Source organism: Magnolia sinica, chromosome 18, assembly GCF_029962835.1.
Source record: "Magnolia sinica isolate HGM2019 chromosome 18, MsV1, whole genome shotgun sequence".
Lineage (NCBI taxonomy): Eukaryota > Viridiplantae > Streptophyta > Magnoliopsida > Magnoliales > Magnoliaceae > Magnolia > Magnolia sinica.
The window spans coordinates 1,817,638-1,882,505 of record NC_080590.1 but is presented as its reverse complement, the minus strand read 5'-3'; the positions used below and the strand labels follow the sequence as shown (position 1 = coordinate 1,882,505).

At 42.0% G+C, this 64,868-nt stretch overlaps 3 protein-coding genes across 4 annotated transcripts; 2 read left to right on the top strand and 1 right to left on the bottom strand.

The window, feature by feature from the left end:
• Nucleotides 1-4,204: 4,204 nt before the first annotated feature.
• On the top strand, nt 4,205-12,484 carry LOC131233589 (mechanosensitive ion channel protein 10-like). Its single transcript, XM_058230363.1, has 5 exons — nt 4,205-5,453; nt 9,035-9,158; nt 10,002-10,295; nt 11,077-11,279; nt 12,132-12,484. Exons 1-5 carry the CDS (start codon nt 4,246-4,248, stop codon nt 12,397-12,399), a joined length of 2,097 nt encoding a protein of 698 aa, XP_058086346.1. The 5' UTR covers nt 4,205-4,245; the 3' UTR covers nt 12,400-12,484.
• Nucleotides 12,485-27,219: 14,735 nt separating this feature from the next.
• LOC131233012 (cyclin-dependent kinase F-4) lies at nt 27,220-37,244 on the top strand. 2 transcript variants are annotated; one of them, XM_058229567.1, is made up of 19 exons: nt 27,220-27,379; nt 29,098-29,355; nt 29,436-29,507; nt 29,618-30,242; nt 30,328-30,406; nt 30,507-30,575; nt 30,663-30,752; nt 30,842-30,980; nt 32,385-32,487; nt 32,578-32,630; nt 32,726-32,792; nt 34,176-34,284; nt 34,915-34,980; nt 35,431-35,499; nt 35,626-35,689; nt 35,804-35,920; nt 36,170-36,201; nt 36,314-36,395; nt 36,786-37,244. In XM_058229567.1, exons 4-19 carry the CDS (start codon nt 30,235-30,237, stop codon nt 37,001-37,003), a joined length of 1,365 nt encoding a protein of 454 aa, XP_058085550.1. In that variant the 5' UTR covers nt 27,220-27,379; nt 29,098-29,355; nt 29,436-29,507; nt 29,618-30,234; the 3' UTR covers nt 37,004-37,244. The 2 variants fall into 2 exon arrangements, with proteins under 2 accessions (XP_058085550.1, XP_058085551.1); XM_058229568.1 differs by lacking the exon at nt 34,915-34,980.
• Nucleotides 37,245-39,872: 2,628 nt separating this feature from the next.
• On the bottom strand, nt 39,873-54,184 carry LOC131233013 (protein Brevis radix-like 1). The gene is made up of 5 exons (XM_058229569.1): nt 53,966-54,184; nt 45,375-45,766; nt 44,809-44,938; nt 43,166-43,530; nt 39,873-40,455 (listed from the first exon to the last, which is right to left on the bottom strand). The coding sequence occupies exons 1-5, from the start codon at nt 54,071-54,073 to the stop codon at nt 40,377-40,379; spliced, it is 1,074 nt and encodes a 357-aa protein (XP_058085552.1). The 5' UTR covers nt 54,074-54,184; the 3' UTR covers nt 39,873-40,376.
• Nucleotides 54,185-64,868: the final 10,684 nt, after the last annotated feature.

Sequence of the window (64,868 nt, the reverse complement as noted above, 5' to 3'; positions counted from 1 at the left end):
AATGAAAAATATCTAGTGGCTCTGGTTCCTGTAACTAGAGTCCACAAATCAGAAGCTTGGATTGTTCGACCGACTCGAAGGGAAGCGGATTGTGTCCTGCCGGTGCCTGGATGGAAATCGGTCCAGGCAGGGATCTGTGAGACCCACCTTGACCGTATGGATTTTATTCATGCCGTTCATCATTTAGGATTTATAAAAATGAGGCGGATGGAAGGCTCAGGTGGACCACACCAAAGTAAGTAGCATGGATATGCTGAAACCTTCCTGGGGCCCATGGTGATGTTTATTTGCCATTAAACCTGTTCATAAAGTCACACTAACATGGATGAAGTGAAAACACAAATTTCAACTTGTTCCAAAACTTCTACAACACTTGATAAGATTTCATGACAGTAAGCATTTTCGTTTGAACCTTATATATGTCTAATTTTCGGTTGGTTTAGTTTGAATTAATGCATGACGTGTTCATAACTTCCAACTCCCAACTATGATATTTGTGGGCCATCACGAATTGAGTGCAGCCTGTAAATGATATTGATCGGGATTTTGGATTCCTGACTATCTCCACTCTAACCGTCCATATGATACCCACCAAACGTATGGTTAGTGTTGATGCAGTTTCTAGCTCACCCCTCTAGCTACTCGAAGCCCCTGCATAGGAAGAGGACAAAGGAGACCTTGACTAATGTGGGGGACCCTCCGATGCTAAAGTCAGGCCTGAAATCTGGATCTAATAGTTTCATGGAGGTTTAAGATGAGGATATGAATCTGTGTACCTTTCACCATTAGGCGTCTCCTATTTATAGAGGAGATGTGATCCCACGGTTGCAGGATCCTTCCCGGGAGGGGGATTGATCGTTTTCCAAGATGATCCTAAGATCTTTGATCTCATAGAATTCCGAGATTAGAGATTATCCTCCGAGGATCATGGAGGATGGATCTTCAATATCGGGCCAAGTCCTTGGCTCGGCTACGGGTTGAACGTGACGACAAGTATCCAGATGAAAACAGTCGTTGGGGCTCGGTTTGTTGTACCAGGATTCACTTCCTACTTGTCGACTAACCTTGTAGAGTTGGTATATCCAAGTGGCTCATGCTGGCCAATTCGCGCGCTGACCATGTTATGATTGACTGAGGATGACCGACCCTTAATCGGCTATTAGGTAGGGCATGGTTAGGGCTGTACACGAACCGGGCTAGCCCTGTTAACTCGCTCGACTTTGCCCGACTCGTAACTGAGTTTAGGTCGGGACAGACCATTTTCTTCAGCTTGAAACTGAGTTCGGGCCGAGTTCGAATAGGTCCCAGTCCAAAACCCGACTCGACCGGGTCGGGTTGTGTTTGAGTGATGTATATATATATATATTCAAAACCCTACCCATCCCTTTCCTCTTTACCCTTTTGGGATAGTTCACTGCTCATCTTTGAAGTGACAGTGACTCATCCACCTCATAGACGTATAACTTGAATGACCTAAATTCATTCAAATAGAAAAAGGAATTACAATGTCCCAACTAGTTAGATTTTTTGTGGAGTTTATAGTTCAACTATCTAAACCGTTGATCGAGGGCCTTGTAATGGGACGCGGATTACCTGCCAAAGCCCTTCCCATGAACTTGCTGTAAGATCTGAAACTAGCTCGAACTCACTCGATTGTTGATCGGGCCGAGTTCGAGCTAAACAAGTTGGCCCGGTGACCGGGCTGAGCCGAGTTCGAGCTGGGTTTGGCTGGTGACCGGGCCGAGTTGAGCCCAGTTCGACTCATATCGACTCGTGTACACCCCTCGGCACGGTCAATCCGTGATCGACCTATTGTTGACCGAGGCCGACCTGTGGCCGACCAAGAGGGTAGGTCGGACTTGAGTCGGACCAAGGCCTAGTTGGCCCATACCTGATCAGTAGCCGACCTAGAGATTGGGACGATATTAAATGACCTCTGAAAGGCCCTTTGATTGTCCTTAAAGGTGCATCGGCCTCCTTGGTGGTCTCACCTTTTGGCTCGGGACATCTAAACCTGATTAGTAGCCAACCTAGAGAGTCCAGGCCATGACAGTAGAGTTGGTCTATTCCATAAGCTGACTTATTAACTTGTCAGATTTTCCCCCCAATAGTTAGGATAATCCCATTGATGGTGTTACCTGACCGCTTGATATTTGTTTGTGCTATATCCATGGCTGAGCGAACGGATGAGCATACAAGATTTTGTGCCCTGCTTGCTTCATTTCCTCCCAAGAAGCATTCAATCGTCTGAAACATCCCACGGGCAACTAGGATTCCTCCATTTGTACGTCATGCACCATCCTTCCTCAGATCGGGCCCTTAGACACATTGCAATAGATACGTGGGACTTCAGCTGTTGGATTTGATTTTTTTATTTTTTTTTCACAAATGATCCAAGGTATTTGTTTGATTGGGATCATTTTATATGGGGTACCCAAAAAATCACTTGGATTTATATGTTTTAACACTTTGATTATGAAAAGTTTACGTTGAATGTTGAGAGAAATTAGCAAAATTATCACTGGGTTGAAATTATCCAACTAATAGATTTTATTTGTATGTGTTATCTTTCCATGAAACAAAGGAGGACTCTTAGTAAGAAAAGTTTTGGTGACTGAAATATAACATAGATACAATGGCTAAAGTCCCATATGCAACGTACTGCAATATGTCCGGGCATAGCGAAGCCCAAGTTAAAAAAATCAGTTTCTAATTTGTTTGTATCAAAAGGTCAAATGCTGCCTTGAGGTATGCTTGCGCAGCTCTGTCATGGGTTTATTACATATTATATTTCAAAGGAATTGCATTATTCGAGAAAAAGTGGGGATCAATTTGTAGGGGAATCCAGCATCACTAAGCTATTGCAGCCCATTTTAATGTATGTGTTATATTGATGCCAGCTCATTTTAGGGTATGAGCCCAAACAGAGTACCCACAACTAAAAAGCATATGGATTGATTGCCCACCATTAATGTCTTGTGAGCTACAAAGGTTTTAGATTAAGTTAAAATTTATATACGTTTTCCTTTTATTCAAGTTGGATGGGAAATAAACATCACACTGGTGTGTGGTCCGCACTGCCAATTCTCATAGACCTAAAGACGGTGCCTCTGCTTCCTGTAGAATTTTCACTTGAGCAAAGGACGACTTAACCTGTAGTTTTGAGTAATTCATAAGGTAGAGCTTGCTTGCTAATGATGTGGCACGCATACATGATGGCCTCGATTCCTCACAAGAAGATTATATTGGTGCGTGTACTACGATTTACCTTTTCAGTATCTCTTCGGACGGCAAAGGCTCTGTGGAACCCTGATGCACGTGTTTTAACCACGCCGTCTATCCATTATTCCGGATCATTTCAGTCGATCAGGTTCACCGCACCAAAGGAAGCAGCGGTATTAATGAAACTCGGTAAAAACCTTACTAGGGACCACCGTCGTGTTTATTTGACATCCAAACTGTTAATAAGGTCACATAGAGACATATATGGATGGACTTGTGGTTCTCAAGAAGTTTTTAATGGTAGGCGTTCAATACCCCACTGTGTGATCCACTTGAATATTGGATTTTCCTTAATTTTGTCTTTATTACCTAAAGTGATCTGAAAAAAATATATGGACGGCTTGGATGAAACCCATACATTATCGTGCCCCCCCTGGAGTCCTGCATGCACGGATTATTGTCCAGCGGGGTAGGACGCAATCGCTTCCCTTTTATTGACAGTTGTAAGCAATTCTCCCGCAGCCCCACCACCAACGCCGGTATTATGGGGAGTTATTCGATACTCTGACTGTCTATGGCACTTTATACTCAGTCACTTAGAAATGGTAAATTCGGATTATGTTAATCCAAATTAAACCGTCTAAGTTACAGAAACCAATCTATTTAAGTTCCATGATAAAATTCACGTTTATTGAACAATCCTAACCTCCGATTCTTGGACGGTTGTTTTTTTGAGATAAGACCATTGAATATTTTCATTTCTAACTGTTCAGCATATGTCTAGAAATCTAATATTAAGAGAAATGTTTTACTTAGTAGATATAAAATTATTTTTATAATTTGGACGGTTTATTTTGAATTATTTATATTCTAAGTAAGTAATTTCTCAGTGACTGCGTATCATCCTTCATACTGTGCAAGAGTATAAATTTATTTCTCTGCTTTTATAAGCGGCTTCGCTTCGCAACGGTCCTCCCTCGTTACTCATTCCCCTCTCTCTCTTTCCCTCCCTTTCTCATCGAAATGCAAAACGCAGAGAAAGAAAAACCTGTTCCAGACCAGGTCATTCTCGTCATGGACCAGACAACCCCCAAACCCAAACAATCTACCGAATATACCCTTGACCCCATCGATCCAACCACCACAACGACTTGCACCCTCCGACGCCTCAACTTCTCCAAGCCCAAAGCCCGCTTCGTGGAGCTAAACCACCCGAACCCCTTGAAATCTACCATACCCGTATCCGAAGAACTCGAGCCCAACAAGCCCTTCAATTCCTCCGACTCCGAGTCGGAGGGAGAAGAAGATATCTCGAAAGAAGACTACGAGAAGCTCAACGACAGGTACGACAAGAAGAAGCGTAAGATCGGACGGCGGGCCATCTTCGAGTTCGTGGCCCTGGTCCTGATCATGGTCTGCCTCATCTGCAGTTTCACGGTGGACCCGATCAAGGACAAAACCCTCGGGGATATCAAGATCTGGAAATGGTGCCTGATCATCCTCGTCACCTTTTCGGGCCGCCTCGTGTCTGGATGGCTAGTGGGCCTCACCGTCTTCGTCATCGAGCGGAATTTCATGCTGCGGGAGAAGGTCCTCTACTTCGTGTACGGGCTCCGGAAAAGCGTGCAGAACTGTGTCTGGCTCGGCCTCGTGCTGCTGTCCTGGTTCCTCATGTTCAACCACGAGATCAAGGCCATGAAGAGGCCCAAGCACCACCACCTTCTCGATAAGGTGTGGCGAGCTCTCATAGCCGTCATGATCGGGGCCATCATCTGGCTCATCAAGATCCTGCTCGTCAAGGTGCTCGCCTCGTCCTTCCACGTGGCCACTTTCTTCGATCGGATGAAGGAGAGCGTATTCCACCACTACATCCTCGAGACCCTCTCCGGACCCCCGCTCGATGACGTGGCGCGCATGGCGGACTGGGGGACGAGGATGACGCGGTCGAAGACGCTCCCGGCTCGGCTTTCCAGGAGGAAGGACGGTGGGCTGGGTGCGTCGCGGCGGATCGATATGGAGCGGTTGAAGAGGCTGAGCCGGGACAACGCGTCAGGATGGAGCCTGAGGAGGCTCGTCAGCCACGTGATGTCGTCGGGGCTGTCCACGATCTCGAGGACGGTTGATCGGACGATGGAGGAGTTTCGGGAGACGGAGGGGGAGATCACGAGCGAGTGGGAGGCCCGAATCTGCGCACAGAGGATCTTCAAGAACGTGGCCAGGGACGGCGAGAAGTAAGTGTAGCTGAATCGTTGCTCTCTGTCCTCGTACGTGCCAATCTTATATTGTGGCGCGTGCGAGCCAGATCTGGTTCGTTCATCCTGCGGGCACTAATATGCTCGGATAAGATCGTGCCAGTCTGATTAGAAGGCGGGCGACATTTCACATGAAAAAACGGACGGTAGCGGAAATTATCGAACGGTCACCATTTCACGTGAATGTCTAAGCCTTCTGATGCCGGACCAGGCTGAACTTGGGGATAATGCATAACGAGAGCTACCTGATGAGCGATCCCGATTTTCTCACATTTTTGCCACATTGGCAAGAGTGGGAGAGTAGGATTCCATTTGTTGGATTGCCGGACTACCGAATTAGCTGATCGATCTTCTTTAGATTGGCGGACTACCGAATTAGGTGATCCGCCGTACGCAGGTGCCATATCTGTAGGAAACTAGGAATCGGCTGACACGATCTTCGGGGGGGCCATACTTTTAAAACAGTGCTTTAGAAATTGACCAGTGGTCCAAACTCAATACGCACGTGAGGCCGACTGATGTGACCGGACGCGGATTTCCTGCGAAAGCCTTTCGCTGGAAGTTCGCTGGGATGCTACGTGGGGACACCATGATGTTACTCAAAAATCCACCCTGTCAATCCGTTTTTTGAGATCATTTTAGGGCATCAGATGAAAAAATCGGGAGAATCCAAAACTCAATGAGGCCGTACACGGCCATAGTTTTTAATTGTGAAGAGTTCAATCCCACTGTTTCTTTTGGATGGTGTGGATACCGTGGGCTTAACTGATCCTTAGTACTGCATGAAACCCTTGCAGCCGCAATCCACGAATTGCTTCCGCTTTACCTGTTGGATTGGAGGAGAGTGAGCTACTTACACTTGCCTGTAGGATTGGAACCGATCACATGCCCCTGGCTAAGGGGAAGGGGATCGTCGTGGTGTAGATGTGGCAAAGTTCATGTGGGCCCCACCATGAAGTATGTGTTGTATCTAGGCAGTCTAATTTTTAGAGATTATTTTAGGGCATGAGCCCATAAACGATGCAATCAAAAGCCCAGACATCACCGCAAAAAGCAGCGGGCATAATTACAATTTACACCCACCATTGAAACCTTTTGAGTGCCAACCACAATGCTTACATGCCATCCAACTTGCTATAAGGTTACATGGACCTAGACCAAGGGAAAACACAAATATCAACTTGATCCAAAACTTCAATGGCTCTTAAGAATTTTTAAATAGTAGCGTTCAGTCTTTATGGATTTCGATTGTGTAATGTGTAGTCCACTTGAGCTTTGGATATGCCTCTCTTTATCATCATGCCTTAAAGTAATCTTGCGCAATGGATAAATGATGTACAGATTGTGCAGTGAACTAACATTAAAACCAAAAAAGTGACCAAACAAGGGCGGTAGTTAAGATGGATCTTGCCAAAAAAGTGATGATTTATGCGCCCACCCCACTGATATCTGATAGCAGCACGCTGCTCAATCAAATTCCACTCCGTCAGATACCAAGGATGTCCCATGTTATTTGGGAGACGCGGAACGGGTAGTGAGGAGCACCTGGGGTTTGATTGGTGGGGCTCTAGGTTGTCAAAGATGGCTGGCAGCAGCAGCAGCAGCAGCATATCTGTCTGCATATAATCAAGTCTCGCCACGTCATTTTACCACTGAGGCGCAGGTGGTAAGCTACTCACCACCAAATCCGAGTCATGGGTCAGGGTCACTGCACAATCGGCGTCCATCCATTGTTGCTGCTACATCCATTGAGTCAGGCTCACTTCGCAATCGGGGTCGGTCTAGAGTTGCTGCTCCATCTACTGAATCGCACCATCTGCCTTTTGTTGACTATTCACTCCCATTTGTGGAAACGATGGGATGTGACAATTCGACAGGCAGGTGGATCCCTCCAATTTCATGAGATGGGCACGGGAGACTCACTTATATATGGACCTATGTGTATCTGTACGGGTGGGGAACGGATTTGGTGTGGTTCACCCAATATGGTGATGTTTTATTGGGCCACCTCAAACAACGACACTGGAGTACTTATCGGACCGAACTTAATTTCAAAACGGAAGCCAATTGCGTCCGACCCCACTTGGACAAGACTCGATTCATGAACGGGCTCTTTGGGGCCCACCATGATTTATGGGTTTTATCCACACTGTTCATCCATTTTTCCAGATAATTTCTAGGTATGAGCCAAAAAATGAGGCAAATTCAATGCTCAATTAAACCACATCACAAGAAGCAACGGTGACAATGACACCCACCGTTGAAACCTTCGTTGGGCCCACAATAATGTTTACTTGTCGTCCACCCTGTCTGTGAAGTCATATAGATGTGGATAACGCGAAAACATAAATATCAGCTTGATCAAAACTTTTGCTGCCCAACAGATTTTTAATGGTGAGCATTCAGTTCTCACTGTGTTCGACATGTGCCTCAAATCTTCCTCGTTTTTAAGCTTATACCTTAAAACCAGGTTGAAAAATGGATGAATGGTGTGGATAAAACCCATGCATCACAATGGGCCCAAAAATGATGCAGAGCTAAAGCTCACGTGGACCACACCCCGTTGAAAATTTCTTGGGCCGCAGTAGGATTGGATCTTGCTTATATTTGTATTTTTAAATCATCCGAGTTTGGGTGACTTCATGGATAGGTAGGTGGGATGCCTTGTCAAGCATTACGGTAGCCTCGAGAGGTTTTCACGGCAGACTGCATGAGAAGTCTCAATCCTATGGGAACGGGCGTTTCTATCCTTTTCCCCATTCCCAACAAACGAATGCTTTTGCGACAGAAAGTATCGACCTTATGTTTTTGTAACGGTACTTTTTTTTTTTTGACTCGGGATCTCTCAGCAGTACCCCCACAGATGCCTCTCATGTCTGCTCTGAAATTGCCAGTCTCTAACCACGAACGCGCAGTTCTGTGGGTGGGCTCACCGTAATGTATTTATTTATCCATGCCGTCCATTTCATTTCTCAGACCATTTTAAGTTATATGTACAAAAAAGATGCACCTCCAACGCTCAAATGGACCACACCATAGATTACTCTTGCATTTAATGCAATCCAAGCTCATGTGGTCCACTGGAGCGTTGGATCTGCCTATTTTTGTGCATATACTAAAATGATCTAAGAGAAGGGATGGACTGCATGGGTAAACGGATACATCATGGTGGGCCGCACACGAAACTGCCCGTTCGTGGGAAGAGACGGACGGGGGTAGGATGCAATCCGCGTCCGAAATTGTCACTTTCATGTAGGGCAAATTAGTCATTTGTAGCAAGCATGTCTAATCCTTTTCCGTATATGGTACAGTTGAAGGCTATCCAGGCCGTCCAAATCGCTTACCAAACTATCTTATATTTTGGGTAGAATATATCAACTTTACGTGCCCAACCAATTTTTTTTGATTGGGCCTACTTTGCTAGGGGCATCAGGGCTTGGGCTGAACTCAGGCCTCGGACCTTAAGTTCTGGGCTAGCCTGGCTAACCCAAACCTAGCACATTGCCACACCTACTTACTCATATCCTCCATCTAATTTTCATCATGTATGTTAAATGCAGGTACATAGAAGAGGATGATCTGCTGAGGTTCTTAAAAAAGGATGAGGTGCACACCATATTCCCTCTCTTTGAGGGGGCTATGGAGACTGGCAAGATCAAAAAGTCAGCTTTCCGGAATTGGGTGGTACGTTTCATGCCTTTTATAATTCCCATGATGATCTGCTTCCACTGATGGTGTGGAAAACCCCGTTGAATCATAGCCGTCAAATGTTGGTTGGGCCGTTAGAGGTTTTCTTCATCAAGCATTAGATATTTGTCATTGTACCACCTTAGCATATGTGGTCTTGGAAATTTTGTGAAAGGCCACACCAGATGAGAATGCAAGAACGTACCCTCCACACTCATCCGGTGTCAATCAGGTTGGCGCGTGTGATCCGTGTCAGGAGCTGAGCGTTGTAACTGATCAGTTTTAGGGACCACCACATCCCCTAACTCAATTGGATTGTAGCATGTATGGACTTTTGAGGTCGGAGATTCGTCCCGCTTACTGTCGATGAGCTGGGCTGGCCCGTCAGCCTTTTAGCGCAGGCTGAAATATTGGGCCGTGGGTCGGCCCAGGCTTAGACTTTAGTCAGTTTATTAATCAGCTGGGATTGGGTTGTCTCTAACAGCCCATCTACCCAGATTAGCCTGGCTCGTCACGGGTTTCAAGGGCATTTTTGTCATATACCATGTGGGGATAAACAGCCAGGATCCTTCAAAAAGTGGCTGGGGCCTGTTTGTATTGGGCCATCGTGGCCCGCCAGCTCAGGCATGGGGTTTATTTTGTGGGCTGGGATTGGACTGGCCTAAGCCTGGCCTTTTGACATGTTGGATCGGCTTAACTATCCCGTGGACTCGACGTGACTCGAACCTTATCCTTGATTTTTTTTTTTCAGTATGTAGTCATAGTGATAGCCTAAATCTGTATTTTATATGATTTTTCCACAATGATGGGAAAATGTTCATTGATAACTTATTGGAGCAGGTTAGAGCTTACGTTGAGCGAAAAGCTCTGGCACACTCCTTGAATGACACAAAGACAGCGGTGCAGCAGCTGCATAAGCTAGCGAGCGCAGTTGTGAGTGTGATTATAGTCGTGGTGTCGCTGCTGGTTATGGGACTCGCCACAACAAAGGTCATATTCGTCATCACGTCCCAATTGTTGCTTGTTGGATTCATGTTTGGCAACACCTGCAAGACCCTCTTCGAATCCATCATCTTCGTCTTCGTCATGCACCCTTTCGATGTTGGGGACCGCTGCGTCATCGATGGCGTCCAGGTGAACCATGCAATGGCTATGCGTAGGATAATCATTGAGTGTATGCTGGCTCGTGGACTTCTCTTATACCCATCTGACTGTGGATTTAATTGGTTTTTCCGCTACGAGTCCGTAAGGCTAAGTTTGGATGCACAATTTAAATGAATTGCGAAAATTCGGTTTAATTAAGATGAAATCGACAAAGAACAGTGATGTTTCCTGGCATCAATGCTGAGAAAAGAAACATTAAATTGCAGCTCCCTCCCTTTTTAACTCCAACTTGAAGGTAACATAACAGCAATTTGGAGGCCATACACACAATAGGAAAGCTAAGGGATCTACAATTGGGTTATTTCACTTTATTAAAGCAATTATTGTGATTTAGTTTGATAGTGCATCCAAACGCATTCTAAGATTCTAGGCAAAACTTAGAAAATCCTAAGAGAAGTCCATATTGCTATATTATTGCAGAGGTGTATCAATCAGATCATGTCAGACACCATAGGGAAAAGATTGTGTTCGTTCACATTGCTCTCACCATGCAACAACAGCAGATGTGAATCTTAGCATGCATTTCGAAATAGAATTTCAAAATCAAATTCTGAAATTTCCATAGATTTTCTGCTGCTTGTCTTTAAATGGTGAGGAATGATGGGTGCACCAACTCTTCGTTCGCTGTGAGCGAATGCAAGTTGTGCTCTATGCTTGTATAGAACAAAGATTTCTCTTTTCTATCCTTCTCTTTTTTCCTACATTTCTTTCTCTGAATGAAAGCTGCATTTGTGAATCTGATCTCGTGTAGATGGTGGTGGAAGAGATGAATATCTTGACGACAACTTTCCTTCGATTTGACAATGAGAAGATTTACTACCCCAATGCAGTTTTGTTGCTGAAGCCTATCAGCAATTTCTACAGGAGTCCGGAAATGGCCGACAGCATTGAATTTGCCATTGATGTTTCAACTTCAGTCGAGACATTTAGTGCCATGAAGAAAGCTATTCAAGCGTAAGCAAACTTCTCTTGGAAGAATTTTCCTTTTCCTTCTTTGTTTCATAGTAAAATTTAATTTTTAGGCAGGGGAATTGTGTGGCCATGGGTTTGACAAGAGTCAACTAGCTCATATATGAGGCCATTCATAAGTAGAAATCCTAACATGCATTTCAAGACGCACTTTTGAAGATTCATGTTTTGAAGCTCTGCTAGATGTCCACCAAACGTCTTTAACTAACAATAGAGAAAGTTGTTTTTCATATCAAAGTTTCAATGACGGGCATGCTTGGATACATGGAATCTAAGAAAAAAATAAAAAATAAAAAGTAATAATCATCCTATGATTACTTCCGTGAGTAATATTGAAACATAGATTCTATCTTTAGAACTATTGTTTGAATAGCAAGTGAAAATCTCATATCTATTAAATAAAAGTACCTTATATATTATGATCGAGAATAGTAATTATTAGAAAAAGTCAACAATTGCTTTGTGGAATCTGCTATTTCTTTAGCATCCAAACAATACAACAGCTCACATTTTCCCTCCATTTCTTTGGTTTTTTTTGGTATCCAAACATACAAATTAAATAAAAAAGAAAGGGAGGGTTATCAGTGGTCTTGGTTGGACAATCAAACTGTCCTAAACATTGGACATGCCACCGGTTGGCCAATCTGGCCTATGGCATGACATGTGTGCATAGTCACATGTAAAAATACATAATCGTGATTTGTTATATGGTTATGGATCTATGCAATGTTTTTACAATGGCCCACCTAAAAACCTGATAGGTTAATGTCACAGTATTTCAATCCGCGCATGTAGAGTGGCTTTGGATTTTGCCAATAATTATTGTTGCGTGTACAGATATATAGAGAGCAAGCCCAAGCACTGGCAATCGAAGCATTCGGTGGTAGTGAAAGAGATCCAAGATGTAAACAAGATGAAGATCGGCCTGCACATCCTTCACACCATGAATCATCAGAACTATGGGGAGAAGAACAGCCGAAGGTCGGAGTTTGTTTTTGAGCTGAAGCAGATATTCGAGAACCTCAGTATAAAGTACAACCTACTCCCTCAAGAGGTCCATCTTACCCAAGTAAGCATGGCCAGCGGGAGGGTGCCCATGCCATGATCATGTGAAGACCTAGATGGACCTTGATGGTAGTTTTCATGGTAATGAAAGTAAAATGATTTTAGTATACTAACCGAAAAAGAAAAGGAAAAGGAAAAAAAAAAAAACCCCGTTTGGTATGGCTCTTAGCTTCCGTGTAGGTGTGATGTCTAGTTATTGGCACGTGCAAAGTGCACGTATGCCTTTTAATGAAAGGTGCATGCTGTTATTCTCTCTCTCTCTCTATGAGTTTTGGTGGAAGATCAATGATACTTTCTGACACAGGATGGATGTGATGAGGTCGAGTACTGTCTTCCTCGCACTCTGGATCTATAGAGTTCGTCTACTGTTTTTAGAGATTCTTTGAGAATCCATTAGGAAAGATAGAAATAAATTCTTAAAATTTTGAAAATTAATTGATTAATAATAAAAATAAATTTATAATCCTTTAAATAGTGAAATCAAACTTAGGAAGAAGTTTTGGAATCAAACTCCAACTCACACTCTCTAAAAACATAACTTATTATATTATAAATAGTAAATTTATTATTTATAAATGTTCATTATTTCTATTAGACTTCATGGTTTTCGGCCAAAAATAGGGAGTGTCCAATTTGGCCTAACCATATTTTTCGCCTAAATTTTCTAATTCCTTTTCATGTTAGGCACGACTCGAAAACTCAAAGAATCAATATTTATGATTGAACTAAAACTTACTATAAATGGTAAAAATGAAATTAGAATGCACTTTTGAAATGATGGAATCTCACAGATTTGATGTGGGCAACCTGTTGTAATGGGGTTGGTCAGCTAAAGTAGATTCTCCTACCCAAAATCATATATTATATGCTTGCATTAGTGTTCCCACGGTCTTGATCACTTCAGCCTCTAATCCCACCTTCTCTGGTCCATCTTGGCCATGAAAGTGTCTGTGACGTGCTCCACATCACTTTCTTACCCTTGGACAAGGCAAATCTGTCTGTTTTCTGGTTGCGGATTTCCTGCGAAAGCCTTTCAGGGGAAGTTCCTGTGCTGGGAACCCAGGTGGGGTCCACTGAGATGTTTGCGAGAAATCATCCGTTTTGGGAGTTCATTTTAGGACATTTTATCAAAAATGAACTGTATCCAAAGCTCAAGTGAGTCGTACTTAAGGAAAATGTGGTTAGGAAAATTCCTACCGTTGAAACCTTCCTAGGTTCAACAGTGATGTTTAGATGTCATCCATACTGTTAATAACGTCATTCTTATTGGGATAAACTGTAAACAAAAATATTAGCATGACTCAAAACTTCTATGGCCCCATGAGTATTTCAACTATGAATGTTTAATTATCACTTTTTTGGCTCACTTGAGCTCTGGATATGGTTGATTTTTGGCAACATATCCTAAAATGAACTCAAAAAAGGGATGGACGGGGAGGATTTTTCACAAACATCACAGTGGGCCCCACCTGGGTTCCCAGCAGGAACATCCTGCGAAAGGCTTTCGCAGGAAATCCGCGGTCCTGTTTTCTAAATATATTTAATATCACAACCCGTACATGGCATGGTTAGAAGGCTCAATGACTCGGATTGACTCCTTCGGTCTTTAGTCAGTTGGGAACTTGGCCGGTTGGGGGTGAATTGTGTAGGTGACTCGTGGTGTCGAAGCAGATCGGGTCCAATCGAGTTTGATCGGCTCAGGCGAGTGGCATGGGAATAGTCAGATGTCTTAAAACCATGATATGTAGCCAAGATCAATGCCCAATTCTGGTATGATATACCATTTGAGCATGAAAAGAATAGGAAGATGCCTCTTGAAGCGGCCACAAAAGCAACGGGCTAACCCGGCTGCACAAAATCAAAATTTCGAGTATGCCTGACCTGACAGATCTAGTACGAGAAGTTCGAAGATTAGGGATCAAATCAAATCCAAGCTTGCCAGTTGCAGCCATATTTGAAAGCATTGTCCACACCCTTTAAAAAAAACAATGGGCTTGTCATCAGTGTGAATTTTACCTATTGATCCAGAACAATGGGGTCAGTCATTTGGAGGCCCGAGACTGTTGTTCATGTATGGGTGAAAGCGCCAGCCAATACACAGCCTCCTTTGGGCGAAAGATGAAAGCCCACTAGTTTGGGCTGGGCATGAATTTTGAGGCTCGATAAATAGTTGGGCTGAGAATGGCGTTGGGTATGCATAAAGCAACAGCAGCAAATGCAATTTGTAGGGCTGGATACTCTACTAGTGGTGTGGCCGGGACCTTGCCTTACCTTGCTTCTAAGCCAATGGCCCGCCAGACCTTAGCCTGGATATTGATCTGGTGACCTGGCTTAAGAAACCCATGGCCCAGCCCATCTACACCCATTAGTTATGAAAATGAGAACTAATCACCTACAGGTGTCTGTACCACTGAGGAAGATAAAATTATTATTGTTGTTGTTGTTGTTGATGATGCAAGAACTGGTTCACCTCCTCAGTCCCTGAGACACCTGCACAGGAAAAGAATAAAGGAGACTCTGGTTGAAGCAAGACTCTCCGATGTCTAAGTCAAGTTATGAATCTAAGTATGTTAGTATTGAGTGGTTTGTGTGAGAGATTTTTTTTGTACCTCACGGCGGATGGATCCTCAATTTATAGGACAGGGGTTGATTACATGAGCGGATATGTTTCTTGAATCATAGGCATACGTTTCTCAACCCTTAGCGTGAGCTCCAGTGAAGATAAGGCTTAGTTGGTCAAGATCTGAAACTATTTTAGTAGAAGGCCAAGGTCCGATCAGTTGGACTAACCTCCATGGTCGTCCAAAGGTAGCTCTCTGGGTCGGGTGCTACGGTTGGCAGGGCAATTATTCTTGATCAAGCTACTGGTCTACTCGCATCTGAGCACGGGGAGCCAGCCACCCCTAGAGAACCAACACAGGAGCTTGGAGGGAGCTTGGAAATGGATGGAGCCGTGGATAGGCCCGACAACTTGGAACCTCGGTGCCCTCTCTCATCCAAGCTTGAGCGGAGATGGTCGGCCGTTAAGGAGCTCCTTGATCATCATACGGACATACCTTGTTGCTTGCCCTTGAACCAGACGAAGTGCGCGGCTTACCCGAGCCGACCTCATATGTGGTCTATTTTTACTCATAACAATTATTGATACTTAAATAGATCTTCTGTCAAGAAAAGCCCTATAGGGCCAATAACGGTGCAGCCCCGTAACTCATCAGTTCTTTTTAAGAATGGTGTTGAGCTGTCACCCAAATGCAGAGTTGAAACATAGATTCTATCTTTAGAACTATTGTTTGGATAGCTATTGAAAATCTCATGTCTATTAAATAAAAGTATCTTATATATTATGATAGTGAATAATAATTATTAGAAAAAGTCAACAATTGCTTTGTGGAATCTGCTATTTCTTTACCATCCAAACAATACAACAGCTCACATATTCCCTCCATTTCTTTGTTTTTTTTTTTTTTTTTTTTGGTATCCAAACATACAAATTAAATAAAAAAGAAAGGGAGGATTATCAGTGGTCTTGGTCGGACAATCAAACTGTCCTAAACATGGGACATGCCTAGATAACCGGTTGGCCAATCTGGCCTATGGCATGACATGTGTGCTTAGTCACATGTAAAAATACATAATCGTGATTTGTTATATGGTTATGGATCTATGCAATGTTTTTACAATGGCCCACCTAAAAACCTGATAGGTTAATGTCACAGTATTTCAATCCGCACATGTAGAGTGGCTTTGGATTTTGCTAAGAATTATTGATTTTGCTAAGAATTATTGTTACATGTACAGATATATAGAGAGTAAGCCCAAGCATTGGCAATCGAAGCATTCGGTGGTAGTGAAAGAGATCCAAGATGTAAACAAGATGAAGATCGGCCTGTACATCCTTCACACCATGAATCATCAGAACTATGGGGAGAAGAACAGCCGAAGGTCGGAGTTTGTTTTTGAGCTGAAGCAGATCTTCGAGAACCTCAGTATAAAGTACAACCTACTCCCTCAAGAGGTCCATCTTACCCAAGTAAGCATGGCCAGCGGGAGGGTGCCCATGCCATGATCATGTGAAGACCTAGATGGACTTTGATGGTAGTTTTCATGGTAATGAAAGTAAAATGATTTTAGTATACTGACCGAAAAAGAAAAAGAAAAGTAAAAGGAAAAAAAAAACCACGTTTGGCATGGCACTTAGCTTCCGTGTAGGTGTGATGTCTAGTTATTGGCACGTGCAAAGTGCACGTATGCCTTTTAATGAAAGGTGCATGCTGTTATTCTCTCTCTCTATGAGTTTTGGTGGAAGATCAATGATACGTTCTGACACAGTATGGTTGTGATGAGGTCGAGTACTGTCTTCCTCGCACTCCGGATCTATAGAGTTCATCTGATGTTTTTGGAGATTCTTTGAGAATCCATTAGGAAAGATAGAAATAAATTCTTAAAATTTTGAAAATTAATTGATTAATAATAAAAATAAATTTACAATCCTTTAAATAGTAAAATCAAACTTAGGAAGAAGTTTTGGAATCAAACTCCAACTCAAACTCTCTAAAAACATAACTTATTATATTATAAATAGTAAATTTATTATTTATAAATGTTCATTATTTCTATTAGACTTCATCGTTTTCGGCCAAAAATAGGGAGTGTCCAATTTGGCCTGACCATATTTTTCGCCTAAATTTTCTAATTCCTTTCCATGTTGGGCAGGATTCTAAAACTCAAAGAATCAATATTTATGATTGAACTAAAACTTACTATAAATGGTAAAATTGAAATTAGAATGGACTTTTGAAATGATGGAATCTCACAGATTTGATGTGGGCAACCTGTTGTAATGGGGTTGGTCAGCTAAAGTAGATTCTCCTACCCAAAATCATATATTATACGCTTGCATTAGTGTTCCGACGGTCTTGATCACTTCAGCCTCTAATCCGGCCTTCTCTGGTCCATCTTGGGCATGAAAGTGTCCGTGACCTGCTCTACATCACTTTCTTACCCTTGGACAAGGCAAATCTGTCTGTCTTCTGGTCGCAGATTTCCTGCGAAAGCCTTTCAAAGGAAGTTCTTGTGCTGGGAACCCAGGTGGGGTCCACTGTGATGTTTGCGAGAAATCTTCCCCATCCATCTGTTTTGGGAGTTCATTTTAGGACATTTTATCAAAAATGAACTGTTTCCAAAACTCAAGTGAGTCGTACTCAAGGAAAATGTGGTTAGGAAAATTCCTACTGTTGAAACCTTCCTGGGTTCAACAGTGATGTTTAGATGCCATCCATACTGTTAATAACGTCATTTTTATTGGGATGAACTGTAAACAAAAATATTAGCATGACTCAAAACTTCTGTGGCCCCATGAATATTTCAACTGTTAATGTTTAATTATCAATTTTTTGGCTCACTTGAGCTTTGGATACGGTTGATTTTTGGCAACATATTCTAAAATGAACTTACAAAAGGAATGGACGGGGAGGATTTTTCACAAACATCACAGTGGGCCCCACCTGGGTTCCTAGCGCAGAAACATCCTGCGAAAGGCTTTCGCAGGAAATCCGCGGTCCTGTTTTCTAAATATATTTGATATCACAACCCGTACATTGCATGGTTAAAAGGCTCAATGACTCGGATTGACTCCTTCAGTCTTTAGTCAGTTGGGGACTTGGCCGGTTGGGGGTGAATTGTGTAAGTGACTCGTGGTGTTGAAGCGGATCGGGTCCAATCGAGTTTGATCGACTCAGGCGAGTGGCATGGGAATAGTCAGATGTCTTAAAACCATGATACGTAGCCAAGGTCAATGCCCAATTCTGGTATGATATACCATTTGAGCGTGAAAAGAATAGGAAGATGCCTCTTGAAGCGGCCACAAATGCAATGGGCTAACCCGGCTGCACAAAATCAAAATTTTGAGTATGCCTGACCTGACAGATCTAGTACGAGAAGTTCGAAGATTAGGGATCAAATCAAATCCAAGCTTGCCAGTTGCAGCCATATTTGAAAGCATTGTCCACACCCTTTAAAAAAAACAATGGGCTTGTCATCAGTGTGAATTTTACCTATTGATCCAGAACAATGGGGTCAGTCATTTGGAGGCCCGAGACTGTTGTTCATGTATGGGTGAAAGCGCCAGCCAATACACAGCCTCTTTTGGGCCGAAGATGAAAGCCCACTAGTTTGGGCTGGGCATGAATTTTGAGGCTCGATAAATAGTTGGGCTGAGAATGGCGTTGGGTATGCATAAAGCACCAGCAGCAAATGCAGTTTGTAGGGCTGGATACTCTACTAGTGGTGTGGCCGGGACCTTGCCTTGCCTTGCTTCTAAGCCAATGGCCCGCCAGACCTTAGCCTGGATATATTATCTTGTGACCTGGCTTAAGAAACCCTTGGCCCAGCCCATCTACACCCATTAGTTATGAAAATGAGAACTAATCATCTACAGGTGTCTGTAGCACTGAGGAAGATAAAATTATTATTATTGTTGTTATTGTTGTTGATGCAAGAACTGGTTCACCTCCTCGGTCCCTGAGACACCTGCACAGGAAAAGAATAAAGGAGACTCTGGTTGAAGCAAGGGACTCTCCGATGTCTAAGTCAGGTTATGAATCTAAGTATGTTAGTATTGAAGGGTTTGGGTGAGAGATTTTTTTTGTACCTCAAGGCGGATGGATCCTCAATTTATAGGACAGGGGTTGATTACATGAGTGGATATGTTTCCTGAATCATAGGCATACGTTTCTCAACCGTTAGCGTGATCTCCGGCGAAGATAAGGCTTAGTTGGTGAAGATCTGAAACTATTTTAGTAGAAGGCCAAGGTCCAATCAGTTGGACAGACCTCCATGGTTGTCCAAAGGTAGCTCTCTGGGTCGGGCGCTGCGGTTGGCGGGGCAATTATTCTTGATCAAGCTACTGGTTTGCTCGCATTTGAGCACAGGGAGCTGAGCACCCCTGGAGAACCAACACAACAACTTAGTGGGAGCTTGGAAATGGATGGAGCCGTGGACAGGCTCGTTAGCTTGGGACCTTGACGCCCACTCTCATCCAAGCTTGAGTGGAGATGGTCGGCCATTAAGGAGCTCCTTGGTCATCATAGGGACATACCCTGTTGCTTGTCCTTGAACCAGACGAAGTGCGCAGCTTACCCGAGCCGACCTCATACGTGGTCTATTTTTCTCATAACAATTATTGTTACTTTAATAGATCTTGTGTCAAGAAAAGCCCTATAGGGCCAATAACGGTGCAGCCCCTGTAACTTATCAGTTCTTTTTAAGAATAGTGTTGAGCTGTCACCCAAATGCAAAGTCGTCAACAGATGGGCTGAGGTCTGTCCAAGTTGGGCCAAAAAAGTAGAACACATGCACGAGCTTGGTCCAGGCCTATGGATGAGCCAAGACAAACAGGCCTGCACCCAAGCTAAGCCAGAGTCCAGCCCTAGCCTAGCCACCCACTATTGTACAACAATTAGGTTGTTATTCAATTTTCTCAATCATAGTTGATATATGACAAAAATGCCCTTGAAATCCGAGCCCGCCCTAGCTATTGAACGGGCTTAAATTTTGTTATGGGAAAATCGAACTGATCAAGTAACCGACTGAGAGAGAACACAAAGCAGAGGGGAGGAGATGAGCTCGCCCCATTGCCGAGCACGAACTCAATGAATAGCTTAAGCGAACGACGGGGCTTCCCGACGTCATAAACATAAAAAAGGAAAGGAACATGCTGAAAGCTATTGCAGATCCATTGTAATTTTAGTCATAATAGACCGTTAAAAACTAAAAACATTTCCTTATTTAAAATAAAATCAGCATGAGTTCAGTCTAAACAAAAGGCACAAGCAAAAAGGTCTCTCATCACGCTACAACTTTACCTCTTAGCCCTAGCTAAGAGGTTTAGCCTGACATGATAAGGGCTGAAGCACTCCAAAATTATTATTTTTTTAAAAAAGAAACAACTAAAACTTTAAACTAACAACTCTCTGTCCTGCACTCCAAGCTTATAGATAGGATCCGCTGATCTTCTTCTCTCTTCTTTTTATAACAGCCAAAGGTCATTTGCTTGAAGCTTCCACACAAAGAGGTGGTGCATGGACAGCTGGAGTCGGTGGAAGAACCGACCTCCTTTCGCAGAAAACGAATCGCACCCCGCAACAACATCCTGCGTTGAAACTTGGTGGGGCCATGAATGTCAACAGAGAAATTTGACCCGTCCATTAAATTCCTCTCATAATTTCAGTATGAAAGGGGTGTTTTTTCTCAGGTTTAATGCGGTCCATCGAATCAAATCTTTCCACCGTCTGTCTTCCGTTTGGGCGATCGAAAACCGATCTCTGATGTATTTTAAAATTTAGCCATCTATTAAATGTTTATGGGGCCCTTTTAAGCTTGATGGATAGTCACGACTATTTGGATCATCGACCATGGTGGCCCACAAGAACGGACCGCAACCTCTGTTGGGAAACAGAGTTTCCGGCTTCGCGCTGTGATGGTCGATGGGCCCCAGATTGACAGTGATGGAGAAATCCACGTCGACCATTAGATTACCAACGAAAAACAGTGTAAATATGGCTGGTTTTGGATCAAGTTAAGTGTGGCCCATTGAATTTTAAACATGCCGTCCATTAGATGCATTGGCACTGTTTTCATTCATACTCGTGGATGGGTCTGAAAAACCACTTGTGTACGGTCTGTTGGACGCCCTGGGATGAATGGACGGTTCTGATGGACTACATGATCAACGGTGGTGGGCCACGCACCCTCCCAATGCAACTCCCGCAAACGGAGGAGAGAGATTCTCTCTCGCTTTGGAAAGTCAAGTCAAACCGACTTTGATTGGGCCTCCAGTCTAGTGCACGTCCAGTCATATGTACTCCATATACATGCAATGTAGTGTGGGGTCCTTCATGATGATGTTGAGAAATCCGTTCCGTCCATCTCTTTCCTTATATCTTTTTAACAGTTGGGACCAAATTTGAGGCATATCCAGATAGCAGGTGGGCCCAAAATCAATGAATTGTGGGTTGATCTGTCCATTGAGCCACTTTCATAAGGATCCAATGGCTGAAATTTTATATGTACGGTTAATTTATGGTCCTCAGTTTACGTATGCAGTTTCGAGCTAAATGAATGGTGCAAACCCTGTGATTTCGCATTTTGGCTGATTTTCGAGTCACTTGAGCTTCAATTTCTTATTTTTCTCTGTCAATCTTGGTCCCTAGAGTCCATCCCTTGCCTTTATGAATTCTGAGCGTTAAATCCATACTTTAGTACCTTGTTTCAGTCCAAGCTCGTAAATACACCTTGCATCACAAATACGATTAAATCGGGCCATTAAACAGTATCAAGTTCGTAAATCTAAGCAATAACTGGGGTCTGATATGCAATATTTGACCCTCAACAGTGCGAACCATCAATAGTGATCTCAGCTTCAACATCTGGTTACTATGACCAACAAGCAATTATGAGTATTATCTTGGCCTCAAGGATAAGCCCTGATTATAACCAACAGTTCGGCTTGATCTAAAGAACCTCAGCCAAACTAACTTGGAGGATGATGCCTTGGATGCTGAGGATGATTCCTTTGATGATACGCGACTGTATGGCAGATTCACTGCCATACATGTAATTAGCAATAGGGGACTATAAATATGAACCTTATACATAGTAGAAGGTATGCATAAACATCAGTTTTACCATACCCATGGTGCTTGTTCTAACTTTGGCATTGGAGGGTTCCTGCAGCAACCAGGGTCTCCATTTTGATTTGATTTTCCAAGTACCTGGGTATAAAAAGAACGACTAAAATTCTACATCAACAAATTTATTTCCAGCCCATCCCTAGGGCATGGTAAACAATCCAAAGCCAAGCAAGAGATAGGCCACCCAAAAAGCCTGTTGGTTTGGCCGGTCCATTGAAAGACCTACCATAGTGCATCCTTTTATTTTGTCAGTGAATTTGAGAGTCCTAACGTCTTGAGAACGAACGGTATGGTTCTTGCGTGATCTTTGTAGCAGCATAAAAAAATGCCAATGAAATAGTGCACGTCACCCAAAAACCTCTAAATTTACATGTGGCCTATCTGATGATTAGATCACCCTGATTTTCGGTTGTCTCATTTTCAGGGTGGCGAGCCCCTATTGAATGGGTTGGATGTCTTATAGACATCACATGGCTCCCGCAATGCCCGACCAGACTTTAGAAAAAACAAAATAAAAACAAGAGCATTTTAATCACGTCACCTCTCTGAAAATAAAATCATAAGACTTCAATGAATCAAAAGCCCGTTTGAGTAAAAAATCAGAATCTCAGATGATTTTTGCAGTAGAAATCCTTCTAATTTTCTTTTGACAATAATCATGAATTTATAAGGTAGAAATGCCTGCAAATTTGTGTTGTAGCTTAATCTACAGCCACAAGGCCCAGGGCCCATTGGTCTGATCCTGGGCCGAGTACATCATGCCTGAACTGACTTCTACCAGTTGACCATTTGTTCGCTGATAACTGGGGTCGTCAATTATTGCCGTCTTTAGCTCGATTCTTCGTCTTATCACTGGGCTTGGGCTGGGGCTGAGGCTGCCTTATATCGGACGCGGATTTACTGTGAAAGCCGCAGGAAGTTAGTGCGCTGGAAACCTATGTGGGACCACTGTGATGTTTGTAAGAAATTCACCCCATTCACGTTTTCAGCCCACTTGAGTATTGGATCCGGTTCATTTTTGGCTTCATGCCCTAAAATGATCTCAAAAAATGAATGGACGGGGTGGATTTCTCAAAAACATCACAGTGGGCCTCAACTAAGTTCCCAGCGTAAGAACTTCCTATGAAAGGCTTTAGCAAGAAATCCGCATCCACTTAGGGCCCGTTTGGCCGGTCGGATTGGAAGGGATTAGATGGTATTGGAAGGGATTAGAAGTCAAATCCCAGGATTGTCTTGGCGTGCCAAACAGAGTCGGTGATCTGATCCCAATCCCATTGATCTTAGGACAATCCACTGACAACATCATTACCTTTAAATCCCATCCAATCCACCCTAATCCTTTCAAATTTGCCTGGGACGTGTTTCGTTTAAGGGATTGGAAGGGATGAAAATGTTTAATCCTAGGTTTGGCCGGGCGCGCCAAACAGACTAGATATAGCAATCCAGGAATATAACAATCCCATGGATCTCAAGACAATCCACTGACAATACCATCATTACCTAGAAATCCATGCCATCCAACCTAATACCATTCAATCCCTTCCAGTCCACCCGGGTGGATTGTCTTGAGATCCATCTATATCCCTGGATTGCTATATCCTGTCTATTTGGCACACCCGGCCAATCCTGGGATCAAACCTTCCCATCCCTTCCAATCCCTTGAACCAAACACGTCCTAGGCAAATTTGAACGGATTAGGGTGGATTGGATGGGATTTAAAGGTAATGATGGTGTTGTTAGTGGATTGTCTCAAGATCCATGGGATTGGGATCAGATCACTGACTCTATTTGGCACGCCCGGCCAATCCTGGAATTTAACTTCCAATCCCTTCCAATACCATCCAGTCCCTTCCAATCCGACCGGCAAAGGCCCGTTTGGCCGGTCGGATTGGAAGGGACGGGATGGTATTGGAAGGGATTGGAAGTTAAATCCCGGGATTGGCCGGGCGTGCCAAATAGAGTCGGTGATCTGATCCCAATCCCATGGATCTTGAGACAATCCACTGAGAACACCATCATTACCTTTAAATCCCATCCAATCCACCCTAATCCCTTTCAAATTTGCTTGGGATGTGTTTGGTTGGAGGGATTGGAAGGGATGGGAAGGTTTAATCCCGGGATTGGCCGGGCGTGCCAAACAGATTGGATATAGCAATCCCATGGATCTCAAGACAATCCACTGACAATACAATCATTACTTAGAAATCCATACCATCCACCCTAATACCATTCAATCCCTTCCAATCCACCCGGCCAAACGGGCCCTTATGGGATAGGAACATGGTTTAAGACACGGATGAGTCATCTCAGATTCTGTAGCACTGATCTGGTTCGACACCACGAATCACCCCCATTGGATGAGTTGGGTTGATTCAGCACTGACTCGGGCGAGTCCTGATTCTACTCAGGACTAAATGAGTCGGTCCGAGTCACCGAGTCTTTTAACCCGTGCAGGCGACATGCAGGCATTCCTGCATTCAAATGTGCCCAAGGCGCCTGTGTGAAATCCAGACCATTCTTCAACTGGCCGTGCTTCTTCTTTTTTTTTTCTCCCAAAAGTAAGGGTGGCCCAATCATGAAGTGGGTGCAGCATGTTCGTTGGATTTAGACCGTTGACGTTTTTAAATGTCCACTTTTTCTTTTCTCACACGCGCAGCCAAACAGATCATGTCACACACGTGTGCCACACCGGATGGCACCTGTGCTTACCTGCAGATAGCCTCCCTTATCGTACTAGATGTTTTTATGTGAGGCCAGCTGTTATCTAGAAGGAATACCTCCAAATGAGAGTATTTCCAAACATAAATAATAACAACGTGAATAGAGGAAGGAACCCACGCATGTGTCCATATTATCAAGCCCTATATTTCCTCGTTTCTTTCTCCTTTTTTCTGTAATCTAGACCGTTCATCTAATGGAACCAGTTCCGGATGGGTCATAAACCAAAAATCTGAATGTTCGGATGCCAATATCATCTAAAAGTTCTAAACAGCCTGTCCATGGCTGTGCCCCGCAAATCAACCATTTGATTGGATAATTAAAATCTTCTCATCAAATTGATTTTTAAGAAGAATTGGCAATTAAAGGTGAACCTCACATGATGAATGGTTAATGTCAATGATCACACCTCCTCTAGTAGGTAGATTGTGGATAATCCATTTTCAGCCATTGAATGAATGGTCAGGATCATGTGGTCAAAGCGATTAATAAGAGAGATAAGGAATCAAAGATGGGCCCCATATGAAGAACGGTCCAATTTTTTACCACATAGGAACCCTACAAGCTTGAGGCAGAAGATCACCTATAAAATGTGGTTTGTCTATTCTGGAAACTCTTTACTTTGTCATCTGATCAAGAAAACTATTATTCTTAAATCTACAATTTCCCATGGCTGGTAGATTCAAATTTCCAATAATCTCCAGGATGTTATATTCCACATCCAACGGCATTGAAGTCTTGGTTGCAACGTTCCACCCACAGAAAACCATGTCCAAGTTGAATTGGTACAAACGCAATAAGCCAAACAGCTATATTCAAAGGAGGAGAGGCATTTTCCAATCCTTCTCACCTTCTCAGTTCCCACGAGGAGGATTTTCATCCACGAAAAGTATCTAGAATCCAAACAAAATTCGGTTTCCATGTTTGGACGGAGTCCCACAGGAACACATCAACGTTGGGGCCCACATGTAGAGATGGTTGGGTGACGAGCCGTCCATATCATACGTCACGCTACAGCTGGGCGACCACCCAACGGTCTCATCAAGCAGATGACCCTACTGATTTGTAAAGTTAAATGTCAACCGTTGATCTTTTTTAAGGGGTTCTCTTTCGTCATTATGGATGAATTGTGATAAACATTATCCAATATGCCTCACTATCATGGAGTCTGTAATTTGGACGTTTCCCATCACATGATAATATTTACATCTTGGCCTTCAACGTTGGAAAATATACGCAAAGACAACTCGAGAAGATCGAAAAGCCATAAAGCCGTCTAGAGGCACGTGGGCGTGTGAGTACTTAGAAGGGCATGTGAGTACTTAGAAATGCTCACGTGATTCGCACGAGGAGACAAATTTTGAAAATTTGACACGTGTGAGAAATCAAGTCCATTCATCAGGATGACTGGAAAGGTGCCTTATAACAGATTGATCTATTCCGTCATGCCAACCAGTAGTTCATCAACAAGCTAATTTTCAACGTGAAGTGTGGCTTGATATTAATGTTCCAAATTAATGTATGGTAGGAATGATGCTTGTCTCTCACACGTGTCCCATAATTCCCTCTACTATCTTGACCTACCAACCGACTTTTAGTTGGGAAGCGTGGTGCTACCGTGATAGCATCATTCCCATGGCGCGTCTACCCAGCTCCTTCTCTTCTTGATAGATACCTAGTGTAGTCGGTTGCATGAGATAAATAGGAAATACTTCGCGGAATACATGCATATACGAAATTGATATAGCATGTTTGGACCGTTAATTGGACGTGGAATTTTGGAAGAGATGGATGCATTTAAATTCCTAGATATATTCATTTCAAAGTGTTGAAAATAAATGGTTGGATCTGTCTTTATGAGCTTTCATTTTCAATATAAGATAAAAATTTGATCGAAATTCTATGTTAATTTTAATCCATGTAGTTATGTATGCTTTTTTATACTTTTTAATGGATAGGATCTCTTACACATTTGGTATTTTGACACGTAATGATCCGTATCGATCTCATGCGAGCTAGCACAGTTGCTATTCCTTATACTGCTAATAAATCCAACGGAATTAAATACAGGTGTCATCTACTTGGTGCGACGTGCACCAATGCAAAATATTCTCTGATCCATCAAATATAAACATACTGAAAAGGCTATCATGATCTGAACCATTCATCAGGTGGGCTCAACCAGAGATGATCCATAAATGAAATATTTGACACATTATAAAATGTTAACCATGCAATCAGAGGCATGAAATTGACGATGATCGTTGACTGTAAAAGGTTCATTTTTCGAACGAACAGCATCGCACAATCTCTCAAACCTGAAGAGGAGTGATATATTCTAAATAGAATCTGACGTTTTAACGGCATGGATTTTCTATTTTGTTATGACACGTGTCGAGACGTGGCTCTCTGCGGTTAGATAAGATGGCCGAGGACTATAGTTCTTGCGGACTACCAGATCTCTCCCGCTCTATAAATATCCCGGATTTCCTGATGGAACGATCCCTTTAATTCTTCCTTTTCTCATTCAAGGCGTTTTGCGGGGAGTTACCTTCTGGAGGAGGAGAAGAGAGCTCGCTCGAGGCGAGAGAGGTTATGCCGAAAGGCGTAGAGGTGATTTTATTCGATTTCTGTTTCGATCTCCTTAATTCAAAATTCAGATCAGGTTTCTCCTTTGTTTCATGAAAACCCTAGAATTCGTGTTTTTATTGATTATTATTAATTTTAGTTTCTAGGGTTTTGATTGCACGGATTTCATGACTTTTTGTGATTTTTGTGATCGTGATGTTCTAGGGGTTTGTTGTTTGAAGGATTTGTGTTGTTGTAGATTTTCGTGGTCAGAATTGAGATTCTAGGGTTTTTTTTTTTTTTTTGTACTTTTTCTTGATTCGATGGACGATTTCTCTGTGGAGCCTGATTTCTCTTACTGTTGGGATCTGATGAACGTAGGTTTGGTTTATGTGGCTTCGATTAATGGGATTCGTGGTTGATTGATTCGGGCCCTGTGTTATCATGTTAGGGAATTGTGATGTCATGATTCATCGAAGCTCTAGGGTTTGGTTTGGTTATAAGGCTTTGTAAATCTAGGGTTTGTTTTCTGGAGATTTGATTTATCTGTTGATGTTTGTAGTCTTGTGTCTGCATTTTTAGGGTTTTGATTCTTAGGATTCGTGCTCCCATTCACATAAGGTTCTTATTTGTTGCTAAGTTGTTGATGGTTAGGGTTGGGTTCCTTCAATGTATTCATACTCTCGATTGATGATTCCTCAATGATGCTGAAATTGAGAACTGGTTCAGTGCCTCCCACATCCAGCACCGTTGTGTGAATTTGTGGGTGGAAAGAGGAGCATTGGATGGATCCGTTTAAACCATTTATTGGCCAAACTAGGCTCCGCATCCAACGGTGATCACCCACGGAAGTGAGTTGATGTCTGCAGATGTGGAGGCACGGAAAATTCATGCCCCTATAGGTGCCGAATCACTACTCGCCGAAATTAGGATGTACTAGTGTCTTTGAGCCTACGAGGCCTATCTCAGGCGATTGATGTCAGGAATTCATGGCTTCACCTATAAACCTTATGTGGATGGAAAATACTGAGGGTTCTATTGTCATTTCCTAATTTTACAGTTTTGGTTTGAAGGCTTTTGAAGAGTTCTTTGTTCTTCTTGTTGACAACCATGTCTTTGAATGTTAAGTTTGGTGCTGTAGGGTACTCTGACCATAGGATTTGCATCCTTGGGCTTTTATCCAATTCCTCTTCTTTTTGATGGATGAGTTCTCCGTGTGTTTTGCAAGGCTTTTGAGATTGTTTTTCTTTTTCGATTTTGGATTTTTGGCATTTAACTCCTGTAATTTTTACTAAATCTCACATATGCATCATGCATACACTTGGATTTCAAGAGATGTGACCTATAGTTGAACAAGGCTGAATTTAAATTAGCAGTGTAATGCATTCATTGGTTCTGTGTCATCTGATATAGTATACTTTATTAGGTCTTCTTATATATATATATATATATATATATATTGTTTGTCTGCTTCAGTTGTTGTTACTTTTTTTGCCTTATATCTAAAGGTCTCCTGCCAATTTTATCAAATGTACTTGGGTTTGTTTGGAGCATGCTTGGGGATAGGAGCTGCAGTATAAGAAATACTTATGCTATATTTGATCTCGATTTAAACTGTTGTACGTGCATGCACTTGTGTTATATGATAAGAAATTTCATTGTCCATGTTTCTAACTGGACGATCTGGGGCCTTATCTATTTTTTGTAAACCTGGTTTTATCTTGAATCATCCATGTGACAGCATGTTTTGTTATTTTTGGCAGATTGTGCCCTGTTGTGTTCTCGAGGGCTTAAAAAGGTTAGTCAAGATATGGAGCAAGTGCACCTTTGGTCAAATTGCTACCAGTACCGGGTCTTGTCATTCCAGGAGGCTCTTGACTGGCGGTTCCTCATTCTCGGAAAATTCCTTCTCATTTCCTTTGTCAACTGCACTTAGCTGCCAATTGCTCTTACATGATCATCACGCAAGACCTAATGCAACTTTATTCTGAAACTGGTGTTGGATCTCTACAGCACTTCAAGTATGATCTTTATCGACATTTTTTTTTTCAGCAGTAATTTGTTGTTGTTGTTAATCTGCTCTGACGCTCTATCCTTCCAGTGCGTCACCAACACAACTTTCACATGGAGTCAGCGTGAGGTCAAGAGTGCTTGACATTTTGGAAACATTAGGGTAACATTCTATGTCAGGGACTGCTTGAATTTCTATGTTCTCCAAGTATGAGATTTGTTATTGACTTCTTCTGTAATACCAACTTTGTTTTGCTTTCTAAAATTTTCCAGGGTTGAAGTCTGCAAGTTGACGGGGTCCTTTTTCATTTAGTAGTAGATGTACCCCTTGTATTTCTGCCATGCAGACTTAGCAGCAGTTGTCTGATTCCATTCATTGTTCCTGACGATACGAGGTTAGCATGATGAATTGTCAGAGAACCTAAACTCGAAAGAAGTTCTATATAAGATCCATGAAGACCTTGTGTGACAAGACCTTGATCACTGGGTTTTATTGACTAGTGAGCGAAGGCATCTTTTCAGGCTGGAAATACTTTCTGTTTTGGCGGTTCCAGGATTGGAGGCAAGATGCATTGCATTCTGACAGCGCTGATATCATTTAAATCAGATCACAGCCTCGGAGATGTGATTCAAGAGTTAGTAGTAAATAAGGCTTCGAAGCCCATCCATCAGCAGGATAAGAAATTCGCATCAATGCAAATCATGAGTCAAAATTAATGGTGGATTTGGCTGGAAAGCTTATCTATATTCTCTAGCATATTGAAAAAGTTTGTCTTTTGAAGCAATACATCGTAGGTCAGATCAGATACGTCATCCTTACGTTGTGCATTTTTTCTTGAATAAGAAAGAGCCACACGCTTTAAGAGGCACACTGGTATTTCTCAAGCAAAATGGATCGGTGAGTTGGTTTTGTACGGTCACACTTGATAAGTTATTAGATCAACACTTTCGTATAGTCTAAGAGAATTGTCTGTACATTACAGGTACAAAGTAATTAAGGAAGTTGGTGATGGGACCTTTGGGAGCGTCTGGCGCGCAATTAATAAGCAGACTGGTGAAGTTGTAAGATTCTTTTTGACTGAGCTTAAAATGCATGTTAAGCGTCTGTCTTGAGTTAAACAAATGTATATCTATTTTGTGTAATTTTGGTTTTGTTGGGCAGGTTGCTATTAAAAGAATGAAGAGAAAGTACTATTCTTGGGAGGAGTGCATGAATCTTAGAGAAGTAAAGGTAAATATTGATGGTCTTTTCTGCCCCAGTTGTTGAGATTATTCGTTCATGTTTGTCAGGTGATGATGGCCTTCACTGTTTTGGCAGTCCTTACGGAAGATGAACCATCCCAACATTGTGAAGCTGAAGGAGGTTATCAGAGAAAATGATGTCTTGTACTTCGTTTTTGAGTATATGGTGTGTTTTTCTGAAGAGATCACTATATTGCTATCCTTAATTCATTATGTGATATTTAATTTTGAGCCTTTTCTTTGTATTTGTTTCAGGAGTGCAACCTTTATCAGCTCATGAAAGATAGGGGAAAACTTTTTTCAGAGATTGAAGTCAGGAATTGGTGCTTCCAAGTATTTCAAGCTCTTGCTTACATGCACCAGCGTGGATATTTCCATCGTGATCTTAAGCCAGGTTACAAATTTGCATTTCCTTTTGGTATTTCTTTTCTGGTTGATATGAATCTGGGATTTGCTGGTAATTCTGTTTCATCGCATTGAAATCAATAAATAACACTAGGTTAAATGAAAACTGTAAGGGTCAGATTGAATGTCAAGCAAAAAATGACCCAATTCATTTTATGCATTTCCATGCATGGGAAAAGACCTTTCATAAGCTATAAATATGGCACGACCCAAGGTTGTCCCGTGGAAATGTTGGATTTCTCCTGTTGTTTCAGGCACTATTTCTTGGTTCTGACAGCATGCTGGGTTGTTGCACATTTGCTGATTATCGAAGTTGTTATTAGGTAGGCCATGCTGTCCCAAGACCTTTCCCCAAAAAGCTGGCTCAGATGATCCTCAGGTGGCCAAAACTGTGGGCCAAATCTGGGTTGGTTGTGTTTTTTACGGCGCGACAGTACCAAGATGACTTAGGACACCTCCTTATCATGTGCTTCCATTTGGGAGGAAATGATTTCCACATGGCATCCGAGACCTAGCTTTATGGATGCTGATGTTATGAAAGCCTGTTGCAGTTTGCGAAAGTTTGGCATAGATACGCGCATAGTCCTGATTTACTGCATGCTGTATGTCATATTTAGAACCAATGAATGACTGGCATGATGGTTGGATGCCTCCCTGTAATCGCATTACCTTAAATTTACTTAAATTTGAATTAGTACTGGCATTGAGAGGGAACTATAGTGCACTTGTGGCTTAACTCTTCAGTTTTTAGAGTCATACACATGCAATGTAGGCCGTAGCCAAGTATGTGGCTGATTGTTTTTATGCCCTCTTATCAGAGGATGTCATATGAGTTTCTCACAACTGGGATATACGCCTGCATGCCAAAATCATTTCTGTGGGCCAGAACTCCCAAAATATTGATATTGAACATTTTGGCAGTGATTAGCCATCTCTTTTATATTTTCATTCTCATGGTTAGTTGTCACTTATTACTCCAGTTGCCCTGACATGCATATCCATGTTCAGTTTCACCTCTTTATTTGCAAGTCGGTGTTATGGTTGCTAACTTGTTTAAGCTGTTCTCTCGGAGTCCAGTGTTGTTATATTTGTGGAACCTTTGTCACATCTGATGGGCATATTGTTTCCAAATGTGGAGCAAGAACATACCACCACTTATTGGCTGTCTCCGCTAAGTCGATAATTAGTTGCGCAATCCTTTTAACTAGGTGAACGCGTTCCTGCTTCTGCTTCCTACCAGCTTATGCAAACATTGTGAAACAGATGCTTACCTGCTCCCTCACCCGATTCTGTTTGCAAAGTCAATGTGGATAAATTCATCATGGAATCTTGGGTTATTATTTCTTTTTATTATGAACTTAAGCAGTGTGCATATGCTTACATCTCGATGCAGAGAATCTTTTGGTTACAAAAGACATCATCAAAATTGCTGATTTTGGTCTTGCTCGTGAAGTCTGCTCTCAGCCTCCATATACTGAATATGTTTCAACACGCTGGTGAGTTCAGGTTTCTTTTTGTCATCTTGCTTCTCATCTCTCTTTTATCATTCATGAGCATCATAATGCCACATATATATGTGTGTGTAGGTACCGAGCACCTGAAGTTTTGCTTCAGTCACCCGTATATGATTCTGCTGTTGGTGAGTAAATATTTGTACGGAATTTGGAAGTACAAGCTCGTAAAATTACTTCATCTATCTATTGACAACTTCTATTATTTCTATTCTATGACTAGATATGTGGGCAATGGGAGCAATCATGGCTGAGTTGTTTACTCTCCGTCCTCTCTTTCCTGGTTCAAGGTACATATTTTGTGTTTTTTTTTTTTTTTGGTGGTGATAGCACCATTAATTTCTTACGTTTTGGTAGATATCTATGGTTAATAATAGAGGTTTGTTTGTCTTGCAATTGATCTTGTGAGATCCTTAATAGCAGTGTTCGAATTATCTCCGATATTATCTTTATCTCCAGCTCAGCGATACTGATAACGCTGGTGGTATCAGAAATTCCATGTATTAGCAATGTATCGCTAAGTATCGCCAACGTATCAACATCGCTAATGTAATCGCTAATATTTTCAACTATGTAAATTCTAAGTGTCGCTTGTATTGCCAATGCATCAATATCGCCAATGTTTCGCTAATATTTTTGACTATGTAAATTCTAAGTAATGCTTAAGTGTATCGACAATATTTCAATAATAACGCAAATGTATTGATATCATCAAAGATTTGTTTATTAGAATTTTTTTTCCATGGGCACATGGTTGTATGTAGCGTTCAATTTGTCATTGATAATATTGATAATATCTCGATATTATTGATATCGCAACATGCATGATATTGAGACCGCAATCTTTCGTTTCCTTTCCAATTGTTGATGATTTTTTGGTGAAATATCACATTTTGTTGATGTTTTGCAATATCGATGGATGTTTGAATGGAAGGTTGGATGGTTAAATAGGCCGGATGGGATGGTTGGACTGATTTCTTACAACAACACATGCTTTTAAGGCCCCCTTTGCAATTTTTTTATTTCTAAATATGCAAGTATGTACATTTTAAGTTTCGCTGAAAATTCCACCGCTTTTCCCATGTTTCCCCGCATTTCCGGTTATTGGTGATATCGATATTTTTTCCGTATCCCTGGCCAGCGAAACTTGTAGCAATATTGATACTTCGAACACTGCTTAATAGTGATCATGGGATCCTCAATAATAAAGGTGACCTGGTGAAACAGTAAGCAGATGTTGAATTTCACAGGGAACTTAGCGAAATAAATGATCTTTCAGTTGAACAACTAGGCAAAAGGTTCAATATGAATTCTTTGTACTTTATTCTGGTGCAAATTCATTTATGGGGGGTGAGTTGCGGTCACTAACAGCAGTTGGACGGTTCATTCCACCATGTTGCTGATGGCCCCAACATCCCAATGATCTAATAAGCAAAGACACCCAATTAAGGGCATGCAAAGTGGACTGTAAGAGTAAAAGTGGTCTTATTGTTCTTTTTTCATGCCTTTAACCAAACAATCATGGTGATTTGGGGCCATGGGCAATCCAGTGTGCTCACATAATCATTTCCAACAGCCCACCTGGGTCCTCAATCAGAATTCCACTTTTTTTATCTTCTTTTTTCGGCGTTGGTAGTAACTTATGTGGTTGATGTTGCCCTTCTGGGATGCAGCGAAGCAGATGAAATATACAAGATATGTGGTGTGATAGGTAGTCCGAACCAGAATACTTGGGCTGAAGGGCTGCAACTTGCAAATGCGATCAAATACCAATTCCCCCAGGTTAGCCTGAGTTTCTTACTTTCGCTCTTGTACTTCTTCATGACAGCGAGTTTGATTGAATAAATCTCACCCAGTGTTTTTAAATAGTGAATAGAATGTAGCATAGCGTTCACCCCTTTGAAGAGTGAGGCGCAGGCTACATAACTTCTGGAATTTTTAATCAAGGTGCTTGGTTGCACCAATATCATGATATTCTATACCAGATTAGACTGATTAATAATGAAATTTAACAAAATTTCATGATATTTTGTGCAATAAAATGCCAACCTAAAGTAATAGGAAAGGGAAATGATCAAGTATAAAGGTAAAGAAAGAGCAACGAAACTGATTTAATATTGTTATTTATATTATTTTACTGAAAGCATTAAAAAGGATAACTAATTTTTATTGAAAATGGAAAAATGTAACAAATCATTGAAAACATCATGTGAGCTACATAGCGTGTAGCGTATGCAAATTATAATGTAGTGGAGGCTACATGCTATACGCATTGAGGCTATTTTCATGAGCTACTCAGCATTAAGGCTATGCTACACGCTACGTATTGTAACCTACATGCTATGTAGCGTAGCTATTTAACACACTGATCTCACCAACATTTGAAGCTGATATGATAACTTGATGTTGCAGTTTGCGAGTGTCCATCTTTCGCTGCTGATGCCATCGGCCAGTGGGGATGCTATCAACCTTATCTCGGTATGTACAATTTAGCGATCTTTGCACCCCTGCAGTTTCCATTTCAGTTTATTGCCATATGGAAACTTCTCTATAACCAATCTCCTTATCCTTAAATTGGAATATTGGCTGGATTATAATCAACTTGTTGATTGTGACGAACCTATGTAATAGACTATTAGATAGTGCTTGATTGTATTCAACCTATGTAATAGTCTTTTACATTGCGCCTGTGGAAGTTTTGTGCTCTCATTGCCATTCCCAAGCCCGGATAAAGGAGGTTTGCGTCAGGTTGGCAGCTCATGTCGAACTATTGCCATAACTTTCAACATGAATCCTTGCTGACCTGTGGCTTAGGTGATGATGATATTAGTATGAGCACAACTGTTTGCATATTGTTCATTGTAATTGGTCGAAGTATTTTACATAAATCATGCTTATTCCTGCATATGATCCGTGGAATATTTGCAGTCACTTTGTTCATGGGATCCCAGCAGGAGACCAACTGCAGCAGAGGCTCTTCAGCACCCTTTTTTCCAGGTGCATTGTTTTTTCGTTGTTGTTACTGTCAATGTGAGAATTCATGTTGCTGTGAATCACACAAGTACAGGCATGCTTCCTGGTTGTTTGATTTTGCATTTATATGAACTCTGTTTGATATGGCAGCCCTGCTTTTACATTCCACCATCACTTCGAATGAGAGCAGCAACCCCTAGAACTCCTCCACCTGGTTTGTTTGAATATTATCATTTCTTTCAAGAGTACCAAAAACTGTCGTTTCTTCCTTGTAGTTTTGTGCCACGGCCTTTTGCAGATGCCTGATGTTATTTTGTTTAATTCTCAGCTGGAATGACGGGAACTTTGGAGCAGAAGAGTACTAGAAGATATCCCTCTACTTTATCTAATGCAAAACCTGCAAGCAACTTCTCTTCTGCAAAGATTCATGCTTCTTTAAGTTCAGGTAATTTCAATTTAGAAACCTTCTAACATGGACGATGGTCTTTTAATTTGTTTGTTAATTAAAAATGACCTTGATTTGACATGTCTATAGATGTTTTCATATGTTTTATCATTTCAGAGATTCATTAATCAAGAGCTTATGCTCTCAGTTTGTATAGGGGAATTTTTAATCCTTTATTTCTAAGAGTCTTTTAGATGAAACAAATTATTTTTTCAAAATTCTGATATACTGTTACCATTCTGTTTACAGGGGTGCAAAGAAAGCTGGAAATGGATTACCAGGTAGGTGGTGGAGATAGTTTCTGTTTCAGCCTGAATTTTACATCTTTGGCACCAAATGCTAGGTTTAGTTTGTCTTTTTAACACTAATATTTATTTTCTGTTTCAAATACAGGAGGAAACTAAAAATCAGAAATCAGCACAGAGCGGCACCACCCAACAACCAAGATATCGACCACCTGCAAGAAACCACCCAGGTGAGAATGGAATCATCTCACAGGGATCCTCATCTCTTATTATCATATGGTTATATATATAATTGCACAGGTTGGGCTTTGAGAAGTGGCTGTTTTATGCACTCGTTTGAATATTAACACTCTCTCTCTCTAGTTAAAAGTACCCCTATGCAGAGAGGTACCTCAGACCTCAGTTGTCTGACAGCTCTGCCTTCGTTGAGTGGAAACCTATTTATTTTGGTTTTTTACATGTAGCTTATGACCCTTGTGGGGTTAAAAGCAATTTGAGTTATTTTGTTGTGTCTCAGTATGAGTCATAAGTGATGCTAAAATATGGCATTATTATTCTGTGCTTACGCATGCAAATGTTAACAACGGTGTAACAATGTTGTTTACCTATTGGATGTGCAGGGTCTGTTTATTCAAGCAGAAGTACGTATGGAGTTGCTGATGCAGCCGAGAAGCTGGCGCAAATGACGGTTAGCTCTGGAAGACAGCCAGTGAGGCCACCACCACCAACTCAAATGAAAGCTGGAGGGTGGCATGGCCACTCTGAATTCCTTGTTCGGTCTACTAGTCATGAGATACCGGCAGCAGCTAGGAGTTATTCCAGGAGGGTTGTGGGCTGAATAAAAGCCTCTTCTTGGGGCTGGGGAGCCTCCCCGTTGTGGAGAAAGAGAAGCTTATATATCTATCTATCTATATATATGGCTTTGTGCGCATCCATGGACGTAATTCTTCTCTTCTGTAGCTAAAGAAATTGATGTCTACTACATTTTTACAGTTTTATATTATGGAGGTGACTTTGAATTCTTGTTTTTAACTATTAGTATGTGAACTTAATTATCTAATGAAATGTCTGTTTACACACGCTGCCTCCTCTGTGTTGCTGCATCACTATGGTGGCCGTGACAACTATTCTTTCCTCCCAAGATCTAGATCTCGTACAGGATAAGACTATCATCAATACCTTTAAATAATTAAAAAAACCCTTGTATGAGAAAAGGTTGTTGATGTTTTCTCATCTGTAATTTTGTATCACCATGACGATGCTGTAATTTTGTATTAAAAAAGCAGTGTGGATCAATGGATGAGTTGCGCTTGGATTTCATATTTGCACTGGGACCTTCCTATTTATATGGTTGGGCCTGTGCTGGTAAGCATGCGGGTATGATTTCAAATTTCTGTTCGGAATACTATTTATTTCTATATCAACTAACATAATTTTAATGGTCGATTCTGGATGTACTAGGCTTGGGTCTAGACGGGTAGGTCTGAGACCTGGACCTGTTTACTGGGTTGGAGTCCAATGCCCACTTGCACAAGTTATAATATCCACCCACATTGGATTTTGATTGAAGAAGAGAACGGGAAGTTCAGGTAACGAGGCATGCCTTCTTTTCCCTGAGGCCACGTTTGTTTGACCATTTAACGTGTTTGGGTTCACTGTGAAATATTCCACCCTTTTCACTCTCAGCGCCCCATCGAAAGCGATCTTTCCGCTTGTGGTGAGATGGGAAGTGGAATGTCGCTTGTGGTGAGATGGGAAGTGGAATGCATCTGACCCCGCGCGGACAATAAGCCGTAAGAGTGGATCTGTGTGGGGGCCACTGTTATGTATCTGTTTATCCACACACCAGTAAGCCATATGACCGGATCTGTGTGGGGGCCCACTGTGATGTATCTGTTTATCCACATGCTGTATCTTACACCATACACCCTCACGTCCTTGTATCTATAACAACCGATCCTCCTTCGGTGTAGGGCTCTCAATGGAGCAGGGCAGATCCGAGATCTGATTTGCTCCAAACACATAATGTAGAGTTTGGATCTGAAAATTGGTTCTATTAATTAAATGGACCGGATTCATGTTCACAAAAATAAATCCGAATCATATTTGGGTTGGATCTTGATCTATTAGTGAGATTCAATCAGATCCCCATTATTGCATTCTTCAAGCAATCAACCCTTTTGATTTCTGCAGTGCTGAGTTTTGTGTGATTGTTCGACTTCTGCTCTTCAGACTTCAATACTCATGATTCAACATTTTATTGCTAAATTAAATATATTATCTTATATGTTTTTTAAATTTGTGATGTGATGGATTTAGACCCAGATCCAACCCAAATTCAATGACTATATAGATTTTTGGATCGGAAATGGATTTGGCAATTTATAAGTGGATCGTATATGGGTATCATCTTTTGGATCCGAGTCAGATTTGTGGCTACAGATTTTCAGACTTGGGATCCAACTGGATCCAACCCATTGAGAGCCCTACTTCAGTGTAACCTTTCCTCTTATACGTCTGCCATTGTCAATTCAATCAGATCCCCATTATTGCATTCTTCAAGCAATCAACCCTTTTGATTTCTGCAGTGCTGAGTTTTGTGTGATTGTTCGACTTCTGCTCTTCAGACTTCAATACTCATGATTCAACATTTTATTGCTAAATTAAATATATTATCATTCTATGTTTTTTAAATTTGTGATGTGATGGATTTAGACCCAGATCCAACCCAAATTCAATGACTATATAGATTTTTGGATCGGAAATGGATCTGCAATTTATAAGTGGATCGTATATGGTTATCACCTTTTGGATCCGAGTCAGATTTGTGGCTACAGATTTTCAGACTTGGGATCCAACTGGATCCAACCCATTGAGAGCCCCACTTCAGTGTAACCTTTCCTCTTATACGTCTGCCATTGTCAAATTTTTTTTTCAAGAAATAAAAGAAAGGGCGATTGTATTGGTGTTGGGAAAAAAAAAAAAAACCACATCGTTCATCAGAATTATTTCCATTTCTTTCTATGATCTTCAGGTTTTGATGAGATGAACAAGAGGTGCTGGGATTCTGACCCACCACTCCCTTATTCTCCTTGTCCACCTGTCGCTGCCCTCCTTTCTCAAAGGCATCTCCCTCTTTAAAAGACTAAAGGAATGCTTAACATGACCAGATACTTCGGCAGCACAAATGCAATCACAGCAGCCCAGATGACCAATGAGAAAGCCACTTTGTCCGTAGCCTGTGGTAATGCTGCAGACTAGACAGCTCTTAGCCTGAGGACAATATTTCCATCTTGACAAGTGCTTCGTACTGAGAAATGGCTTCCTGTAATGTTATGAACTGCCCCACATGGGGGAGGATTACCTCTGTAGGTTTCCAATCGCTTCCCTTTACTGTGATGTTCGCAAGAACCCCTGTAAATTGCGTGGCAGACGAACACCAGATTCGACCACTGGAATTTGCTATTTTCATTGCTGTTGTCCAAATGCATGAATTGAGTTTGGTTAAAAGTGTGACCAATGCCTGGATCATGGTGGGGTGCATATCCCGATCAGTTGGGATCCAGTAAACAGTCATTCAGTTGAAGAAATGGGTGTTGGAAGCAACCGTGTGAATTTCTTAGTCTTGACTGCAGGTATCCAAAGATGGGAAAAGTCACATCAATATTACTTCTTCGAAAATTCTATACCAGCCTAACACTCCGATCAACCCCAATGCACCCATAATTTCATGTAATAAGTAATCATTACAATAATGTGCATCATAATGTGTAAAACAAACAAAGCCTGAGGGATTGTGGTCAGACCACACATTGGGATGATGGGAGGCCTCGATTGTTGAGGGTGGATTCGTTCTAAATGCCATATCAAATTCAGAGAAAAATAATGGTGCCATATTTGCTGGATTCAGACTGAAGTTCTCTGGTCACATTATATTACTAGATGGATGTTGGTTAGCTTGCGCTCTCTTCTTCTTCGAGTCTAGGATTTGTGAAAGCATGGGTTGTGTTATCAACTTCAATGAAGGTAACAACTTTGAACATGATGAGAGTTATCACCAGAGAGAGAGAGAGAGAGAGAGAGAGAGAGAGAGAGAGGATAATAAGACTCTTTTCTGAGGATGTACTGTTCACAATGATGGCACTCTCATCATCCGACGAATGCACTTCCTAATTCATAACCCAACTTCCAGTTTTAGGATCAACCGCCAGCTATAGGTATTGTGATTGTATTCTTTCCCTGTTCTGTTCCCACCACAGTTTGGCATGCATCTCTCCAAACCTTTCGCGGCTGCAATTTTAAACACAAGACAGTCCAAATCCATAATCCAAAGATTACCAGAGTTATAAACAATACAGAATAAAAGGGCGCCCCTCTCTGTCATATGCCATATTTGGGACCACTAGTTCAAACTTTGGGCTTGAAATCTATTTCTAATCAGTTAAAATGGGGGGAAAAAAAACATGAAATTTGATGGTCTCACCAATGTAATAGTTAGGTGTTTGAGATTCCATTTTCATCATAAAAACAGAAAATAAACCACATTTTATATTCACTAACTTTTGAAGACTAACCCAAGTGGTCCACATGCAAGCACACATGCCAATACAGCACAAGCATGAGCAGTCTGAGCTTTCCGTAAGGTAGGGACATCCTAACTAGCTTGAAAAATTAGGTGGTCCAGAGTACACAAACAGACATTTGAAAAAACTATGCATCCATTTGTTTTGTACACTGTTGCCCCCTGAATGACAGTCTGATTTTCAGGCCGGGAGATCGAAACAGTGCGGCCCACCCAATCGAAAGCTCAGATCTCAGGCACATACACTTGGCTGGGCAGCTACAATCCTGTCCACTTAGCAAGCCTATCGAAAATGCAGCTGTAGTTAGATGCGCACATGGTACATGTAACCATGGCTGAGAACAATGTGTCCCATGGTCCCCTCCCTCAATCATTTTTAATACAGAAGCTGACATAATAGAGATAGGTGTGAATACTCGTCTTTACCTTTGTGTGGTCTCAACACTATCTTTTCTTTTTTTCTTTTTTCTCTTTCCTAATTTCTTTTTGCTAAAGAGATAAAAAAACGTCATTGCTGCAAGTTGCAAAAGCAACTGGCTTACAATGCTTGAAAACTGTGGACGCGGATTGCCTGCGGACCCTGACCGCCAGGAAGTTTCAATGGTTGGAAGGTAGGTGTGGGGCCCACCGAGATGTTTGTGTGAAACCCACCCGTCCATACATACGTTTTTCCCGCTCATTCGAGGACGTGAGCCTAAAAATGAGGTGGATCCAAAACTCAAGTGGGCCATACGACAGGGAAAAGTGGGGAGGGAAATGCCCGCCATTGCCTAGGGTCCACCTTGATTTTCATATGCCATCCAAACCCTTCATAAGGTTATTCCCACTGAGATGAGCTGAAAACACGAAAAATATTAGCCTGATACAAAACTTTTGTGGCCCCATGAATATTTCAATGGTAGGTGTTCAATCCCCAGTGTTTCCTGTCATGTGGCCCACTTGAGTTTTGGATCCGGCTTATTTTTGGTCTCATGTCCTAAGTGGAAACTACAAATCAATAACAAGCAGAAAAGGGAATGTTAACAGCATCAATTGAGGCATTATTTTCCTCAAAATATCGCCCTGAGCCCTCTTTTGATATCTAAATGTTAAAGCATTTGAAGATAGCTTGCAGAAGTGATTCGCTTCATATGTGCCAACCTAGCACATGTGTGCAACGACCGGCTCATTTATCAGGTGGGTTCCACTGTGCATGCTGTGGTCCAAAACCAGGTTGGCCGCACATGTATGTTGATTGAAGGCATTGGGCTAACCTCACTGTTTTTTTTTTTTCCTGATGACCCCACTTCATCAGTGGACCAACCTGGTTTTGGGTCAGCACATGTTTAAGGAAAGCCCTATCTGATGAATGGCTGGGATCTTGCCACACATCATCTTCTAACTCTAAATTTTTTGACACAACTGTCTATGGACTATCAGCAGAACTGTCTACTGTATCATTGGTGCAAATGGCTCGATGGACCACCTTCGGATGGGCCATAGGCTAGATGTAACATTAACTGGTGTAAATAACTGTCCGAGAAATAACCTGCTTTTGGAGGACAAGGGAAAGGATAGGACGTTTTCTGTAACCAAAAAATAAATAAAAATCCAGCAATCCAATGGTTACTATTATGAAATTCGAAGTCTGGCCCATCCAAAGTTTAGTAACCAAAGAGTAGATAGTCCACAGGCATGTCCAACAATTGTACGGTGGGAGATGATTTATACTCAAGAATGTTGCTGTGCATTTATGCACATAGTCGCCCCTCTAATGTTATGGAGATGTCCACTAGTTAGCCGATGATCCTAATTTCTATATTTGGTCACTGCATGGTTAAAAGGCTCGGCGACTCGTACTGACTCGTTGAGTCCAGAGTCGAATTGGGATGCAAGTAAACTAGTTGAATCGGACTGATTTCCAGTAATAAGTCAATAATCCAAGGGGCCATTTGGATGCAAGCAAACTTGTATTCCACACTGTCAGAGGTAGATAATTTGTACACAGTTTAATGCATGGAACTGATGAAAAAATGACAACATTTCCTCCAAGGATGTTATGTCTTTGCCAAGTAGGAACACAATGCTCCATGGACGCATATCATATGCACCAAATGTACAACCGTCTATGTTCAAATGCCTCCATGTGCCACATGTGGCGCTATCACTTCAGATGCCTTGCATGGGCCTCATATGTCAATGTGCACAAGTACTATAAATGCCACATGTCCCACCAATTATCTTAAGCACCCCACCTGTGCTGCATTCCATTTTTATTTTTTATTTCATGTGTTTGACCACTAGGGAGCAAAATAGCTAATCCAAGATACCATGAACTAAATGAGCTATTCAAAACAGCATGACATAAGCCAGTGTTGAAGACAACTTTGCTTGCATCCAAACAACCCCTGAGATAGTCGGTTGGTCATAGTTTCTTACCTGAATCTGACACGTCGGAGTTCCCTGTTTCCGTCTGGCAAAGCTCTGATGGTTATGTAAACCCCGGGCTCATCTTGTTCAACCCACTCTGTATCCAAATCACTGGCATTGCTGATGGAGATCGATGCTTCATCTCTTGAAGAAGTCGTGGTCCTTGACGCATCGATGGATGATGTCTCTCCTTTGCTGCCTGGGCCATAAATACTCGGAGCAGTACCATGGTGTTGGCTGTATTCAGAAGAGTCAGATGGGAAATACCCTTTTGCAGTGACTGGTCTGTAACAAGTCCGTAGCAACCGTTCTTTGCTCAATGGTGGAGTTACAGGGCTTTCCCTTGAAGATCCAATCCGCGAGTAAGAATCCCTCTGTAATGCATTTTAAGAGCTTGCGAATCAACCATTTTGTAGAACCTCTAATACATGAGCAAATCACAAGAAATTGAAGACAACCAGAATAGCAAAATGACTTGAAGAGAAGCAGAGTGTTTGTGCAGATTTTTTACACAACATGGTCTAACTACACGGTGCAATGCGAAATTAAGAGAAAAAATCGATAATAAATAAAAGGATTAAAGGCTATGAATTTCACAAAGCAATCATGAAGATTCCTGTTTAAGAGCACGGATTCTGTCTTTCAGCGATCTATGTTGGAACAAGAAAACTCATGTGGGAATAGCCAATTACAGAGATTTACCAATGTTCATGAACTCAAGCTCCACACTGGAATGGATTCTGGAGTTTCACATTTGATTCGGCTCGATCAATGAAGAATTCACCTATTTATATTTTAAAAAAATATAAAAAAAAATTGTTGTTGGTGATTATCTGGTCCTATTGTTGCAAAGTCAAGAGTTCAGAAGGGGCCCTACTCATGGCTCAGTGGTAGACTCACAAGAGTTTCAACACCAAGGTCATGGGTTCAAGTACCCAGTGTGTGTGGGTGTGAGGATGCGTGCGTAAGGAAAAAAAAACAAGAAGTTAAAGAGACTCGGTCAATTTCCTACTGCTATAAATTTGCGACCAGTTATCCATTGTGTGTGCAGTTCCGATGAGCTCTACACCTTGGTCAATCAATGAAGGTTCATTGGCCCTGATCCGGCTTCACAAAATTCAATTAGTTTAAGTGTCAAATTAAAATTTTATTTTGAAACTTATTATTTTTTTATTAAAAAAATTGTTCTCTCTATTTTTAAGGTCTTGAGAGTCTGGTTGTGGTCCAGAGGCCTTGTTTTGCTTATAAGTTTGAATAGGTTTAGGTAAATTTTTACTACTTTTTAGTCATTGTTAATATTTTAGAAAAAGTTTCTTACTTCGACTCAAGTAAAGAGTCGGTGGCATCTTTAGCTTATATAAGGTCATCAGGTATTTTGTGCACGACACTTTTCATCAATAATATCAATTTTATTTATAATTTTAGAGAGCGGTTTCAAGGGTTATTCTCGGAAAGAAGATGCCGTCTTCATATGCACAAAAAACCTAGTCCTATTGCAATGGGGGGGTCCACCTTTCGATTGAATCAGCTTGATTTGTGGGGCGACCCTGTTGCGTGTGTTGGATGCCACACATGGTGTGTCCCACAGGTAGTTAGATGCACGAAATTCTTCAGTAGAAGAGTTATATTAAAGAGGGAAAGGAAAATAATACCTCGTCTTCAGAGCGAGGAGGGGTTGGGAGAGCTTGTCTGTTGAACTTCTGCACATTGTACAACTCCATTATCCTGTCGTAGTTCTCTCCCCACCATCTCTGCGCTTCCCACTTGTTGAACATCTCCCGGCTGCCATCATCTCGCGTCTCATCAATCCAGGCCCTCCATCAGGTGGGCCACACACCCACCTCGAATGTGGAACGTAGACCAAACAGGTCTCTCGTGAATGAGGTTTTCTAATTCCACACGCGGGTGCATGTGTTACAGTTGACACGTGTGCGAGATCTGAGTGTTGCATCAGGCGAGCTACGTTTTTCAATCTTAAACCAGGTTCATTTCACATCTCATGTGGGCCACAGGATATCAAAAGAAAATGGAAAGCTTGTAGACAACGTCTTAAGTGTCAATTTACTTAATAGGTCGGGGCCCACATGAAGCGTGAAATCGTCTGCTTTTGGAAAGCTCAGATATCACACATGTGCTTCATAATTGCACGTGTGCCGTCATGTGTAATGAGCAAACCTCCTCGCGCACTTAGAGAGAGAGAGAGAGAGAGAGAGTATACCAGAAGCGGATTCGCTTGAGGTCGTTCCCACCCTGTGGGAGAGACACGAATGTGATATGGACCCCAGGCTCGACCTGGGCCATCCATTCCTTAGGCTCGTCATCATCCACCAGCACCACGTCGCAGCTGGACTCAAGGCCTCTTCCTGGAACCGGATCACCACCGCCGTCCGATTGGGTCACCGGAGCAGCATGGTCGCGATTGATGCGAGTCAAATCCCAAGCGGGTGCGGAGCTGGTGGTGGAGCTTCCTCCTCGCACGTACGTGTAACGGAGTCCTTGGGAGACCGTGTCAAAATCAGGGCAAGCTGGCTGGCCTCTGCTGCTGCTCGAACCTACGGACGGCTTGCATTGCTTGTACGCGCCCGAGAACTTCAGCGCCATGTCCTTGATCTGCATTTTCATTACTTTTGTCAGTACGTCAGTCCCGATGAATGCTTACGCGTGTTACGCTTGCGCGAGATCTTGGTCATTCATCAAACGGGTCCCAAGGTAGATGTTCCTTGGACCAAACAATAAGGTCCGTCGACTCATGCACTGGGCCATATGCATATAAGAAAATGGACAGCTAGAGAGAGGATGATCAAGGGTCCGACTTCAGTGAGTATTTGTGGCCCACCTGGCCATATCAGAACATGGGGGACTCTTGTTGTGGCCCACCTTGCCATATCAGAACATGGGGGACTCGTGTTTACCGGATCTGCGTGGGCGTAACAAAGAGCATCCCTTTTTTCAGCTAATCATAGCTAATTACTCAGTGGATCCACGGCCTTAATGGGCTGGCCATTTGGAGATGGGCCCATTTACATGAACCCAGTTTCTTTTAGCTCACAGGCTGTGTTGGACCTGGAATCATGGCCTACTGTACTATGATGCGCATGCTTGAAGAAATTACTTTCAGTACTCACTAGAAAATCCATAACATCCAAGATAAGTTGGATTGTTCTAGATGCCTGCCAAATATGTTTATGTGATTCCAATCTTTTATCATCACGACCTGTCTCCTTAGGACTAATTTTCATATTTGGAGTTGGAAATATTTTTCTCATCTTTTATAATCATTTCTATTTTATTTCAGATTGTGGTTATCCTATCAGCCCGATTTAATCCTTACTATTTTATTTCAGATTGTGGTTGTCCTATCAGCCAAATCCTTCACTCTTTTTTTTTTTTTTCCTGTCAGAGAATAATATATCCAATCCACGTATCTAATTCGAATGATCAATTCATGAGCAGCCCGCTTGCCTTAGATATTAGATTCATGGCCAAGAGTTAGCCCAAGGACGAAACCAACCTATGGCCCACATTTCTCTATCAGATCATTGGGATGGGATGACTGAAAATCCCAGCACAAGGGCACAAGCCGTCTAATAGACCCACGCATAAAGCAAACAAAGGTCGCATAAGTCCATAAAAAGGCCCATCATGTAGAATGCTCACATTGCTGGAACCCGGAAATAATAATACCCCTGCTCTTGGAAACCATGCTAGAACGTAAAAATGGTCAGGCAGTGGAATCCACTGGGATGCAGAAATACTTTTTCCAGGCCACCTCTACAAGATAGAAATAGTTTTTCTACACCAAAAAAACATGTCCCTACCATGTAGGCCGCCTGAAAATTCCTCTCTTTAAACAAGCACCTACTCACTACAAGTTCTTAAAATTTATTTTTTGTCCTATATTGTAACATATCTCTTACTTTTAAAGTTGCTTCTACACCTTTTTTAATGGTCTATACGATTAGAAAGTGTTTTGATGGGTATGCCTCTCCTTATCTCCAAGAAAAGTTAATGTAGGAAAAGAGTCTAATTTTAATATTTTTTAAAAAAGGCTCTCTTATGGAGAGCATTAAGGAAACGTTTTGAATAAAAATTTCAGAGGTTTTCTTTTTGTTTTTAATTTCTTATGTGAGCCTAAGAGATGATTGAAACCCTTGATCTTCCAATGGATCTCTTCATTTGTGTTGCTAGCTAGCTCTTCAATCTTGCTGCGTGTGTTGCCAATTCCCGCAAATGGCGTAAGCATCAACAAGTTATTGGTGTTTGGCACATTTGCATGTCGCAGCATATCAACTATCCTGATCACCATCCACTTCTTCTCATTTGTATGTTAGGGATACGGACAGCACATTATAGAGCTTTTATGAAGTGCAGAAACCTACCAGCATTTCACTAAATAATGACAGGAATTATTTAATACTCTGGCACAATATGACACTAGAACAAATACTCAAACATTGTACACATGGCATGCATTAACTCAAATCGAAACAAATAAATTGTAATTGTCACTGTCCTAAGTCACAGTACTAAAGTCAGATTGGTTGAAGCATCTTAACCTCTGATTGGCGAACACATGTTTGCTGAAATTAGACCATTGGATATCATTCACTTTTAACCGTTCAATAAATGGCCAAATAGTTACATAATTACAAATAAGCATAATATTTTATTCATGATAAATTTAAATTAGACTCTATAAATTGATGAGTTTAATTTGAATTCCCCATACACCACATCAAAGGTTGTTAGGACTGTCAGTGTCCATTTGGTGTTTTCCTTACTACTCTACAATTGGTGAATCCTTAAAATGTAAAATGACCCTTCCATCCCGTCGCTATTAGTTACACACCTAACCAGCCCTGGTAATGAACCACATCAACATTGACATGTGAGACACATTTTTAGTGTTTGAAGGTTGATGGTGGCATATACATACCATGTTAAGTGTGAGATGTTTTGATAGTTGCAGATGGTCACAATCAAACAAGTCAAATGTGTGTAAGAAACACCCTAGTCCATAGCTCAAGTGGTAGACTGAGTGAAAGATACCTTGTTTCAACACTAAGGTCTTTGTATCGATTCCCTAGTAGGGGTGGCTAACAGTGAAGTGTGAACTGACGGTGTGTATAATAACAAGCCAACACACACAAAAAAAAAAAAAAGGTGCGTAAGAAAGCTATAATTTTCATGTTAAGCAAAGCTTGAAAGTGTTATTTTCCAACTCTCTATTATAGACACTCAATCCCTAAACTGTATAATTTTGTATGATTACCAGTGGAGAAGACTTTGCCTAAATTCAAACAGTATCATGCCCAACTACCATCTTAACCATCCAATTAACGGGGTCTCATGTTGAATATGGACGGCCCATTTTCATTATCGTACGGTCACCTAAAGGACCCACCCGTGTGACACTAAAAAGATTTTCTAGATTGGGAGTGGGTCATCTACGTATGTTTGACTGGATGGAACCATAACAATGTTGGTTGCCTTCTGAACGTCTTGCGCGAGTTTCCTCTCAACCTTACATTCGCGGGTAACACATCAGATGGCAAGGACAAAATACCACTGATTTGTGGGCCATCTGGCGAGTGGCGCACATTAAAATGTAGTCAGAAAACGTAGAGAAGCAGCAAAGACCAGCTTGTCAGAGCAATGTCGCGGAAGAACAATGACACATGGTACTAGCACTAGGCAAAGCGTGGGATTGATGACGCATTTCAGTTGGATTGTTACCATCTCTGCGGCCAGGGTGATGTTTACTTTCATGAGCAACCCTCGGAATGACAGCTCATCAGGTTTGCACATTTGTCCTTCGCTGTCACGAGGTTCGCAAGTGCATTTGCACATTTGACACAGCTATCTCTTTTAAAAGTTGGCTGAACGGAAAAAAAAAAAAAAAGAACGACCCGAATCGGATGACTACATTCTGTTTTCTACAGTGGTGCCGGACAAGTGGATCAGACTTATGTTTCGATTCAATCCTCTTCATGGTGAAGCCCGTCGTAATGTATACATTTTACCCATTCCGTCCATCTGTTTTACCGTCTAATTCTAATGAAGTAGCTAAAACTTGAGGTAGATCCAAATCTCAAGTAGATCAGACCATAGACTGGTGATTGAAAGTGGGAGCAAGCTGATATTTGGGGCCACAAAAGTTTTGGATCGATATGATATTTGTGTTATCTCTTCATGCAGGTGTCTATGACCTAAACAAAATAAACAATGTAGTGAGCCTTAGGGAGTTTTTAACGGTGGCCGTTCAATCACTATTATTTCTTATGGTGTGGTCCACATGAGATTTGTTTTGACTCATTTTTGGGCTCATGCCGTGAAATTAGCCAGCAAAATGAATGAATAGTTTGGATAAAACACATACATCATGGTGGGGCCTACAACACTTTTCCAACACTGAACAACACCAAGGGCTAGTGGAGGGTCCAATGGAGGGAAGTCAACGGACCCTCTCGCTAAGTGAGACATGGACGCAAACTACCTGTGCGGTCGGTCGCAGGGGGCATCTGACCTGATTTGGTCCAATAAGGAGCGTGATGTGAACTCGGTGGAACCGTGACTATGGGACCCACTGTGATGTATGTGTTTATATCCACAGTAGGCCCCATGGACATGGATCCACCATGGTCGGTTGTTCCCCGGATCCACCGCATCCGCATCCGCCCTCCATCATCATTTTACAGTGGAGAATCTTTTCTTTTTACCGGCGGTCCCACGTTGAGGCAAAGCGTACACGGTGCCTTTTTACTTGGCCACAGCATCATGGGGTCACAGGTGGTTGCGTTCGTGAGACAATGCCGATGGCTTCACTAATCAGCATCAGGCCCAAAATCTAAATTGATCAGGAAATCCTGATTTTCTGGTTAATGCCATTCACTATTGAAACTAGCTATTGAATAAACGTCAGTTCAGGTTAGTTTTAGGTACTGGGGTTAAGACTCGTATGTAAGTTACGCACCACGTGACCCATCCTCTACACATGTGGGATCGATGTACAGCTATTCAGGCAATCTAGACTGTGGGTCCACTATGGATGGGTTATGTATCTAAACTGACCCTCATCAATCAATACCAACCATCTAGTTAATGGCCATCACATGGATGGTTAAGCTAGAACTTTCATCATAACCTTTTGACATGTGCTGTAGAAATTGACAGTTTTGGTGCATGTCACGGAGCGGACGCGGTTTGGCTGGTGAGATAACCCCCACCAGCTGGCTCGTGTCAAAGTTGTGCGCTCCATGATGTATGTGTTTTATCACACTGTCCATCCATTGTGCCAGCTTAATTTAAGGGCATGTGCTAAAAAATTAGGCATTTAGGCAGATCCAGGACCACACCACACAAAATGGTGCCACGGAAGTTTTGGATAAGCTGATATTTGTGTTTTGCCTTATGCAAATCTGTGTAACCTTATCGACAGGTTATATTGCAAATGAACATTGCGGTGGGCCATATGAAGTTTTTAATGGCGTGTATTCAATCACCATCGTTTTCTATGGTGTGGTCCACTTAAGATTTGGATATGCCTCATTTTTGGTCTCACACCCTAGAATGAGCTGGCAAAATAGATGGACGGCATGGATACAATACATACATCATGATGGGTCCAGAGAACTTTGACACGAGCTAGCTGGCAGGTGTTCGGGTCACCAGCCAAATCACCAGTTTGATTGAGTGACAGCTCGTATGCCGTGCCTAGCCTTAGGTGTGGGATGGAACACGTGTCAGAGATTAGGCCATTCATCAGGTCAAGTGCATTACACTGCGGACATGCCCTTGACAAAAATGAAGGTGGCCAACTAATCCGGCAGCCTCGGAGGAGAGGTCCAGCAGTCCAAAATCAACGTGCATGGGTACCAATCCAATCATCTGCAACACTTGGCTAAAACAACCGTGGCCCACCAAAAATCCAAAAGGTGAATTTACAGGTCTTACGGCATCATCGCATATCGCCGCCCATCAGAGTTTGTAACTGGGTTGGCGTGTACCATATGAGTGGAAGCAGATTGGGTGGTGTTGGGCGCTATGGGTACCACAATAATGTATGTCTTTTTATCCACACTTTTCATTCATTTTGCCGGCACAAGTGAAGGCATGAGCCTAAAAATGAAAGCAGATAAAAACCTTACAGCTCAGGAAACAGGGGTAATTGAACGCGGCCGTACCTTTAAAAACTTTTTTGAGAGCTGCAAAAGTTCTGAATCGAGCTGATATTTGTGTTTTAGGTTGGATGACAACTAAACACTACGGTGGCCTTCAAAAAAAGTTTCAACGGTGGTTTTCATTATTTCCGTTGTTTCCTTTGGTGAGATGCAATTGAGATCTTCTAATCTGTTTCATTTATGAGCTCTTGCCTTAAAATGACCCGGCAAAACGGATGAACGGACCGGATAAAGAACACATACATCACGGTAAGCCTCACAACGCACAACACCACCTAGGTGGGTGGTGCGGGGTCGCAACCCAATCCGCTTCCATGTGCGTAGAGCTGCGCGGATCCGCTGAGGATGACCCGACGTAGCGTGTCCTCTGCTCAGAACGGGTACCATGTACATACCTATGTGGCCATCATGATGTTTGCGTGATATTCCTTCCGTTCATAATTTGAAACAGACCATTGTAAGACGTGACCCCATAACTCAGGCCCTTCTCAATCTTAAGTGGGCACACCACACGGAACAGGAGATAGGACACATCATTGAAATCTTTGTGGGACCCACAGAAATCTTGATGCAACAGATGATTTTGAAAGGATGAACGGATTGCAGGTCATGCAAATGGACGGGATTGCGTCCTACCCCGCCCGTCTCCAGCTGGGAACAGGCAGCCGCTTTGATGGCCACTGTGACGTATGGGTCTTATCGACACCGTCCATCCATTTTTTGGTATCATTTCAGGCGATAAGCACAAAAATGAAGCAGATCCAAGGCTCAAGTGGACCACACCACGTGAAGCAATGGTGATAATGATTCTCACCTTTAAAACTTTTCTAAGGTAGACCGTGATGTTTACTTGCCATCTAACCTACTGATAAAGTCATATAAATCCTAACGAAGAGAAAACACAAATATCAGCTCCATGAAAAAAGGGACGCGAATTGCGTCCTACGGGTGGTTCTGTGGGCGGGCCCACAGTGATGTATCTGTTTATTCAAGCCGTTCATCTCTCCTCTCACATCATTTTAAGGTCTGTGCACAAAAATGGGATGCGGATTAGCTACTGACAGGTTGAGCAGCGAGAGTGGCTGCTGAAGTGACGTCATCAAGTTCTGTGGGACCCACCATGATGTATATGTTGTATCCAAACCGTTCAGCCATTTGGAGAGATCATTTTAGGCCATGAGCCGATGAATGAGTCAGATCTAGAGCTCCAATAGACCCCACCACAGGAAACAGTGGAGAGAGTGACGCCCACCATTAAGAACTTCCAAGGGCCACGGAAGTTTTCCATAAAGCTGAAATTTGTGTTTTCCAATGTGTCTTAAATCATGAACACGTTGGATCTCACATAAACATGATAGCGGACCTTAGGAAGGTTTCAATGGGGGACGTCACTCTTTCCACAGATTTCTGTGGTCGGTCCACTCCAATTTTTGACCTGACTAGTTCTTTGTCTAATGCCCGAAAATGATCTCTACAAATGGATCAACAGTCTGGATACAACACATTATTCACGGTGGATCCCACGTGACTTGGTAACGTCACTTCAATAGCGCCTCTCGCTATTCAACCTGTCCCTGTCATTATCTAATCCGCGTCCCCAAAAATGAGACAGATGGAACGCTCAAGTTGAGCCCACCAAATAATAAGCGTGATTGTATTAAATGTACATAGCATTAAATGCAACAGTGATCTATAGTGTGGTCCACTTGATCGTTGAATCTGACTCATTTTTGTGCTTATCCCTTAAAATGATCGGAGAGTAGGGTAGGGATGGACAGCATGGACAAACCGGTAAATTACAGTGGGCCGCGTGCGGAACGGCCCGTTCGTGGCCAGAGACGGGCGGGGGCAGGACACAATCTACTTCCATACGAAACTTGTGGCCCCGAGAAGTTTTCAACTATAATAGTTTAATCTCATTATGTAGTCCACTTGAACCTCGGAACTGCCTTTTTTTTTTTTTTAAATGGATGGGCAATGTGGATAAGACCCGTACATATCGTTGGCCACTCAAAGCTGCTGCCCGTTCCCAGCGGGAGACGGGCGGGGGTAGGACGCAATCCGCGCCCTATGCAAACATCACAGGTGGCCCCTAAAAGATATCAACGATGATGGACGTCTCTACTAGCAAATAGGTATATTTACCTACGGTGTGGCCTACTTGAGTTTTGGACCAACATAATTTTCCACCTCACCTCTGAAAACGAGCTGGCTCAAGTAATGAACGGATCGAAGTCACATACTTATGTTGCCCGTGGACACCGGTCCATGTAGCATGGCGAATCGTCGTACCATTACTCATAGCATGTTCACATGGGAGCACTAGCTCGGATCTCTGATACGCGTGCCATCAACGCTTTGGAGCAGTCACGCAGCGGCCCGTGTTAAATCAAACCCGTCAATTCATGGGGCACTTCGCCAACTTAAAAGGGGGGAATTTTAACGGGACAACATTACGTCACAAGGTTGTAAAAATACCTATAATGAGGATTTTATTAAATATATATATATATATATATATAAAATTTTAAAAGTCCTACGGTCCCTTGGTAGTAAGAGACTAGTAGTCTTTTGAGGAGAAGACTGAAAAAGCAAAGACAGCAGGCAGGTGAGAGAGAGAGAGAGGAACCTGCGATGTCAGACTTTTGACGGCGTCTTTCGTACTTGGATTACCACGCGCACCATCTTCGCCACCCGATTCCTCCACCTGCTTCGAGCATGCAATGCAGGTTAACATCCTCCTTCTCTCCCTGTCTCTCCTGCATACAAAAGAAAGAAAGAAACGTTACACTACTAACACAGTTTCTGTCAGCTACTTGTAATTAATGATGAATGGGATTTAATAGTCTGGCAAAGCATCACGCTTGATATGCCGGCACCCATAAATTGTACACTTGGCATAAATTAGCTCAAACTAAACTGATTAAATCCTTGAACCACTGTTGCTAAGCCCCACACGCCAGATCAGACGGTTGAGCAATCTTAACCTCTGATTCATGGACACTTATTATTATTTAAAGTGTGTATATATATATATATATATATATATATATATATATATATATACCGTTATAAATGTCCATCAATCGGACAGTCCCAATAGTCAAATAAACCCTCATATTTTCGTTCCATGGATCACCCTCTGCCAGTTTTTCGCTGGTAATTGAAAGAAACGAAGCCGGCTTTTTAGAAAACACCTCGAAGATCTAAAAGAATCCTCCGCGAGATTATTGAGGCCGAGAGGCTCGAGGAATTTTCGGCCCAATCAAGTCCGTTTTGGTTGTGCCGCGAGTCAGGATCATCATCATGTGTCACATCCTATTGGGCCCACATACAGATTGGATATGAACCTTGGATCAGTTTAAGCTGTCTATTCTTTCTCCAAACACGTATTGCACAGCTGGGGACGGGACAGGCCTGATTTTCTGGCCAGAGCAGATGCAAAATGTGGCCCACTTGATGAACAATCTCATTTTCGTACATGTGCCCGTGAAGGCACGTGTGACAGAGGTAGGTTGTGCGACCCAGGTAGGAAATTCGAAGTTTGGAATACTCTGCCTTTTCGCTTTATTACGAAACAAGATTTTTTTAAAAAAGAAAAAGTAGTTCTTTAAATCAGAAGTTTCTGTCATTCGGAATATAATAATCACTTTTTTAGTCGCAATCGCCGAGGAACGCATAGAATCTCTGATAGATGTAATAGAACGATCTTCCAATCACTGGAAATCTCGGTTGTCGAGATGAAAAGCGTTTCAATGAAATGATAGAAGCAAAAGGAGCTCAAAGCGTTCGATGAAATGACAGAATCAAAGCAACAGCCGCATTTCTTCCTCAGAACAATCCATGAAAATCTCTCTTTCAAAAAAAAAAAAAAGAAAGGCAAACACATATACAGATAAAAAAAAATATATACATACTCGATCTAAAATCAAAGTAGATGAAGCAGAAATTCGCTGTTCCTTTGTTACAGAAAACTTTCTGATGGACGGGGATCTGTAACAAACGGCATTGATGATTAGCATTCCAAATAAAACGACGGAAAACGAAAAAAAAAAAAAGCTGTATATCTTTCAATCTTGTAGCATTTCTCTTACCTTCAGTAATTTCAGCAATGGAAGATTTAAAGAACAACCTGAAAAGCATCAAAGAACAGAAAATCCTGTCATTTCAACAATCAAATAGCATCAATTTCTACATCAGATTTCAAAGCAGAGATATGAAATGTGGAAGATATTCACATCTATCGAAGCTCAAACCTCTCAAGGTTACAAAAGCGAAACTGCTTAAAATCGCTTCGGAGAGGCTTCTGGAATGGTATAAGCTTGTGTGTTGCTCTTTTACCTCTCGAAATCCAGCTTACTTCTTTTGCTATAACGGAGAACTTGAAGAGTAGAAAGTGAAGGAGAAAGGAAGCAGTTTTCGTTGTCGCAGAGAAGATTCAACGGATTTTCCTTTCCATGCATTTAAGACGAAGAGAAAAAGAAAAGAGAAGAAAGAAACTGAGGAGATCCGAGGAAATCCTGTTTCCGATTGTACAAAAGGGGAAGAACTCATTTCCACGCCTCGTATTTATACTGCAAGGAAGCGCCTCAGGTTTGCCGTTTAATAACGGAACGGTTGGCCTCGAGTCATAACTGTTAGGAATTCTCTTTTCTCTGTCGCGACTGAGAATCAAGTGTGTGTCCGCCCCCAACTGGAGCCCACATGGAGAGATGGTCCGATGATTTGAGCCGTCAATTTTTTTAGTTACAACAGTATATAAACTATTTCCGATAATTGTCCTTTCGTAATGATCCCGATCTTTGATTTTTAGAGTTAAATGTGATCCGTTCGTTCCATTAAAAAAAAATAAAAAATCATCTACAGATAGTAATGGTCACACTCATTCGTTCAACGTAATTTATTTTGGGGCCCTTGATGACATATTTTCCACAACATGGACGGTTCATCTGAAACATCGGCATATGGGCCCCAGTAGGCTGAGATAAATGATGGATCAAAGTGGACTAGAGGCAAAACGAAGTGAGTTGTCGCACTCGCTGCGTGAGACCGAGCGGGAATATCACAAGACACGTGGCACACGCGTGAGACAGGGCCTGGTACTAGGTGGGGCCTTGCGTAAAGTTTTCCCTTCGCAAAAGACCGGCTACTCTGGAAACGGATTGGCTACTCCCCCTGCCACTAGCCATTGCTTGGTGGTCGGTCTCTGTGGGCCGCACCATGATGTACGTGTTTCATCCATGCCGTCCATCTAGTTTTATAGATCATTTTCTTGTATGAAAGAAAAAATGAGATATATGTCAATCTCTAAGTGGACTATATTACATGAAACGGTGTTGAATGAACGTTGACCATTAAAACGTTATGGGGGCATAAAAGTTTTGGATCATGCTGATATATATTTTTTCCCTTCATCTGGGTCTTTATGACCTAATCAATAGATTGGATGTCAAATAAACAGCACAGTGGGCCTTAGGAGGATTTTAATGGTGGATATCTAATCATTATTGTTTTCCTGTGGTGTGGTCCACCTAAGATTTACATACTTATAATTTTTTATATCAATCCCTAAATGATCAGTAAAAATATATGATTTCGGGGTAGAACAAGCTACTTTAGCCACCTAACCCGCTACGTCAGGTTGCGCAAGCTAAATTTACAAAATACCACTAGATCGATGGTTGTTTCCTATTTTAATTTTATTTTTACTATAAATAATAAGTTTTAGTTTGATTATAACTCTTCATTTGTTGGGCTTAAGGAGTTGCGCCTAACGCGAGAAGTGCTTAGAATAATTACAAGAACAGCTTGGTGAAGCCAAATAGGACATTTACTATTTTTGGCCAAAAACCTTAAGCATTGGTAAACATCACGACCATATATATATATATATATATATATATATCGTAAGTTTACTATTTATTGTAAGTTGCTAATTCTAGGAATTTTAGTTATAGTTTGATTATGATTTCTCCCCCATTGCTTAGTATCTCTATTTAAAGGGTTGTGAACTTGTTTATTTCATTCATCAATCAATTTTGAATTTTATAGAATCTATTTTTTATTTTGCTTGCTTTCTTTATTTTGAATTTGAGAAGTCTTTGTGAGGAGTTCAGATAAGTTCCATGGATTCGGAACGGTTATCCCCTTGAGGAAGATGGTGCTTGACCTCATGTTCTTCCCTGCGTCATTTACATTTTCATTCTCTCTAGCTTCGCTCATCCGAAGCATTTTTGAATGGGAAGGCACTTCTACAAAAAATTTGTTAAGAGGAAATGATTGTCTGAATGAGAGAAGAGTAAGTTGCAATTGATGTTCAAGTCAAAGGGTATAAGAAAGTTAAAGTGCTGGAATCGTGATAGGACATGACATATGAGAAAGGATTGTACAAACCCTAAAACCTAGAAGGACGATAATTCATATAATTCACCGAAAGAGACCAATTTCGCATAATCGAGCGAGGAGATGAGTGGCTACGATATATTGTTATTTTCCAAAGTTGGACATTTGTATAACAAGTAGATTTTGGACATGGGGGCATTATATCATATATTTCCTCATTAAAGTTGGTTAATTGCGTACAACAAGTATGATGATGGCCTAGTTCTTATGGGTAATGATCATGCTTGTAAGATGATTAGAATATAATTGGTGTGGTATTAGAATGTTCGATGGGGGTGGGGCATACTCTTATGGATATGAGGCATGTTCTGGACTTAAAGAATAATATGATATCTCTGTGAGTTCTTGAGGTACTCATATGTAAACTCACCGAGTATGACTTATGAGGGTGTCCCAAAAGTTTCAAAGGGACACTCACTGTTATGAAGGCACAAAGTAATAATAATCTTTACAGGCGATCATGATCATTGTATCGGGTGGATTCACAGTGTCAGCAGCGAAATCTACGCCTGCACGTGTATTACATGCAGGCCTAAGCCATATGACCGAGCGTGGTATGAAGATACTCCTAGATCATGGTTTAATTCCTGCATTTAATTTAATTTTTTGTAAATATGGTAAATAATCAAGATTGTTATTTAAAACCACAAAACATAATAGTAAGGTATCGTTAGATTACGAGCACTTTAACATGTAGGGGTCGACACCCGTTGTTACTAGAAGTGGGTTGTTGTTTTTCATAACATCCATTAATGACTTTTCTAGAAATGTATAGGTTCATTTTATGAAGAATAAATCCGATATGCTTATTGCCTTCAAGTCATCGAAGGTTAATTATGATTGAAAAATAGTCAGCGCAAAAGTTGAAAGTATTGAGGACCAATTGTTGAGGGTCAAATATTGCATATTGTCCCCCATTTATATCTTGTCCCCCATTACCCTTGGGCATGGTAGGGTAATGAAATCCTTCATAATCCTCACAATTCTCCTGCTTTGAGATTATGAGATTGGTAAATCCCGTTATTTGCCATTGTCTCTTGGGCATGATTTGGTAATGGAATCTCTGGCAATTATCATAGTTCTCCTTTATTGAAAATTAGGTCAATGGAAATTCAGATTTAATTTTATTGATATGTTTTTCAATTGGATAGGATATGACTCTAATTTTAATTGTGTTACTTGAATCAAGCAAGAGGGCTCCCTGATCACTACAAGTGGATCCTTGGCACCCTAGTTTTCACCTTTAAATTTTTAGTTTAATTACTTAAGTCACAATTAATCTCTCAATCACTTCAGAATTAGTTTTATATCTTCTTCTAGTTTTACTTCTAGTTAATTTCAGAAATGCACAAGATTAGTCCCTGTGTATTCAACCTCAGTCTTACCGAGATTATTATTACATCGCGACGCTACAATTGGGGTTGTGAACACCAATAACAGTGGAGAGTTCATTTCAAAGGAATTTAATCAAAATTGTAATGATGAGTGTATTGTTAGGCACAATACAGTGAGACACACACTAGAACAAAACAATGTAGCAGAATGTATAAATCACACTCTTTTAGAAAGATCTCGAAGTATGTTGAGTAATATTGCATTAAGCAAGGATGTCACGCTCTAAACTTGGAAAGTGGGCTCACAAAATTTTCGATCACCGAATCCGGTGCCGACAGTCTCCATAATACCCCATTCTCGGATTCCGGCACTCATATGCCAGATTCCGATCCTGGGATCCTACAAGGAGGATTTTTCAACGTACATTTATCTCATAAGAAGCATAACCATAAGTATACCTAAATCATAAAGGCAACATCATCACCACATATCCACTAATATAAACACTTGGATACAATGCTGAAAGGGAAATACATATATCGAAATCAAAGCTCCAGAGAACAGCTGTACGCTCCAAGCTCAACGCTGCTACAACCTAACGCCACCTGCACGCATCTATCATGTATAAGCTTACAAAAGATTAGATGGTGGTGAAAGTGTGCGCATAAGATAAGTGCCAAGTATACCATAAAGCCCATAAATCATACATTATCAAAATAAGCGAAAATACTGACAAGACATGAATCATACGATATCAGAGTAAGTGAAAATATGCGGTAAGTCCATGAGTGCTATCAGTCGTACCAAGGCTATGCGATGCAAAACATAATAAGACAATAACAGATGCTGAGGATGCAATGCAATATGTAAATCCTGATGAGCCACAAACACCATCAACCTCATGTAAAAATATAGTAACCCAAAATGCTAAGTACTGCGGATGCAATGTAATATGCGGTGCGAATGAAATGGCCATGCTGGAATGTAAAGTCGAGATGATAGTACGTAGAATCACAGGCTACTGGGTCCACCTCAAGGGACTTTTATCCAAACCAGTCTCATATCTAAATTTAGATAGTCCGACTCAATGTGGTAAACTCCTGATCTCAGGTTAGTCGCGCGCCCAACCGAAATCCTGGCCATGCGAAGGTACATATGACAAATAGTTACGTAACACCAGCCCGAGTGATAGTGAATAAATGAATGAATGGATATGCAATTCCTGCTCAATAAGTCCACATATCAGTATTGTTGCTCTATAAAGAAATCACCGGGGTCTATTACACTCCACTCCGACTGCCTCATCCCTAGCTGCACAGCCCAGTGAGTGGAAGAGACCTCACTATCCGCCTGCCAATATCGGGCCCTACTCGTCGATAGCGGACCCATTTACGAGCTGGTTATACTCAGCCTAGCTTATAGCCCCCTCACTCGGGCGGATAAGGTCACACCCCCTTCCAACCGACCACAACACAGTGGGAGACACGACATCATGGTATAAGCACCGACGCTCATATTCCACTCGGTCTAGACGTTGGAGCATCTCCTGGTACCAAGGAGGTTCTGGGATTTTCACCCAAGGAGATCCTACGTGCCCACAGTGCTAGAATCAAGCATTTCTGGTGTCCCATCTGGCCATCCACGATGTGCCTGTGGAGCCACAACTCTGATGTCGCTAGGGCGTACAATGATCATGACACACAAATGCGAGATGCATGATTCATACCGGCAAATCATGCAACAATCCAGTGCGTACCGCGCGATCATGTGGGGCACTCCATCTCATAAGGAGTCTCGTAAATGTCTCAGCCTAACCGGCTTATGCTATAATCAAACATTCCTCATATCAAGTATACAAATGATGCTTATGGGCATGAGTCATGAATTACACTAAACATGTTATAAAGTGATGAACTATCCTCACAACGAAGATGGCCTACGCACAACCAATATGGGTCTATTAATGGGCCCTAGGGAGATTTATAATGCGGACATTAAACCAACATTATTCTTACAATGTGGACGTCAAACCAATATTGCTCCCAAGGCATGGCCCGCCATAAAACATTATTATACAAACCATGGAGGAATCACACATTACAATAGACCCTAAGGACATCCTGTTGGGCCTTGACCCCTAGGCTTTAGATACATCAAATGGGCCTCATAAATATCAAGGTGGGCCTCAACAACAGGCCACAAATACATCAAGGTGGGACTCCTCAAATGGGCCTTATAAATATCATGGTGGGCCTCAACAACAGGCCACAAATACATCAAGGTGGGACTCCTCAAATGGGCCTTATGTATATACCAAGGTGGGCCTCAACATTAGGCCACAAATACATCAAGGTGGGTCTCCTCAAGATGGGCCTTATAAATATCAAGGTGGGCCTCAACAACAGGCCACAAATACATCAAGGTGGGCCTCCTCAAATGGGCCTTATGTATATACCAAGGTGGGCCTCAACATCGGGCCACAAATACATCAAGGTGGGCCTCCTCAAATGGACCTTATAAATATCAAGGTGGGCCTCAACAACAGGCCACAAATACATTAAGATGGGCCTCCTCAAATGGGCCTTATATAAATCAAGTGGGCCGCATCAATGGGCCTTATGTGCATTGCAATGGGCCATAACCCTGGGCCTTTGAATACGTCACAATGGACCCTCACAACATGGGCCTTACATTCATATCAAGGTGGGCCTCAACAACAGCCTCATACACATCAAGGTGAGCCCCAACAACTGGCCTCAACCCATGGGCCATAATACATCATAATGGGGCTTAACCCATGGTTCCCAAATACAATATAATGGGCCTCAACCCATGGGCCTCATAACTATGGCAAGTGAGCCACATCACGTGGGCCGCACTAATGATGATCAACACTGTCCAAACATTGTCCAAGTAAGTTAGCACCGTCCAAACATTATCCATGTAAATGGGCACCGTTCAAATGTTGTCCAGCACCATTCAAACATTATGGATGGTGTGGATATAAATACATAAAGGTGGGCTCCACACAACAGTTATATAGCTGGTGGTGCGTGCGGCAGACAACCATTCCATATCACCATATAATATAATAATATAATTTATAATATATATTATATTATATTATGATGTAATAGGTAAAAGGCATCCAGGCCCAACTAACGTCCAGAGATGGATGGACGGCCTGAATGAAACTATGCAGGTGTGCAAGGTGGCCCCATCCCACATGTGTGGGGTGGGCCACGTCTGGACGGACAGCATACAATGGTGGGTTTCATAGAGCTTGGTGACGTCATGGCAGCAGCCATGCGGCTGCTGGGGTGGATGGACGGTATAGACAAATACATCTATGATGTGGGTCCCACGTGGGGCCCACCATAACGTTTATTTTCCATCCAATCTGTTGATAAGGTCCCATGGACCCTGATGAATAGGAAAAACAAATTTCATATGATCCAAGACTTCTGTAACCACAGAAAGAAGGTTTCAATGGCAGTCATTCAATCTCACTGTTTCCTATGATGTGGGCCACCTGAGCCATGTATATGGCTGATTTTTGGGAGTGGGGCCCACTGACCTAAGGGCCACCAAATGCATGGTTTAGATGTTCGGCACACATCATGGTGGGGCCCATGGCTGGGACCCAGGGTCCCTACCTCTTCCGTCCACGGCGCAGCAAGCAGTGGGATGCTGCTGCGCATCAGGCAATGGCAGTGCCTGCTGCCTCTGCTTTTGTTTTTTTTTTTTTAAGATTTTCTTGAGGAATTTTGTAGGTGGGGCCCGCGTCAGGTGGATCCGACCTAGCCAACGGCTCCCGTGGCTCAAGACAAACCCATTAAGCCCAATATTCAAGGTGTTTCAGCGTGTATAAACATCAGGTGATTTTTTAATGGTAAAGACCACAGTTTTCTATGATATGGCCTGCCAGATAATCATATTGGCTTCAAATTTCGGATCAACGCCTAAAATGAGCTAGGGAAAGGGATGGACGGCGTGGATTGAATACATACATCAAGGTGGGGCCTATATGATTGGGCAACCCCATAAGCTTGTAAACAAGCTAATATTTGTGTTTTCCCAGTTCACGTCCAGCATCCCAGGGATGCCGGATGGTTGGGCATAACACATGTATTGAGGTGAGCCCTGCTTAGGTGGGCCACCACATGGCCGGGTGGTGTGGAACAACACATATAAAGTGGGCCCCACCTATAGATGGCTTGGATAGAATACATGCCTTATAGTGGGGTCCATCCGGGTGGGCCACAGGACCATTTCATCACACACACACACACACACATATATATAGAGAGATCGAGAGACACGTGATGATGGAGGGACCCCGACACTATTAGCCCTCCTTTGCAATCAATCATACATCAAGTGGGTCATAATACATGTGGGCCCACCAAATCAAAAATCAACGGTGAAGATTATTCTCCACCAAAATGAAAGGTCTAGATGACCTCTTTAGATCTTAGGAAAGTAAACATCATGATGGGGTCCATGGAGAATGGCCCCATCATGGAATGATAATGAAAATCAAGGTCGGCCATCGGCCACGTCAAGGGTCCAAAGTGAGATCCATACCATCAATCGGTGGGTCTCACTTGGCCCATCATCAAAACATGAAAAATCTAGCCTATAGATGCACCTACCGTTCGATCTTCTTGGTTTGTTGGAGAGCCGATCTCCTTGTATCTCACTTTGATGGAGGGTGATGAGGTTTGAATGGCTAGGATGATGGATCTTGTGATGGGAATGGGCCACTCTTAACATACTCTTTTCTCTCACTTAGGAATGTATGGACGTCCACATTTTTGGTGCTTGGAATTGTTGCTTGAAATTTGTATTGAGAAAGAGAGAGAGGTGTAGTGGTTGTAAGAGAGATGTGAGTGATGGATGTGAGGTGAGTAATGGGTGAGGTGAGTGATGGGTGAGGTGAGAGATTGGTTGACTTTACTTGACTTGTGGAGAAAGGAAACATGGGTTGCTCTTGTACTTAACATGATGTGATGTGATTGATTGATAGGACATGTTGTAGAGATTCTCTTGAAATTTACAACGCGCAGTGTTTTTTCTCGAACTGAACAAGGGTCCACATTTTCCTGTCAGGGTATCGGATCGGTCCGCGTGTCGCGGCATTGGAACCGCGACGACGGTGCAGTCGCAATGGTACAAGTCTCGAGTCGAGCTGACTCTGATATACAAGACACGATTCAGGATCATGCGCAACTGCTGTCTACATGTCACAGGTTGCCGAAATTCGACCGGGAGGACCACGGAAGCCTACGGAATAGTATGAGCTAAGATACGGGTCTTACAAAGGAGTAGTCAGGAAGTAGACTACTCCAAACTTCATATATGTGGTTGTGACACTTACTCTCATGTACTATCATTTGAGAAAGAAAAGCTAGAAAAAATGGCGAAGAAGTGCACATTTGTTGGCCATGGTGATTGTGTGAATGGATACGGGCTATATGACCGAGCCACACAGAAAATTACAATGAGTTAAAACATCAGGTATGATGGAAATTCTTTATTCCATAAGGATAAACATAAGGAAACAAAAAAATTAGAGGTGATTGATTTTGAAATAAAAAAGGATGAGATACTTATAGAAGTCGAGCCGCAAGAAGAGGTACAGGAGCATGTGGAGCCACATGTTAGGAGGAATTCACCAAGAAATCGTAGATTACTAATGAAATACAAAGATGACTCAAATGTTATGTTTGTCCTTATTATGACTAAGAGGGATTTGTCTACCTTACAAAAAGAATTGGATGATGTAGATACTA

What these genes read in the sequence shown, in the direction of transcription:
- LOC131233012 (XM_058229567.1), top strand. An exon ending in TTCAGCACCCTTTTTTCCAG is followed by an intron (nt 35,500 to 35,625) that starts GTGCATTGTTTT and finishes TTGATATGGCAG; the next exon opens with CCCTGCTTTTACATTCCACC. An exon ending in TCATGCTTCTTTAAGTTCAG is followed by an intron (nt 35,921 to 36,169) that starts GTAATTTCAATT and finishes TTCTGTTTACAG; the next exon opens with GGGTGCAAAGAAAGCTGGAA.
- LOC131233013 (XM_058229569.1), bottom strand. Translation starts at nt 54,073, where the DNA reads ATGTTAACCTGCATTGCATGCTCGAAGCAGGTGGAGGAATCGGGTGGC. An exon ending in CTCAAGCGAATCCGCTTCTG is followed by an intron (nt 44,939 to 45,374) that starts GTATACTCTCTC and finishes AGATGATGGCAG; the next exon opens with CCGGGAGATGTTCAACAAGT. An exon ending in CTCCGACGTGTCAGATTCAG is followed by an intron (nt 40,456 to 43,165) that starts GTAAGAAACTAT and finishes TTAAAATTGCAG; the next exon opens with CCGCGAAAGGTTTGGAGAGA.
- LOC131233589 (XM_058230363.1), top strand. Translation starts at nt 4,246, where the DNA reads ATGCAAAACGCAGAGAAAGAAAAACCTGTTCCAGACCAGGTCATTCTC. An exon ending in GTGGCCAGGGACGGCGAGAA is followed by an intron (nt 5,454 to 9,034) that starts GTAAGTGTAGCT and finishes TGTTAAATGCAG; the next exon opens with GTACATAGAAGAGGATGATC. An exon ending in CAGCTTTCCGGAATTGGGTG is followed by an intron (nt 9,159 to 10,001) that starts GTACGTTTCATG and finishes TTATTGGAGCAG; the next exon opens with GTTAGAGCTTACGTTGAGCG.